The sequence below is a fragment of the Phascolarctos cinereus genome, unplaced genomic scaffold, assembly GCF_003287225.1.
Source record: "Phascolarctos cinereus isolate Bilbo 61053 unplaced genomic scaffold, phaCin_HiC Scaffold_4;HRSCAF=312, whole genome shotgun sequence".
NCBI lineage: Eukaryota > Metazoa > Chordata > Mammalia > Diprotodontia > Phascolarctidae > Phascolarctos > Phascolarctos cinereus.
This window is the reverse complement of record NW_027555847.1, coordinates 299,419,115-299,491,203: the sequence shown is the minus strand read 5'-3', so window position 1 is coordinate 299,491,203 and position 72,089 is coordinate 299,419,115.

The following is a 72,089-nucleotide window of genomic DNA, read 5'->3' as shown; positions in this document are numbered from 1 at the left end:
TAATGTCACAGTTTGCTAAGAATCAAAATTGTGGGTCACCCAAAGAGCGATGGAGAGACAAATGGTGGGAGTAATAGGAAGGGAAAAGGAATAAGCATTTAGTTAGCACCTACTATATGCTAGGCACATTGCTAAGTGCTTTTTTTGTTTTACAAATATTATCTTATTTGATACTGATAACAACCCTGGGAGGTGAATACTATTAATATCCCATTTTACAGTAGAGGAAACTGGGGCAAACAGAGGTTAAGTGATTTTCCCAAGGTCATATAGCTAGAAAATATCTAAGACCAATTCTGAACTCAAGTCTTCCTAATTCCAAACCCAATGTTCCATCCACTGAACCACCCACTACTTCCCTAAAAGCCTATAGCTTAATACCAGTGAAGAATTGCATATAAGAGAGAGCATAAAAAGTATAATCAAAGAGATGAATGACTAGAAGGGGAGATAGGCCGTTCTTACATCAAAAGGGGTAATGGATGGACAGCCCAAGTATGGCACTGGTACCCACATAACATGAAGAGCTCTATAGGCATGCTGGGTGGCCCCTCTGTGAAGGAATTATAAGACATGGACAAGAGGTACATGGCACGAAAGCTGTGGCAGGGGTATGGTCTACCATTTGATAAAGTACTCCCATTAAAGAGATCAGAGACCTCTTGAAGTATTGAAATATTTTTTTTGAAACCTTTCCTCAAGCAAAGAATTCACAAGTATCTCACACTTTAAAGTTTGAGTCTTTGATGAATAAATTTAAGTCAAAGCCAGAAGTAGCCACGTCTGTTATTTCTGTGTAATAATTAGTACAGGCGGCAGGGTCAGTGAGGTGAACACAAGGAAATCATTTGTTTCTGCCTACACATAGGAACAGGAAAACATTTCCCAATGTAAACATGCTTGAAATGCTTAGGTATATTGTAAAGAGTTAAATTCTGTGGGTCCTGGATAAATTCACACAAACTTTCCACTTGTATGTCAGACAAGCAAGAAAATGCTTCTAAGGTTATCTGTGCCTGGAAGCCTACACCAAGCACAGAAGCATTCAGATTTTTTAAAATGTGGATTTAGGATTCTGAGAAGATAAGAATATGTACTGTGGATGTAATAAACACATGAGGGAAAAGAAGAGTGAAGAAAAAGTGGTTTATTTTCTATTCAAACAAATTAGGAATTGCTTGGTTCCCCACTCCACCCCAAAGGCCAAGATTTCTTGACAGAACTCAAATCTAAGATTAATTCCTAGTCTATATGAAGCTAAGAAATTACCCAATGATTCAACTCAGGATTGGCTACCTGTCTTAGTTAAAAGATTATTTTGATAGCAAAGTTATTACATAAGGCCCTAAGTATCAGTGGAAAGGTATTGTCTCTTTAAAAAGAATACACAAGTTGAAGTTAGGATTGTTTTGGGATCCCCCTTATCATAAACAAAGACCAGTTTGTTTCACATCAAAGGAGTCAACATTAGTACTAACAGAGCAGCATCCACTGGCCCATTTTATGAAGCAAAGCCAACATGTGCAGAAATTTGTCTCTTCCCCCATCTTAATGAGTGGAGATGAAGTATTGGCCATAGAAAACTTGATTTTCCTGCTCAAATTTAATGGCCAAAGATGAATACTGGCTGGCTCCAGACTACATAATGAAAAGGAAAATTGAGCAGTCAAACCCAAATACTCTTAATCTGTATAGATTTAAAATAAGAACTTTACTGAGCTTCTCTGAACTAAAGTTGTGATTCAACATGAAATTCATATCATGAAAGTCTTAGCTGGTACTGATTCTTGTGGTTCTATTGCTTCTTACATTCTATAAAGAGGGTTTCACATTTTCATAAAGCCATTCATAGAAAAGTAATGAACGGTCTGAAATGAGCTGAGAGGCATCGTGTTTGTTTTTACCACAGATATGCAGACTAGTCGCCAAACAATGAATAATACAACATGTAGTGTCGGAGTCTGCCAGTTCTACCAAGTCCTAGACAACGTTTCAACTTAAAGAGACATTCGGAAATGTAAAGTACCGCAGATGACAGGGCTTTGAAGGACATGCTAACTACAACAAGGAAAATGCATAAAAGAACCCAACCAAATGCTAACAGAAGTAGACTTTGTAGACCAGCATTTAGAGAAATCAAGACTCTTGTTTAGTTAAAGCTCTGCTCTATAATAACCTTTTGGAAAGCCAGCAGTAGAAATGTAAACAGTAGCAAAGTGCTGCCAGCTAGCTAAGTGGTAAGCCAGGAACATTAACAGGCCGCCTGCCCCACCTCTGTTTTCTCAGGAAAGGCAACATGGAGCCTTAATCCAATGGCAAATGGTCAAGAGAAGTAATGCAGTGGGATATGAGCTCCATACAACCTCGTGATTAGCCAAGACACTAAGAAAAAGTAGTAACAACCTAAAAAAATACAGGTCTTATCCATCTTTGCAACTCCAAATTATAAATTTCTTCTCTTTAATTAAGGCCTAAATGAGCGAGTTGTTTTTACTTTCTACTTTAAAGGATTAAGAAAACTGAGCATCTGTTCTTCATAATCTCTTCTATCCCTTTCTCTGCTTAAATTAGGCCCTCTTATATTTTTGTCAAATTGAATGGTTTTCAATTAAGGTACAGTCCCTAAATGAATTTGAGATGTCTCATGTTTTCTTATACCATTGAGATGAAGGGACTATTCGGTGTATATTGTGGGATATATGTTGAGGGAACATACCTGAAATGAGGCCTGGCCTTTATTGCTCATGATCACACTGTAACAGTAGCTTTCTGTCTTCTCTGAGTCAGGTTTGCTTCCTCAATTCATCCTGGACAGTTCTGCCACATTCATATTTGCAAAATTCCACTTGCATCATATTACTTCTCTTCTCTAAAGGAAACAAATTTTAAAAAAAAAAGCTCCTTAGTTCTCCATTACTTATAATAAAAAATCTAAACTCTTTAATCTAACATTTAAAACCCTATGTAGTCTGGCCCTAACCTATTTAACCTTCTGTCCCACTGTTTCTCAACAAACTCTCCAATTCAGATAAATAAGTGTAATCATCCCTAAACTATAATGCTGATTTCATTATTTAGCCTCTCTCATTTTTCACTCTTAGATTATCCTTTCCACTCTTTCTCTTCTCCACCTACCCATGCCATCTCTCTTCCTCCATGAAGCCTTCTTTCTTATTTCTAGACCACTGTAAGCCCCTATTTGTAAACTTCAATAGCATTTATTGTAAGTTTCCAGAGATCTGACCCTTAACTTGCTATTGCTTTATATTATTTTAAAAATTCTGTACTAGTATGCCTCGTCTTTTCAGTACGACAGTAAATTCATTGAAGGGATTGCATGTATTATACATCTTCACTATCTGGCAGAGCACTAACATGCACCACCTAATTCTTAGGGGTTGGAAAGTCTCACAGCCTCACTCGGTACTACCTAGCATTGTTTCCACCAAGTTTATAGCCAAAGCTGGCAGCATCACTGTGAGTTTCTGCTGAGTTGGAAACCAGGACTTTTGCCTCTCCAGGCATTGCTGTTGGGCTTGCTGCAAGACCCGGCCTGGATTCTTAGAATCCCAAAATCTTCAGCTCACCCTCTTAACCCCATTCTCCTGGACCCCATTTCACTCCCTTCACCTAGAACAGATAAACAAACAAAGAGAATAAAACCCTTCCCCCTATAGCATGGCTCTCTCATCAAAAGCCACCTTGCCAACTCAACCCCAAATGCAGCAAAAGTCATGTCAGATTCTGATTTCTACCCTTCCCAAAACATTGACATTTCTGGCCATTCAGATAATGGAAAAACACTCCTCCAAGCCAAATGGTAGGCAACCAACAAGAAACTGCTCCAGAATATGTATGCATGCTCCATTCCTCATGATTTTCCCACAAACAGCTCCCCAGGGTCTTCCACGTGGATGACCCCATCTTCAGCAAACTGATGGAATTTGAAAATGTGCTAGGTCCCTCCTTACCATTCAATAAATCTTTGTTGGTGATAGTTTTAAAGATCACATTGGCAACACATTAAAAAATAAAGCACACAACAAAGGAAACAGTTAAAAATGAGTGAAGGCATTAAGTATTTTATGGGCCAAGATGTCTTGTTAACATGAGTATTTTGCTCAAAGCAAGGTCCAGAGAATCTGGTAGCTCCCACATGGCCCATGTGAAATCTCATAATAACAGAGGTTGTGGAATAGAATGGGATAGAGAAGTAGAGTCATAATCCCTCCAAAAATGTCAAAGATCTTTGTTCATCCCAGTAGGCTTCTTTCCTTAGTAGGCACAATACAATGGCATTGAACAGCTAACCTCTGCTTTCCCCAGTGAAATGACTCCATCATATGAGTGTGTATGTTGTGCAATTGAGGCTCCCTTTTTTCTTTCTGGTTGTTCCCTTTTCCATCCTTTGAGTTTCTTCAAAAATCCTTTACTTACTGATCAAGAATGTACCTTGGAAAGCATTTGCAATCCTGTTCTAACGCTGGCATAGAGGTCTATGCCACTGTACTGTTTCCTAAGTACAAATGCCTTGTAATAAAGTCCTTTTAGTATGCCAAGAACTAAACCTTCCCCTGGATTGTATCCAAGATGGCACTCTGCCTTATATCAAATTTAGTTCTTTCATGACCAGCAAGTTTCCAGTATGTTTCTACAAGTTTCCACCTTGACTTCTAATATTTCTCTTACAGAGTAGTAAACGAACATTTATTGCAGTTACACTGAATTTGCTTTTGGATATTCTTTCAATTCAGTGTTTCCTCCCAGTCATCAGTTTGAGCTAGAGTCAGTGCTCTCAAAGGTCAAAGGACAATGAGTAATCTTCTGAGCCCTGTAGATCTGCAGGCAAGAAGCTCTCCCTTCAAATGTTCTATCTGTAAAACTATTGCTTGGGGGAAATAATAGAAAGCATTGCAACTCGATTAGGTAGTTCCCTAGAATATAATCTATCTTTCTGTACAAAATGTAACATACCTGAAAGCAAAACCAATTCACTGCAAATAATTTATTACAACAACCAACATTTGAGGAATGAAATAAACTAGTCTATTGAGCAGTATCCTCTCTATCTTTAATCTCTCACTCCAAAATATATAATAGTACTACATGACCCTGCTGTCTTCATCTCAGAACCTTTCTAACTGAGGGAGGAAGAAACCTTTAAAAAAAAAATAGGCCTTTGGCTTTAAAAAAAATTATCAAGATAGCTTCCATCTGTCCTCCAGGGACCTAGAAAGAAGACTATTCCTATCTAAATCTTCTTTTGCTTTATTTGTTCTAAGGCATATTGATTTGGATTTTAGTTTCTCCTCAGTGCTCTAAACTTTCCAACAGTGACTCTCGTAGCTAGAGGAAACACTTTGGTAAAGCTAGAATGATCACCCAAGAGGGTGTACTGGGGAAATGCATGGGTCAAAATTAGCCCTTGGCTCTGCATGTCCAGCTCCCATTGAAACCACTGGAAGCTGAGCTGGTAATATTTGAAGACAAAATTTCCTTTACATTGAATATAAAGCCTTTCTGAAAGGGCCGTGATTATCTGAGTTTCTGTTCAAGTAGCTGAATTGGCTCTTTGTCATTGTATATAAGGAGAGGCAGCATTGCATCTCCAATTTAGCCTTCTAAGGGCTCTTTTGATATCTAATGAAATTACACAAATGCCTTTTGTTTGTTTCCTGGTGGGGATTGTTTAATATTATGAAGTATTAAGCACTATGCTGGGCTTTCTCTAGTTAGGCCAATCTTTCAGCCATAAAAATTTCTACTCATTTATGATCAGAAGAATAATAAATGCAATAAGCAAGACAGGTAAACAAGAAAAAAGCAAAAAGAAACCAAGGAGAGAAGAAGTAGAATACAGTGACCACTGACTGGGTGACAGATAACCCAGCTTAAGTGCCTACTTCATAAAGTTACTGAAGACAAAGGGCCCTGTTGCCCTTCCCATTTCTCTCCTTAAGGCTGCAGATTGTTCCATAAGAAAAGAAAAAGGTCAGATTTTGAAATGTTTCACCCTTAGGGTGAATTGACTGGCACAGGCTGAAAGTTAAGTGCCTCATGTGTTACTCTCACTTCCCCCTCATTCTTACTCCTAATCTGCCAACATCTGCTTACGAGGACCATTCCACAAAATGGGGTACCGCATGATAAAAACAACAACAATAATGACTCACATTTTATGCAGCATATTAGGGCTTGCAAAGTGCTTAACATATCTCATTTTATCCTCAGAACAATGCTGCAAAGGAAAGTATTACTGTTTTCCCCATTTTATAGATGAGAAAATTAAGACCTGTTCAACAAGCAAACATCTTCTCTGTGGCAGATACCATGCTAAAAACTTGAGCTATAATCACAAAAACAAAATAGTCTCTTCTCTTGAGCTCACCTGCTACTTGTGGGGAACAACATACCTCTTCTCTCAAGAAGCTAACATTTTATTAAGGGGAGGGTTGGGGGGGGCGAGTTGGCAGAGAGGAACACATACACAGAAATAAATACAAAATACAATAGGTCTTGATTAGGGCAAGTAATGAATCCCCTGAAGTGGTTGCATTATTTAAATTCACACTGCATATTTCCATTGGGCTGTAACCAATTACCATATTTTACATAATTATAACTTCGAATAGTGTGAATTCGAATACATGCAGCCATTTTCAGGGGAAATCCATAATTCATTCCTACTCCTCAGGACCTAGCTGTATATACTCAGTAACTGCAGCACGGGGTGTCCTGACAACTTAGGGAATCACGACATGAATTGGACTCAGAGAAATTAAGGGACTAGCCCAAGGTCATACTTGTGACCTCATATGTCACAGCTTGTATGTTTCAAAGGTGGAAAGAAATCAAACTCAGATTCTCCTGATTCTACCCATTATACTGCACTGCTTCTCAACATTCGCACTCCACTAGTGTGAATGTTATGACCATTTGGCACTGCTACACCCCCCCCAGCATATATTCAATAATATTATGCCAGAGTGCCCCTACACTCCTTCCTCCTTGCCCCAGGAACACACCATTGGATCAGTATTAGAGTAACTCCAACAAAGTTTCAGCTGTCCTCCGAGGAATGTTTTCAGATATTCTACCTTGCTATAACTTGACTACAAATCCTAGACATCTCCAAAAGCCATACCATCCTTCTACATCTCTATCTTAAACAAACCTTGGTTGACCTAAGGTTGGTTAATCAATTCCTCTTTTCTAGATGGAACTACACTTAAGCCATTCTGGTGAGGGGGGTGGGGAGAGGGCTATTTTCTGCTATTTTATAGTGCTCCATGGAAAAACATTCTACAATTTTTTCTCAGTAACCTATTCCAGTGTGTAATAATACCCACTGCCAGGAAATTCTCTTGTACCCTAACACCTTCAAGAGAATAGTAAGCTAATACATTGGCATATTTAATGGACTGGTGATTTCCATTCCCTATGAGTTCCAGAACAAAATTCATTAAATGGAAAGACACACCCTGCTTGTCCTAAAGTTTGGCATTTTGGAAATCATCAGAATAGCTTAGACCCCCAAGGCCTGAGCTCCTGTCAGATAGAGCCCCCCTGGGATTGCTGACTATGGAATGAAGTGTCATGATCTATGTTATCAGGTTTGAAAGTGAGCAGAGACTCTCAGAAGCTATCTGGAGCCCCCAGGAACAGAACCTGCTGGAGTCTCTAAACAGATTAAGCTCCTTCCAAGGCCCATCTTCCTGGTTTCTACTCTGTGATGGGCAAGAGCCCTCCTGGGATTGCAGAAGCAACAGCTGTGAAACCCTGAAAAACCCTTTGAGCTGTTTAAATACTAAAGCTAAATTATAGAACCACAGAATTGGAAGAAATTTGTTTTATTGGTGAATAACCAGAGATGCAGAGAGGTACAGTTAGTGACTTGCCACGGTTCATAAAACAAATTAGAGAAAGAACTTGTACTAAACCATAGGTCTTCTGATACTCAATCCTCTGGAAAAACTCTTTTTTTTCATTACTAATGAAAAGAATAGAACCTCCTAGAATTATCACTGTAGTAAGATGCATAGAATGAAATTTCTTGAAAATCTTAGATCCATATTTGTTTTCTAGGGCAGCTAATACACACTCATAGATCTCACAAAAGGTTAAAGTTTAAATTCTAGGCTGCATTGCAAAGGAAAAATATTATTGAAAAGTGACATAGATGCAAAGAATCTATGTCAAAAAATATATGAGACCAGGATGAATCAGGAATTAGTAAAAGGTTTGAGGGGAAAAAAACACTCTACAGGATTATTGTATACGGTTTACTTGGTTTTTTTTTAAATCTAATTTCCAACAGTTTTATCCTGTCAACTTAGAAAATTTTAGTTGAAAAACTAAGTATTTAGTGGACTCATTTTGATATCTTCCTCTACCACTCGAAGCACTTGGTTGAAGCGGTGGAAAAATGAAAGAGAAAAAGAATAAGTTCAGATCCATGCTCTATCCCCTCATGCTCACTTGCCAGATCTCTGCCCATCCTTCCAAGCCTAGTTAAAATGACATTACCTCTTTGAAGCATTATTTGCTCCTTCCACTCCCATCTTCACACATACATGTGCGCAAAGCACACACACACACACACACACACATACACACACACACATGCATGCATGCATGCACATACTATCAGGTAAAAGTGACATCCTTTCTCTGAGCTCCCATAGCAATTTGTTGGGACCTTTCTTATGGTATTGTCACTTAATCTGATATTTTAGTTGTCTGTACATGTCTCATCTCCTCCATTAGATTATAAATGTCTTGAGGACAGGAATCATGTCTTAATCAACTTTGATTAAGCACAAGTATAGAATGAATACATCAAATCTTTGGTGCCTTGATGGATGGATGGATGGATGGATGGATGGATGGATAAATCCGTGTTCATTTCATCAAAATATTTCACTTTGATAGGGCTTATGGGGATACAGTAGAAAGTGCAATGTCTCTGGTTCCATAGGATCTAAATCATTTTTTCATCATTTAACTACCTGTTCGACCTCAGGCAAGTCACTTATACTCTCTGTGTCTTAGCTTACTAATTTGTATATAATGGGGAACCATCCAATAAGAACCTGTTTCTGGAAACAGCCTTACCATTCTACATGTGCTCTCAGGATTCGACCATTAGTCAGCCCCTCTATCATGTGTAAAATGAAGGAAGTGGACTAAGTAGCCTCCAAGCTCCCTGCTGGCTTTACATCTATGATCCTATGACCTCTTCTTGGAAAGCTGCGCCTACTCCATGCCGTAAGAATGTCAATGACAGCTTTTCTACATCAATCATTTCAACTCATTCAGATTGGAATTTGGAAAATTGTTTCTAAGCCATTTAGACAAAAATAGTTTTTTCCCCCTAATCCATTGCTCTAATTAGTTTTTCAGGCTTTGTACATTTAAGAAAATCTTTAGTCATCTTACCACATTGAATTGCCACATCAGAAACTGAAGTCCAGGAAACACCCTAAAGGACATGATGTCCCTCAGCCAAAGCATTTAAGAAAAATATAAGTGCACTTTTTTTTTCAGAAACACACTCTATTCAGTGGGAAAATATAGCTCAGAGAATTTCATTCAAAGATTCCTAAGACAAGGACAAGTCTTCATAAAAGAGCTATAGCAAGTCTCCACCCAACCCACCAAGGCTAAAGTGGCTCTGTTAGCATTCTGAATAGAAGATTGGGTTTGTAGACAGGATGATCTGAACTCAAATCCGGCCTCAGACACTTCCTAGTTCTGTGACTCTGAGCAAGTCACTTAACCCCTTTGTGCCTCAGTTTCTTATCTGTAAAATGAGAGATTTGTTCTCTAAGGTTGCTTCTGGTTCTAAGTCTGTGATTTTACCTGCTACAAAGTTTCATTATATGGCTGCTCTGTAGGGACAAGAGTTCATTCATTGAGCAAATTTTTATGCATCATCTAATATGGGAAAGTCATTATCCTAAGTACTGTGGTATATATAAACTTGTGTGTGTGTGTGTGTGTGTGTGTGTGTGTGTGTGTGGTTCCAGGGAAGAGAAGGCCTATATGCACACAATTACAAGGCTTAATCAATGTCATGTGGGCAAATACCAACTTAGTGTTTTAGGATGACAGAAAGAGGGAGGCCTCACTTTGAACCAAGGTGGTTGTTGAAGTCACCATGGAAGTGGAATGTGGCCTGAGCCTAAGAGAATGGGTGAAATTTTGCGACAGTGTCCTAGGGAAAGATAATCCAGACAGAAAAGAACAGAAGGAAATTCACAGAGACAGGAAAGCAGAATGAATGTCCAAGTAGAATTTTTTGGTGGTAGTTTAGGGTTTGTGTAGGAAGCAAAATGGGAGATGAAATTGGAAACATTCACCAGGATAACACTGTGGAGGCATTTGAATACCAAGCTACGGAATTTGGAATTTGTTCAGTAGACAATGGGGCATCTCTAGGAGGGTTTAAACAGAAAGCCACCATAACCAACGAATCAAACAACAAGTATTTAACAAGGATCTGCTATGTGCCAAGTGCTGTGCTCGTTTAGGAAGTGGTCGAATATGAAGATTACTCTGGGATCTATGTGATGGATTAGAGGGAAGATAAACTGCAGTCGAGCAGACCAATCAGGAGGCTGCTGTAAAACAGTCCAGTGATGAAATTGGAAGAGTCTGACCACAATAGTGATGTTAGTAGAAGTAGAGTCATAGGAAATTTTTTTAAGAATGATTGGGAAGGAAGAATGGACAAGCCTAGCAACTGTTTGAAAGTGAGAGGCAAAGAAGAAGGAAGAGGCAAATGTAACTCTAATATTTTGAGTTCAAGTAGTTTAAAAAATAGCAGTACCGCTAACAGTGGCCTCTGGAGGAAATGGATTCTTCCTTATTTGAACACAGGGTAGATGACGACTTGTCAATTTCCTTGTAGAGGAGATTCTTGGCCAGGTATGGATTGGACAAGATGGCTTTTGTGGTCCCTTTAAACTTTGAGATCCAGTGATCTAGCCCATATCATAGAAGAGGGGACTGAGTAACAGAGAAGAAAGAAAGACACCTCTTGTCCAAGGTCACACTGTCAATACAGCTGGCATTCAAACCCAAGTCTTCTACCTCTAAATCCAATGATCTTGAACCTCTAAGAAATTCTAGATCCCAGAATCTGAAGGTAGGTTGCTGGGCTAATGAGGTAATTCCTAAATTTCAACTAGTGTATTTGTCTGCAGGGTGCATAGGTCATAAACGGAAACATCAAATTTACTGCTTAAGTGTGCATGATGAGTTAGGCTGATCATCATGTGTTGCTGAAGTTGGTGATAATTTACTTATTATCCACAATGGGCTCCTGAACAATATTTCCCTTTCCATTAAGAATTTGATTCCCAGCATTTGCTTGTCAGTTAAATCCTCACATCATTAATGTAACTTCTCATCATTGGCAGAACTGAATATTCATGCCTAGATCAAATCACTGTTATTTTGGCCTGTTGCTTTTTTTTCCCCCCAGATAGATTGTTAACCCATCATTTGTATGGCAAATTTATAACAGTTTGCCATTTATAGACTCATTCTCAGTCTGTTCTGTTAATTGAACTGCAATTGTAGTATAGGACTTAATTTGAAGGGAGGGGGACACACAAATTGGAAACATAAGTGATTATCTTTTCTTCTTTAAACACAGCCAGACACCTGTTCAACTTTTCTGTGGGATATTTCTTTTTTTTCTCAAGATGTCCCCAGGCATGCCACAAGACCATTTCTTCTTTTAAGCTGTCTTTTAATACAGTAATACCATGCTAATTCAGAACTATAATGAAGACGACTGCGAATTCTCAAGCGGGATGAATATGAAAGTGAAAATCAGGATGAACAGCCATGATGTCACAGTCCCAAAAGTACTCTGTTCTTTCTCCCTGATAAATGGACTTGAGTTTTAATTATTTATGAGATTATTTGGTAATAGACCAGTAAATGTACTACAGTATCTTTTGTAAAAGTAATGAAGTCTTTTTAATATGAGATCTCATGACAGCTCTCTACTATTAATAATCTTTACTGAGAGCAGAGTGAGATTGCTGGGTTTTGTGTGAGAATTATTGTATCTGCAGATTAGTGAAGTGAAAATGAATTGTTTGACTGTATCAAAAACAATTTGCAAAAGAAGCTGCCCACTAGGCAGCTTGTGATGGTTCCGACCATGGACACGAAAAGCCATCATTAATTCATATTGAGAACCCACTGCTTCCTATATTTTTTAACTAGGTACTTTAAGAACACTAAGACCAATTTGTTGGTGGTGTTTAATAGTAATTGGACTCTATTCTCCCCAGTGGCTAAGTAATTGTCCAAGTAGTAAATTAGGCACTAAATGGTTCATAGTGGCCTGAAACATTTAATGTGCTATCAAGGAGTAATTTAAATGAGGGAAAATTTTGATTCCTTGAGTCCCACGGGCACCATACAGAACATGTACAATACCTGCCCTCTAGGAGTTTATAATCAAGGCAAGGTACTCCATGACACATAAAAATTTCACATTGGCATATAGATCATTTTTTTATCCAGACATGATTTCATTGGTTTAGGAAACCAGTAGTGAAGGAATTCCATAGAAGGAGTTGGCAATGAAGGAGGTAGGCCGTGAAGACTGGCAACTCTTCTGCAGCTAATAATCTTAGAGTTGACTAGGGTCACTGACAATTGTCCAGGGTCATAAAGACATTATATTTCTCAGAAGCTGATCTTAAACCCAGTACTTTGTGACTCTAAGGCCATCTTTTTATTACTAGGCCACATCATAAAAAGATTACAAGATAGCATTAATATAACAAAATAGATATATAGCCCTCAAGGAATATACAGTCCAAGTCCAGCAACATTAGTGTGATCCATCTTAGTGAGATACACATAAAAAAGCATAAGACAAATAAAATCATAGAATCAAACCATCTGAGAGCTGGGAGAGTTTTTGGAGGTCATTCTGTCTAAAGCCTGGGCTGACACTCTGTAGCCTTAAGCTCTGCTTAAAGAGTCAAAATTGAAAATATTTCCAGAAATCTCTCAGGTGAGGAAAGTATTCCCTGAGAGTGAGGCAGGTATGGTAAAGTGGGACAATCATTCATCAGTTTGTTTGTTTTTTTATTTTGTGCCCACAGGGTACATAGTGCTGTATTCAGTACTAGCAAACGACTGCCCTTGGGGATGGAAATCCACAAATTGAAAGAGTTAATATCTCTTATATAGAGCTTAGAAGGCTTACTTGTCTGACAGGACCTGACGTGTGTGTGTGTGTGTGTGTGTGTGTGTGTGTGTGTGTGTGCTGAGCAGGGGAGTGAGGAAAGAGAAAGGGGTGTAGGGAGAGGGAAAGGATGGAAAGAAAAAGAACTGGCTAAGAGAAAAAGAACAATGTCTATTGTACACTTGAAGTCATCAGAAGGCTCTGTGAATTCAATAACTGCTGTAAAGTGATGGGTTAACAATCTACATGATCAGGGGGAAGAAAAGTAAGAGGCCAAAATAACAGTGATTTGAGCTAGACATGAATATTCAATTCTGCCTATGATGAGAAGTTACATTAATGATGCGAGGATTTAACTGACAAGCAAATGCTGAAAATGAAATCCTTAATGGAAAGAGAAATATTTTTCAGAAACCCATTGCAAATAATCAGTAAATTATTACCAACTTCAATAAGATATGATGATGAGTGTTCAAACCTTTAACGTCTACCATGTGGCATCGCTGAACAATAGAGGCTTCAGAAAGATGAGCACCTCTTCATGTTGCTCCTTTTCTTTTGAAAGTATCTACCTTTCCTTGAGATTCCTTTCAGCTACTAATAAAAGGAGGAAAACACTGAGAGGTTTTCAAATATATTCATTGCTTTTTATGAGGGGTGTGGAAAAGTGGTCACCTCTCTCTTTTCCCCACTCACAAATAGACAGTATGCAAAGATTTTCCTACACATGAGCTTTTTTTTGGGGGGGGGCTTGCCAGAGGATTTCTATTTACAGTGTAACTAAGTACAAATGAACAATAGTTAAGTCCCAATATAAATGATTACTTTTAAAAACTGTATCTGATTTGAAAATGTGCAGCATCACTGTTTTTCCTAGATAAACATTGCATTCTTTTCCCAGGTGGCAAACAGAAAGGACTCACATTTGAATTGACCCTATCTAGCAGGACTAAGTCCCTCAGAAGAATGTATTTAGAGAACACCTCAGTGGATGGGTATCTTGGAAGGTAAGAAGGCCAAAGAAGGGTGTTCTCTCCAAGTCCAATAAATATATTGGGTTAGATGGTAAATTATTCTTTTCTTCTTCCCTTTTTAGTCTGTGTCTGACTCTTGTGGAGAGGCAAGAATAAGGAAAACGCTTAACCTCTTAAAATGAAAACTCAAAGGAACTTTCTAAAACAAAGTGTAAAAGGAAGCCTGTACTGCTTTGGCCAAGGCCAGGGAGTGAGGGTAGAGGGATGGAGAGGAGGGATGACTCACATTTTCCATTTCTCTTGGGGTTGAACTAAAAAGAGGCCACCCTGCTAAAATCCAAAGATTTCATACCTAGCAAGTTTCTGAGAGTCAGAATTATCAAGAACCGGAGTTTCAGCAACCCTTAAATCTCCTGATCTAACACAACTATCACCTTTGGAGACGCAGAAGTTGCTCCCCCTTAAACAAACAGAATTAGCCCCACTGAGCTCCCATTAAGGAAAAAAATGATCAAGGACTTAGGAGCCTGAAGAAGGAGCAATTTCTCATCTTTTACATGGGAATGATACAACTCTAAAATCCCCATTCGCATCTTTGTCTTCTGCCACAGGAGGAAACTGTCTACTACTAAATACTAATCACCCTGTAATCATTATCTAAATAGTAAACATTCTGTTCATATTAGGAAGTTGTGAAAATTCTAGCTCCTAAACTTACTAACTATAAGACCATAGTAAGTTACTTAATCTGAGTCTCAGTTTCTTCATCTGTAAAATGATATTAAAACACTTGCACTAACTGCTTCACAGGGTTTTGGGGGGAAAATACTTTTGAAACCATTAGGAGCTACGTGAACTTATTATATCAGTATGATTATTCCTGAAAAAATCTCAAATATTTTCTCTACTTTTTCAAGGTCCAGGAATGTTACTCTTGAATTTGTTTTAAAGACCACTTGGACATTCTTCTTCCAAAGATAAGCTAAGCCTATTTCTAAGTGCCATTGTTTACCTTGTTCAACAGAAAAGAAGAAATTACATGCTCTGTATTCCTACCAAAAGTAGAATAACAGAGCAAAACATATAAAATGGAAGATGAGTGTTTCACATGGCAAAAATCAAGCTTAAATGATGGACAGCCTAAAGGTACCATGAGCAACCACACAATGTCAAAGAGATCTAGATAAAGTCTTCCAACACATCAGGTGAATCCCTGATATAGGATTTATTGAAGAGTAATACAGGCGTGCTAGGATTAATATCTATTATCATCCTTCCCCACACCAAACACACACACATACTTCTAACATGCGGTAGGCAGAGTCCCCTTTCTCCTTCCGGCTGCTGACAGGGATAAGTTTTCCTTAAGGGTAGACAAATCTGCCCCAGGACTTGATTGGCCCTAGTTTCCCTAACAAAACTTCCTTGTCACCTAAGGGCATAATAAAGTCCGAGCCACATGGAATCTAAATCCGTTGGTATTTTTTGAAGTCTTCTGAGTCCCCATGCCCTTCACCAAATGCCCTAATGACCAGACACATCACACATCCAGAGAAGCCAACTGCCACTTGGATCCTTGTTGCATATTCTTACTGAGCCGAGACAAAACAAACCTTCTTTGGTTAACTGTCGTTCCAGAACTTTCAAGCTCCTTTTGCCCCAACATCAAACTTGAACTAAAGAGTGCTAGCATTAGAGCCACCTCCAACAACAGGATTTAAAAGCATGAACAACCTGAAATCTAAGTCATTGAAAGGGAGTTCCCACAGCAATATGGTCAAAGATCTGTCAAATTATCTAAGTATCAAAGTGATATCACAAATTATTTCCAGGTAGGTATATTTACAGTCATCTAACATTTATGCATCAGTTGAATATTATGGTTTTCCCAAAGTAAAAAGTTTCTAAGTAATTAAACTTCATGCAAATATTAGTCTTTATAATAGCTGGGGAGTCAATACTATAGAATCTGGAAGAAATAATACAGCATAAATAAGGGCAGAAAATTGAGGAGAGTAAAATAAGATGATGCAAGGGAAAGGGAAGTATAGTCTGCATGAGGAATACAAAGTGACATGACGGGCCTCAGAAACCAAAGGAAAATGTGAATTATTTTATTACTATTATTGTTTAATGTAGATATTTGTAATAGTTCTTTATTGCACCTGGATGTGTTCTGATAGCTCCAACATTAGGCACAGAATAAAGGCATATGGTCCCCATTCTCAACTACAATTAATGCTGTTGTGAGTCTTTTTCTCTGTATAAGGTAACAGCCCTGTGCCAATTTCCTCTATACATCAAGACCTAACTAAAGTCTTATAGGAGTTAATGAGCTTTTGAATCTAATTGATTCATATATGAAACACCAATTTGATGAAAGGGAATTTTCCCTTACTAAGAAGCCATTTAGTAAATTTCCTTACTTTATTCACCAATTTTTTAAAAAATGAATAACTACCTTTTTCTCTCTGTAAGAAGTAAGGTTAGTATCTCTAAATTTTTGATTTAGTGAAGCATTAGAACCAGCCCTGGAAGTTAGCTTAATATGTGGTCCTGAATTTACAATTTTCCCAAAATAGAATTAGAATTGTGTTAGAAATGGGAAAGGAGTAAGCAGAGATGAATGGTATAAAATACATTGACATAAAATGAAGGAAGTAACATTTAAAAAAAAAAAGCACCAATAGACACAGTGGAAAAATCTTAGAAGACCTATCAGCTAAACATTCTTTGGTGGTGTTTTTCACTTGCAGTCTATGTTTGGACTCTTTTGTTTCATTCTATCCAGGGAATTCCATTTAATAATTGAATATAGAGCCTTGTAGCAACATGGATCATTTTATTTTGGACTCCACAACTTTTTCAAAGTCCATTTTTTTGTATATGCTTCTTCTTGCCAAATATCTGAGACATTAGAAATATATATCTAGCCTGTAACATTGTGTGTTGTCCTCTAGTTGACCGTCTGCACCAATGAAAGGCACTGTTGTAAAGAAGTGCCCCTTTGCCCCTGTGGTTACCATTCTGCCCCATGAAATCTCCAAGGGTGAAGCTATTATATTGCTCCTGCCACTGTACTGAGTCATATGCTGGCCATGTGCCTAAATGTGGGTGAAGCCAGGGTAGAATTCAAATTAATTTACTTTTAAAAAGTTTTTTTAAAAAATACCTGTATAACAATTATTGGTTCAAAAAAAGTAGAAAATGGAGACCTCTATGTTTCACTTATATGAATATCGAAAAGCTCACTTACTTGATGCAATTTTGGCACAATTTTTATATAAAGTGATTTTCTGCTAAGGGAATCCCATTTTTCCATTGAGTTCCAACAAAAAATCAAAGATGTATTCTGAAAAAAAAAATACTTTGACATGTAAGAATGCAGTTAACTTTTAAAAATTGTATATTTAAATGAAATGTAATAATTATCTGATCAAAGATTAAGAAATGAGTCCAACTATGAATAATAGCACCATCAAAAATAAAATATCCCCTGAAAAATACCGAAAGCAAAAATATGTGGGATCAGAAATCCTGATACCCTCTCCCCAATTCTACTTGGTGCTCACAAAATCAACAAAAATGAAAGAATTTCACAAGCTTTATTAACTCATATCAGTTAACTAACATTAGTCAATTAACTAACTTCAAATTTTACATTTAGTGAAGATTTTGTTTTTGTACTTACCTACATTTTTAACTAATTTGCCTCTTTCTAAACCTTTGTATAAAATTAAAACTATGTAATTTATTATAACATTGTAGTAAATATAATAAAACACTAGGAGAGGAAAGGATAGTGCATAAAGATAAAGACTAAAATACACAATCATTTATTAAAAGAAGATTATCTTACTTTAATACCATATACTAGAGTTTTCAACAAACTTTCACATACACATGGAGCCTCACAATGTCTGCCGAAATGTGAAATTGTCAGACAACTGGCTAATGTCCAATAACTGTGAGAAAATTAGTAGATTGTGGCTTTCCTGACAATTCTGTTCTTAATTTAATAGTTGTTCATTTAATTAATGGCTGGTGTTCTCAGTAGGGGCTTTTAGCACATCAAAATTATGTGTGGCTGGTATATGATTGCTGAAACATTCCCCATCCACCATCTTTATCATTTAAATCAGCTCTAGAGATTGTAGGTAAGGGTGGCAATATATGCATAAGGAGAGATATGAACAGAAGGAAGAGGGAAAAGAAGAGGGGAAAGAAGAAGAGGGGAAAGGTAACTTCAGAAATTAGGGTTACAATGATTGGGTGGGGCTTTAATTCTGTTTCAGGATGGGCAGCTAAGTGGTAAAGTGCATAGAGCACCAGGTCTACAGGCAGGAAGACTGGTCTTCATGAGTTCAAATCTGGCCTCAGGATGTGACCCTGAGCAAGTCACTTAACCCTGTTTGCTCCAGTTTCCTTATATGTAAAACAAGCTAGAAATGGAAATGGAAAACTACTTCAGTAGCTTTGCCAAAAAAAAAAAAACCCAACACTGAGTTGGACATAACTGAAAAATAACGACCAACATGTCTAAGGGAGTGAAAAATCTGTCTGGAGCATTAGGTGGCATAATACATAGATTGCTGGAGTTCAAGTCAGGAAAACCTGAATTCAAACCCTTCCTAAATCATTAATTGAATTACCCTAGATAAGTCACTTAACCTCTTTTGGTCTTACTTTCTTCTATAAAAATAGGATTTATAATAGAACCTACCTCAGAGGGTTGTTGTGAAAATCAAATGAGATAATACATTTGAAGTATTTTTGGAACTTTTAAAACATTATATAAATATTATTGTTCTTGTTTTTATTATTATCTTCCCCTGTTCCCTCCCCTACGACTTTATTTTCATATGGCTACTGAGCAAGAAATATTGGATCTGTTTCTGTAATTCATGAGTTTTTCTGGCCAGGGTTAAGAGTTGGGCAGCAGGGAAAAAAAAAAAACCATTCAGTCCCAGGCTGGGTGGGGCCAGGAAGGAGAAGAGAATCATTTTAGTTCCTTTTTTTCCCACCAGGAATAATATTATACCTCTGTTTATGCCTTGGTTTTACTATTGATAGCACTGCAGTTTGCAAATCAAAAGCTTGGGAGCATTGATAAAACATGGGCCCATTCTAATATACCTTCACAGGATGTATGAAGGAAGGCACGCTAAGGGGCTGAAAGATATAAAAAATGATTTTCCACTTACTGCCAGGTGTTGCATCTACTGACCCTGAAATCTGCTCTCAATTAGCTTAGTTACGTGAAAAGGAGCAAGCAGACGCTTTGCCTTTCTTGTTTGCATTATTGATCACTACAGAGTCAAATCCACCCTTTTCAGTCATGGCATGCACATTTATATATAGGCTGTACATTGAAATATTTGCTGCCTTTGGGGCATAAAAAATGAAAGGCTAGGACACTTACTGTGCAGCCTTTCTGAACTTCCCAGGGCTTCAAACCTTCCACCTCAAAAGGAACATAAAATATTGTTACCTGGTTAAAAAAAAAAACTTTATGAAGAATGGGGAAATTCTTAAACAAAAGGTATTGAATAAGAATGCAGGCTCATTATAAAAGAAATCAAGTCAGTTCTGGAGAGTCAACCATAATCTTAATTCTGGATATTAATCATGCTACATATCTCTATTGCAGCTATCGGCAGGGAACCTCAAAGCACATTTCAAGCTTCAGGCTTTAGCTCTATGAAGACAGTAAATAACTAGAATTATGCCTTGGGAAAGTTGTTAGCCTTGTCTTTGTTTTTGCATGCAACCCAACACACTTTCCATGTGCTTCCTTGTAGTACAATGTAATAAGAAAAACCTTTTTAAAATACCAAGGAATATGTTGCTTTCAGGAAATAGAAGCAGGGGGTTCTGTCTCTTCTCAAAAAAGAACTCTAGCTCCTTGACAGAAAGATATTGCCTTATTTTAATTTTGTTCCCAGCACCAAATGCAAGGTCTTGAACATAATAGTCACTTTATAAATGTGTGTTGAAATATATTGAAGGTGAGCTAGGGTTTAAAGAACTCCATAAAGGGAAAGAAAGTTGTAGCAGGTACACACTACCAGGAGAGCTGACCCAAGCTTAGGAAGAGTGAAATGACTGGTGTGTAGGTTATGGATCTCCCTAAGTATGGACCATGACCTCATACCCAGTAAGGCTGAAAAAGAAAACACTTAGTTCTAGTTGAATACAAACATTAAGCACCTGCAGTAGGCAGCATGGCATAGTAGCAATGTGCCAATATGCTTATAGTATCATCTTTTATGTCTAAATCATGTACCCATTTTGACCTTATTTTGGTATAGAGTATGAGATGCTGCTCTGTGCCTGTTTCTACTATACTATTTTCCAGTTTTCCCAGCAATTTTTGTCAAATAATGAGTTCTTATCCCAGAAGCTGGGGTCCTTGGGTTTATCAAACAATAGATTACTATAGTTATTGACTACTGTGTCTTGTGTATCTAACCTATTCCACTGATCCACCACTTTACTTCTTAGCCAGTACCAAACAATTTTCGTGACTGCCACTTTATAATATAGTTACAGATCTGGTATGGCTAGGCCACCTATAATGGAAGCTATTTGAAGGGATTTTTAAGAGGTAGATGTAAGAATAAAGGGCATCTTAAGTAGAGGTTGGGGAACTTATGTAGAAGAAGGGAGGCAGGAGATGGAATGTTAAGCTCAAGGAACAGCTATTAATCCAGTTTGGCTGGAACAGAGAGTATGTGAAAGGAGATAATATGAAATATGTGGAAAGGTAGGTAGGAGCCAATTTGTAGATGGTTTTAAATGCCACCCTGAAGAGTTTGCATTTATCCAAGGGGCAACAGAGAGCCACCAAAGGTCTTTCAGTAAGGGAATACTGTGGGTTAGGCCCATGTTTCATAAATATTGATTTTGCAGCTTTGTGGAGGATGAATGAGAGAAGGGAATGATTAGCAGCAAGAAGCCATTAGAATGAACTTCTCCACTAGAATATGAGTTCTTTGAGGGCAAGGGCTTTCTTTTTACCTTTTTGTGTATCTCCTGTGCTTAGAATAGTACCTGGCACATAATAAGAGCTTAATAAATGTTTCTTGACTAATGGACAATTAAGTGACTATTACTATTCTCTAGGGGAGGGATTAGAAGGGTCTGAACTAGGGAAGAAGTTGTATGAGTGGGAGATTAGGATTTGGGGAGGCAATAGATGTAAGAAATATTGCGAATGTAGAATTAACAAGACCTGGCAATGAGTTGAATTTGAGGGTTGAGAAAAGAGTGGTGCGAGAAGGAATTAACATTCAAGGCTTAGACACTGAGAGACTAAACAGATGGTGGTACCTTCAGCAGAAATATGGATGGTTGAAGGATGGGTAGGTTCAGTAGGGGAAGATAAGTTCTATTTTAGGCATGATGACTTTTAGTTATCTAGCAGGCAAGTGGTAGTGTAAGAAGAATACAGGTCAGAAGAAATATTAGGTTTGCTATAGATTAGGTTTGTATACAGATAAGCATTGAACCCATGGGAGAGAATGAGGTCACAAAAGAGGAAGTGTGTACAGTGAAAAGAAAGGAATAATGAACGCAAGGGAAGGGGATGGGGAACTGAGAAAATTCACCCAGGCAGATAAAAAAAGAATCAGAAGAAAACAGTCATGAAATCCCGGACAGGAGAAAATGTCCAAGAGCAAATGTAACCATTTAGCATCAAATATAGCATTGAGGTTCAAGAGAATGAGAATTGAGAAAAGGACTTTGATTTAGCAATTAAAAGGTTATTAGTAACCTTAAAGAGAACAGTTACACATGTTAACAGAATTTTAGAATGGTGATGGACCTCAATGGATACATAGTCCAACCTCTATACAAAAGGAGTCCCTGTTAAAACTTAGTCGATAAATAGTCATTCACTCTCCTCTTAAAGACCTCCAATGAATGGGAGTAACTACTACCTCTTAAAAAAAGTCATTGCATGTTAGAGCTACTCTAATTGTTGGGAAGTTTTTCCTGACACGAGGCCTAAATTTTCCTCTTTGTGATTTCTATCCTTTGTTCCTTGTTCTGTCTTCTGGGGCCAACAAAACAAGTCTAATTGCTCTTTCACATGGTAGCTCTTCAAATCCTAAACATATCTTTCATGTCTTTCCTAAGTCATCTATTCTCTAGGAATACACATTCCCCTTCACTTTGATGCTCATATGACTTGGACTCAAGAACCTTTACTTCCTACTTATCTTCTACATAATCTCCAGATTATCAATGTTTTTCCCAAATCTGAGATGCTCAGAACTGAACTGTGGCTTGACTAAGGCAAAGAACAGAGGGACAAACACCTGCTCATTCTTGGAAACTCTGATTCTCTTAATGGAGCTCAATACACCATTAGTTGTTTTTTTTTTTTTTAATGCCATGCCACACTACTGATTCATATTGAGCTTGCAGTCCATTAAAATCTCTAGATTTATTTCCAAAAAAATCTTGTGTCTAGCCATGACTTCTTCACCTTATACTTATGAAGTTGATTCTTTGAACCCATGTAAGACTTTACATTTATCCCTACTGAATTTTATCTAATCCAGTTCAAACCACTGTTCTAGTCAGTTAAAATTATTTTGAAGCCTGGCTCTGTCATCCAGGGTGCTAGCTACACATCACAGCTTTGTATCATCTGCAAACCTGGTAAGCCTACCATCTATGTCCTAAACTAATGTTAAAAATGTTGAGGAATAGAAGTTCATGCACAGATCCCTGAGCACTCAACTGGATATCTGCTGGCATATTGACATCAACTCTTTATGACTTCTCTTTGAGGCCAACCACGGATCCAGGTCCAAATCCAACTTACTATCATATATACCATATTTCCTCATATTTTCAAAATGAAAGTGTGCCATACATTCATGAAGATATGGGTTGATTGAGTAAATCAATCAAATTAACCGCCCCTTCCATCTAAAGTAACTGATAAAATGCTACCCCCTGGTTCCTTAACCAGGTAGGAATGCAATTCTATTGAATCCAATCAACTAAATAAACCACTCAAATTGCAATTACATATGAAAAGGCTTGATCATTTTAGATATCTCTGACAAGCTATTGGATGAGTTGGAAGTGATGTTGAACAGGAAGAGTATCTTATTCTTCCTTCACTACAGCTACCTTTTTATGATATCTAGCTTGATGAATATACATTGATAGTATTCTTCTCTGTCCTTTTTTATTTTAAAGCTTTTTTGATTACATGTTCAATACTTGCTTGCTAGTCTTTGTTTACATGTCCTCTATCCCTGGCCAAGAGTTTGTCATCTCCACGTTTTAATGTATTGTCTGGAAATCCAAATTCCATTTTTGGACACTACCTTTTTAGCCAATCATTCACTTTTCAAATCAATCTTTCCCTTACGGATCCCTTGTTCTCCATGGGCAGCAGTGCAGAAATTGCAACCTGTGCCCCATAGTCTCTAGTCCCTCGCCCAAGTTTGGTCATCCCTGACAAATATATCTAGGTTCCTTCTGGTAGCATCCCTTCTCTCCTGAGTTCCTTCTGCTAATATCATTTGTGCCCATGTGAATAGCCAGAAGAGGGTAGTCATCATCCTTTTTGAAAAATTGAGTGGTAGGATTGGAAGCCACATTGCAAGTAGTTGAGAAGTAAACAAGAGAAAAGGAAATGGAGGTAATGAATATAAATAAGTTGGCTCTGAAACGGTGTTGTTGGGAGGGTATTTGATGCATATAATTGTGACTTACTAAAATTAACTGCAAGTGAGTTCTATTTACTCCAGCAGGATGAAGGGGAGAGGAAATAATTATTTATGTAGTACCTACTATGTGCTAGGAACTGTGTTAATCAGTTTATAGTTATCCCTTCCACAACAAAACTTCCCCCTTTGTGGTTTCAATATAATCACGGGTCAGCAGAAATTTTGGGGGAATTTTACTGAAGCCATAGACAACACACAAAGGCCAACAGTTGACAAAGAGTCTATGACCAAATACTTAACCCAAATTTTACAATAAAGTACTGCAAACATCCTATAAATGAAAAAGGAAAAATTCAGACTTCTTCTCCGGTATAAAGCAAGGGCCAAAACATTTTGTGCAGACTTTCCAGATGGTGGGGGTGCCACATCCCCAATCCCTACAATGTGGAAGGGATCATTTGATCCTCACAACAAGAAGTAGGTGCTTTTATGACTCTTATTTTACAGCTGAGGAAACTGAGGCAAACAGAGATTAAGTGACTTGCCAAGGTCATACAACTAATGTCTGAGGCCAGATTTGAATTCAGTTCTTCCTGACTCCAGGCCCAGCACTCTATCCACTGTGCCACTGAGAGAATGTGTAGGGTGATTGCCCTTCACCCTGGAGCCTCCCAGCCATCTCCACATACGTACTGTCAGAAGGAAGGTATCTTGTTTGTTTTTCAGGAATAAAACCTCCTCCTACATGTAAGAAGCTGAATTAAATGCTTGATCAAGATCCTTTGAGAGGTATTCACTACATCCTGTAACCAACAATGGGATCTCCACTTGGGAAGCCCAAAATGGGAAAAGGAATATTGTAATTCTCCTGCTCAAAAGTCCCCAGTTTCCCCTCTTGTTCACTTCCCTGTTAGACATAAACAAAGTGCTTGTAATTCTTTGTAATTGCTAAGTTTGCTTTCCTAGAAACTACACTCTTATATAAAGAAGGCAGATAAAAGAATTCTGCAGGGATATCAACTATTTTGTAAACTAAAACTCTTGTATCAGGCACCATATTGTAAGATGTATGTGATGTAAACAGAGAAATATACCCCTTGTATAAGAAGATTTCAAAATAAATATGTTTGTATTAGAAATCCCATATGCACAGAGATAGAGCTACACAGGTGCAAAGATATGTAGGTATCTACCTATCAAATGTTTATCAGCATCTTTTTCTTTTGTTGTCCCTTACATTTCTGAGCTGTGTAAGAAACTCCCCCCTTGCATGTCCAAGATCCCTCTCCAAAAGAGTTAATGGGATAGAGATAATGTCCATTTGCAAAGCAACATCAGGGAAGATGCCATAGCTCTGCACCTACTGAGTAGATGTGGATACCCTGACAGATGTAGGGCTAAGATGGTTGTATACGTACTATCCTCTCTAAGCATCCCCCCCAACTTGTGTTCATACTTGTGAGTATACTTACTATCCTTGAGTCATAATAGGAAATTTTCAAATATTACAAATTAAGGCTTGATTTATTTGTTGTTGATTGTCTAGGCTAGACAATCCTTTTATTAAGGGGATTTGTTCTGTGAAGTTTGGATTTAGTCAAAGGGCCACACTTGAGGACCTAGAGGGCCACATATGGCCTCGAGGCCACAGCTTCCCCACCCGTGGTAGACTTAAGAAAGTAATGGAGAAAATTTTAGTAACATATATTAATTGGAAAAGAGTGTCATGAATACATTTTTTTCAGAGAGTAGTTGTCAAGTATTTACCAGCACACCTCTGGGCAGAATGTTTTGAGTTGCAGCAAGACTAAGGCATGACTATCTCTGAATAACTATGATGTGAAGATGTAGATATTTGGAGTTTAGGAAGCTGATAAACTTACTGGCCAGGGTTTTCTAAGGGACATCAACACATACACTGAAGTCCCTCATTCAAAAGGTAGGAATAAGGTTGTAGAGGAAGTTCTCTAAGCCAAATATTGACCTCTTTGAGAAAAGATGAATAATCTGGAGACTGGTAAATAATAGCAAGAAACTTCATTGCCTGCTATAGATAGACGGATTGAACTTTAAAGATTTTGTGGAGTAATGGTGGAAATGGATATTCTGGAAGTGGTAGTTAGAAGCAAGGTGTCCACTTACTACCTGACCTAGGGAGATGAGGGGATAAGGTATAAGAGAAGAAACCCCATACAGAAGTGATAGACCAAGGAAACAGTATCTCCCAGAGGCGACCCCGTTTTCAGGAAGGGAAGTTAATTAACAATAGACAAAGGTTTTAGAGTAGCCAGAGAGGGAAAGGGAAAGTGTCATACTGAGGCTGAATGAGTAAGGAGTAACAGTAGGAAAGGAAAGCTTTCGCCTCAGGAAATGACAACTTTAAATCATAGAGGTCAAGAGAGGAAGGAGTGGGAATTGGCCTGCTATAGAATTAGAGAAGAGTCAGGTAAATGGGATTTCCAGTCTCCAGGACCATCTCCATTTTCATATGTCTTTAAATTTTTTTTATCAGTGATTTGGATGAAGCCATAGATGACATGCTTATCAAATCTTCAAATGACATGAAGAGGGAAAGGATAGCTAGCAGGATAGGAGTATGATAGATGGCAATGATAGATAACATAATAGATAGCAAAATCAGGATCCAAAGAAGATAGAGTGATGGGACAAAATGTAATAAGATGAAATTGAATAGACAAAAATGTAAAGTTCTACTTTACCACTTCCAGAGGTTCATAGAGGTAGGTGCTAAAGACCTTACTTCTGCCCACAGAAACTGGTCTCCAAATGTCCCTCTATGCTACCATTATAGTTTCTATTTACATAAGTTATAAATTTGTGAATTATAAAGGACTTAATCAAGAAATATCCATGTATATCACAGTATTTTATTATTCATTTAGGATTTGTTCTGTGTTGTTAGAAAACTGCAGCACATTCTTAATTTTATTTGAATTGACTGCAAACTAAGAAAATTATTTGTATAGATTGTTTTATGAAAAATGTGGGAAAGACGCAATAATTTTGCTTCTAAAAAAGGGAGACATCACTTATGTAAAGTCTGGAAATCACTGCAGTAGGTAGTGAGGCTGGAGATATTGAAACAGGTATAAGATGACAACTGAGAGGGAGGCACAGTGTAGCTGGGATTGCTGGGAATATAGGATTTCAAATGGAATATATCTTGGATAGTAGGCAATAAGTAAATGTTTATTATGAAGAAGCAATATGTATTTGTTGAATAAATCATGACTGATTTTTGTCTTCTGTACTTAGATGTCTTCTAACACTACAACTACCCTCCCTATTCCATCCCTTCATTATTGACATGAGAAACTATTTTTATAAAGAAAATCATTATTTCATGAGTATAATATTTGATTAATGTAGGCTATCAGTGGTTGTATATGCTTTTGATTATGAAGCTGCCATAGATAATATGCACTTAAAAACCATTGACATTTTTGTTATTTCAAAGATTTTTGCAAGCATGAAGCATCATTTTAACTATATATGTGAGTAGAGAGGTTAAATCATTTGCCCAAGGTCACTTAATGCATAAGTGACATAATTAATAGCAAAATCCAAGACTTCCAGTCCCTTCCTCCTGCTTCCTTCCTTGCCTTCAAAAAACATTAACCTAAAATGATAACTTTGGCTTTTACTCTTCATTTAAGAAGCACATTGAAAGTATTAATTGCACTTATCCCAAATCAAATTAATCAGAAAATAAAATTAAAGTACATTTATTTAGAGAAAGCTGCTTTTTCTATAAATGAGAATTTTATTAAATATAATAAAATATTTCAAGCAATTCCTTTCTTCCTGGTGTTTTTCCCTTCCTTTCTGAGATTTATAGAAAAGCATTTTTATTAGTGCAATAATAGACTCCAGGACATGCAATTATATTGAGATGGTGACACTTTCCTGTTAGTTGCAGCCTTTGGCCTGAGGCCAAACACTGAACCCAAGCTATGCCTTTCTCACCAAACAACCTGGTCCTGCAAGTCTCCTGCGCTTGTCCTTATAACTGCCTCAAAATTTTATTCTACTGTACAGAGAGTGAACTATTTGGGTTGGGGTGGGGGTGGGAGAAAGACTAAAATTGATCCAGCTGCTAACTCCTGTTTCTTTCCCAAGGAGTATTGAAAACTCATTTTGATATGGTGTGTTGTTGATTTTTTTTAGATAGCAAGCAGAGAGTATGACCTTGATGGAACCACCCTTTGACTCTGCAGATTCATATAGGAAAATACTGTAAACAAAGAGCATTATTCTATGTAAATGACTAATCTTAATGTCATCTCCAGGGGACACCGTGACCATGTGCCAGACTATAGTCAAAAGGACAGACTCAGCACTGCAAACCAAACGCTCATCTGTCACTGCTGCAAGAACCATCCAATGCCTGAATGTTGGTTCTGCCAAACTCTCTCTGACTCTCAGAGAGCTGACTGCCTCCTTTGCCTTAGTCCCATCTCCTTTGTGGGTGACAACATCTACTCCCTTAGTCTTATGGTTATTTGCTTATTTGCACCAAATTTGTCCAATCAGATTCTTGACTCGGGCCCAGTACCATAATCAATCAATAAACATTTATTAAGCACCGACTATGTGCCTGGCACTGTGCTAAATGCCAGGGATACGAAAAGGGGCAAAAGACAATCCCCGCCCTCCAGGAACTCCTCTTATTATTCCCTGTACTTTGTGCTTACTGCTTTACCTCTCACTGTAGGATATATTATAAGAGACATTTAATCTGATACAATCAAAGATAAAACAAAGAGAGAGGTAACATGTAATGTAGATATAGACTATATAGTCTTGTACCCTGTGAAAACAGTGAACCCCTTCTATGGATGAAATCTTTCTTTCTATCTCTTCTCTTCCAGCCCTGGGATTCAGCTCTTGGTTGCTTTGGGAGCTGATTAAAAGAACTTTTGTTTTTGTTTTCAAAACACACACCTGAGAAGTCCAAAATTAGATATTTTGTCCACAAAATACAGGAAATGTGGAGTCCTCAGGAGTCTCTCCCAAAGGCAGTAAAGCTTGAGCAAGAAGAATAACTTTAGCTTCTGCACCCAGTCTTAGCAGGCTTCTTCAGATAAATCTGTGTCTTTAGTTCTGGAACAAAATCTCTCAGGCTTCTCCAAAGATAAAGGTGGCCCTGGCCTACTATTAGAGTCCCTGCAAAAGCAAATGACACAGGGAGGAGACTATAAGGGACGGCACATGCTCAATTTCCAGCCAATTGACAGCAGTCATCCTCCATTTAATGCATGCACTTCACTGGCCATGCAAGCAGAACCTAGGCAGGGCCCCCATACTACCTTACTCTGCATAGCAGATATAATATTATTTTATCAATCACTGGCAAATGCAAATGCTTGTCTTTACAGTAAAGTTTCTTTACAGATCTTGCCTTGTATATTTTCCATTGCAAGTTTTCTCCTCTTCCTAGTACTGAGAGTCAATGTATTTCAGGAGAACAAGTACACGTGTGCTATAAATTTTAAAAGTGTGTGTCAGAACCTTTGAACATTTTACTATTCCTGATATGTATGTATGGGAAGGAAAAATATAAATGCCACATGCCCATCTGTGAAAGCAGGAGCCATGAGGCTGACAGAATGACAAAAGAGCAGGCACTTCTGCTCCATACCCGTCCTTAGGTCAAGGGCAGGGGCAAGAAACCTGTGGCCTCAAGGCTCTAGGTTCCCCATCTCTGGTCAAGGGCATGGAGCAACCATGCCTATTCCTTCATACAAAGATCAGTGACTTCAAGGTGTTTCTGGAGTTGGGGCATTTGTTTCTGTCATCCCGTGATATAACCCTTCTGGAAAGTCCTACTCCCATGCCTCATTCAGGCACAGAAGGGAACTAAAAAGGTCACAGAGGCTACGGCAGCAGAGCTAAGCTCAGAAGGGTTCTACAAAGGTAGAAGGAATCCAAGTCAAAGGTCCAGGGTAACTTTTGTGTCTGTTATCTGATGATAAGCTTAAATCCTTTCAGAAGGCTTTTTACCAGATTGGCTGCAGGCTGGAGAATTTTTCCTACCCAGAAATTCATTAAGAAAGCTAAGTCACATAAAAGTGTGATCTGCATCAGTGAGGGGGTCCTCATACCAATATATTTACAGATACTACTACTACTAATAATAATTATTGTTATAGCTAGCATTTATAGTTAAGGTTTACAAAGTACTTTACAAATATCATTTGATCCTCACAATAACCCTGGAAGGTAGATATTATTATTATTGTTGCCATTTTACAGATGAATAAGCTGAGGCATACAGAGGTTAAATAACTTACCCAGGGTCATAAAGCTAGTGTCTGAGACTGAATTTGAACTTAGGTCTTTCTGCCTCCAGGTTCTGAGTTCTATCAACTGAACTACTCTGAAGTACTACTCTGTGCAACTGTACTACTCTGAACCATCTTATCCTTCTCCTTCCTCCCCACCCCTCTCTCCTGATTAAAGATAGTGAGTGTGGCTAAGAGCAAGAGCCTGGGGTTAGCCAGCTTGCCTTTGAATTCCAGTTCTGCCACCAACTGAGTGACAACAGGCAAGTCACTTGACTCAGTTTCCTTCTCTGTAGAAAGTAATAATGATAGTTAAATACTAACTACCTCAGAAGGTTATTTTGAGCAAAATGCTTTCTAAATCTTAAAACGAGTTGTTATTCTGAGGAAATAAATGGGCTGGTCAAAGTATGTTTTTAAATTTTAAAATGGAAAAAAATAAAAATAAAAGCCAACAAAGAATGGCCAAAACTCTTTAAGGATAACATAGTCATGTAAGTCAGCACAAAAACAACAGGTTGGTTTGGAATGATGAAAAGAAGCATATTTCAGAATTAGAAAGAAGCTCAGATATCATCTATTCAGGAAAAAGCATGAATTTGGCTTCTAAAGACCTGCATTTGAATCGAAGCTTCATCATTTAATATTGTGTGACCTTAGGAAAGCTACCCTCTCTTGATCTCAGTTTCTTCATTTGCCAAATGAGATAGTTCATAGGATGACAGAATTTAGATCAGGATGAGAATCTTGAAGATATCAATAAGAATGAAACAGAGACAGAGATACAGAGACAGAGAGAATAGACGTTCCTTCTGAATTATGGAATTATGGGGGTGCATGATAAGTAGACAGCGGATCCTGCCTAGTGGGAAGGTAAAGGGGAGTGGGTGGAAAATACTGGAGACATTCACATTGTGAGGGTGGGGGCCACCAATGGGAGAATAGTTCACTTTTCTCTTTACTTTATACATTCCAATTGTTACAGACACCATGTGATAGCAAAATTTGTAATATAATGGGTGGGCTTATTGTCCAATATAAAGTTTCTCAAAATATGGTGACACTGGTGATATTGCTGCTTGTAATTCTTTTTCATCCACTAATCAAGATTGACATTTTCTTCTTCATAAGAAGTATAGCAGAAAGCATCATGTCACACAAATAAATGATTCAAATATAAGTAACATTTTATTGCTTTTTAATAAATCAGAGGATTCTCTACTCACCTATAGCCAAAACATATTTTTTTTTTGGTTTTGAACCCTTGTTTCAACATATTAGGCATTCTTGTTCAAATGGAGTAAGACTGAATATGTCATATTTATCCATGTCAAATGGTTTCATTACCATTTATATTTTAAAATTTAGTCATTTTAGCTTTCTGTACCTAAGTGTGAATTTAAGAATCCTGCATTGATTTATTTAGATTCTTGTTTTTCAAAAAATGTTCAGCAAACATGCAAATATCAGAGAGAAATTTTAGTTTTAAAATGACTGTTCCATCTTGACTATCACTAGGAAAGTAACCATTTCTTCTTTTAGCTCAAATAACCTTTGAAATTCAAAACCAGGATATTTTAAAATACTATAGGAGTGCCAATTCTCTGCCACCATAGCATCACACAGTTTTGCAAAAAGACTTTCTTTTAATGGTCTGTTTTTTATGAAGTTGATTATTCTCATAACAATTTGAAAAACTGTACATAGCTAGCTCCTCACTCACATTTGTTAGTACAAGTGATTGTCTTTGCAACATTCAATGTGTTCAAATTCCATGAGGTGACACATATTTTCATTAGTATTTGTAGACTTGCATTTTGTCCTGATATTAATAGAGCTACATCAGTAAAAACTAGAGTAGAATTCTTCTGAGTAGAGTTCATTTTTGAATTGGCCAGTTATATTGAAATTATTTCAATGTAGCATGAGCCTCAAGAGTTGCAAAGATACAAGTCTTTCCTAATATTGATATCAACAAAATATTATATAATATTTGAACTACATTTATTGTTCCATCTACTTATAGTGCAGAGTAAGAAGGTCTTAGTTTCTTAATTAATTGATCACAAAAGTTTTCAGATATGGATAATTCTCCCTCCCACAAAATTATCTGCAAGTAGAGTAATTTGAAGCTACTTGTCATATGATTCACTAAACATTGTTTCAACCACATCTACAGCCATAGGTAGCAGGTTACATCTTTAGAATAAGGCTCTTTACACTTAGCAAGTTTGCAAAAAAAAAAAATACTCCTTTTGTGATGCAAGCAAACCTTTGATGTCATAGACAGGGCTTTTTTAAAAGTATTTTTGTTTATTAAAAGTATCTCATTTTCTCTGGGAAAACTTCCTTGTCTTGTTAATATATTCTCCACGTACACTTTTAAGATGTTGTAATTTCTTAGGTTTCATGCTATCTTTAGTTAAAGTTTTCATATAAATCAAATTAAGCAGTATTTCCTATGCACCAATAACAGTACTTGTGAATTCTAATGATAAATACAACTAATTCAATTTTTTTACCTTGGACTTTTAGCCTTTGTGGCCATATATGTATGCATGTGTGTGTGTGTGTGTGTGTGTGTGTGTGTGTGTATATACACACACACACACACACACACACATATATATGTATTTACTTATAAGACAAATGTGAGTTAATTATAAATTTATTTTACAAATTTTTAATACTTTACATATACTCTATATATACCATAAGTATATGTATACTTATTCTATATGTACATATAATTTTATATGCTATAAATAAAAATAATTTTTTAAAAAGTAGCATATATAGATATTAAACTATCTCTCTTATCTTGGCTTTTGTTGGTTTTGGCTACGTCAGTGGATTTTCTAGAGTAGCTGGTTATGTAATTCAACTGGTTATATATTTTAAGTATGACAAGGGGATATTGTTACACTATAAAAAATAGCTAATAAAAATTTAAAACAATTACATTTAAATTTCTTAAATTTAAATAATTATCTATAACAATTCTTGGTTTACTTCAATTTTTTAAAAAATTACAATGTTCCAGAAACCAGTTTATATTTAGTACTTATGAAAATGAATAATGTCAAAAAAAAAACCCTAACAACAACAAAACAGGTATTTTGATGCTTTTGACTCCCACACAAAAATTGTTTAACTTCAAGCTGACACACTTTACATTACAAAGCAGCAATTGGTACAATGGCACAACTTATCTGTGTCATGATTCTATGCTGACAGTGACAGTAGAAGATCATACCCATGTCAAGATTCCAGACACATTAACTTAAATTTGACCTCCATTACATATATCATTTTAGATCATCTCTATGCTACATTCACTGTCAATTGGAGCTAATTCACTGTATTGACTTCTTTTGTTGATTTTGGTTTAATTTTATTTTCACTGGAAAAAAAAAGATGCATAAGGGTATTTACTCAATTACATCCAATAATTTCGGCCATTATTTAGAGTCAACATCCAATACACACACACACACACAACACACACACACACACATACACACACATGCCACAGCTTAGAAAATTCTGACCTAACAGTGTGACCCTTTCAATTTTTGAACAACTGTAATTACTATGAAGCTTTTTCCTACATAGCCCTGAAATCCTCCTCTCTTCATTGGCTACGAGTGCTACCCTCTGAATAATACAAGTGAGCCTAAGGAATTCATCTTGAGACTAATCCTTCTTCCACACCCACATGTCAATCTTTTGATAGCTTGAAGATAGGTATCATGTCTTCCTTAACCTCTGCAGTCTAAGCATTTCAAGCTATCTTTGTCCAGGATGGTTTCCAGTCCCCTCCCACCCTAGTCACCTTCCTTTGGATGTGTTCAGATTTATCAACTTGTTTCTTAAAATATGATATCCAGAACTGAACACAGTGTTCCCTATAGTGTTCTGACCAGAGCAGAGAACAGCATTGGTATTGTATTAATTCTGTCAAAGGTCGTATTAGCTTTTTTGTCTTGTGTCAGACTATTGACTTATACTAACTTTACAATCCACTAAATCATCCCCCCATACTTTTCAAATGAACTCTGGTCTAGCCACAGCTTCCTTGCTTTTACTTATAGAGTCAATTTTTCAAACCCAAGTTCAGGACATGTCCTATTCTTTTCACTATTACTTTTTATTGTATTGGGTTCCTCCCACTAGCTGCATGGTCCTTGGCAAGTCAGTGAATGTCTGTCTTTCTTTGTTTCCTCATCTGTAAAATGTGGATAATAATAGTACCTTCCTCCCAGGGCTGTTGTGAGGATAAAATGAAATAGAATTTGTAAAGCATTTTGCAAGCCTGAAAGTATAAAAATAAGCCTAATACATAAACCTACATAATATAAGGCTAAAATGTAAATATTAAGTATCATCATCGTCATCGCCATCTGTAATTTAAAATCTTATAGAATTTGCTTAGACCATTGAGAAGTTAAGGGATTTGACCAGGTTCACACAACCCTTATATATCAGTGTCGCAACTTCAAATCAGGTCTTCCTGGTTCCAATATCTGCTCTCTACATAGTGCCAGAAGTTGTGCCATTGTGTTTCACTTTTTGATGTGAAATGTGTAAATTCAAAGTTTAAACAATTTTTATGTGGCAGTCAAAACAAAAGTGGGAGGCAATGGGCAGCTTGGTGGCACAGTGGATAAAGTACCAGGCCTGGAATCAGGAACAGTCATCTTCCTGAGTTCAAATCTGAACTTGGACACTAACTATGTGACCCTGGGCAAATTACTTAACTCTGCCTCAGTTTCCTCATCTATAAAATGAGCTGGAGAAGGAAATGGCAAATTACTACCTCATCTTTGCTAAGAAAACACCAAAAGGGGTCACAAAGAGTCAGATGTGACTGAAAATGACTAAACAAAATGTCATAGAAGGAAGCAAGAACAAAATTTTAAATTCATAAGATCAGAAAAGATGGATGGCAGGAGAAAAGATACAGATTTCAGATTACAAGCATTTGTCACCAAAAATAGATGAGGGTCAACCTAGACAATGGACCTGAGTTTAATTCATTTCATTAAAAGGCAGTATGGCTTTAATGGATTTTAAGCTTGGCCCTAGGCCAGCTGGCCCCATTATCTCAAGTCTCCCTCAACTGGAGGACTCTTCATATACCTACTCATTTTATTAGCCTCATGGAATCTATGGAGTGGTGGACTTCTTCACATTCCTGCCAGTTGGATTCTTCCTATGCTACTCCTACTTCATTAGCCTAAATCAAATTTAAGGGGCAATCAGTAGGTCCTAGCTAAGAGCAGTAACTAAAATGAAAGCATCGCCAAGTTCAGCTCCAGAGCCAGAAAAAATCAAGCAAAATAAATGTGATCACTATGCAAAGGACCAAACCTGAAGTTTTCACAATGCCTGAAAGCTATAGTATGAGTTTTAATTAAGCTGGATGGATACCAGGGTTAGATTAAGTTAAGCAGTGATTATACACATTTTAAATTAGTCAGAAGATACTCATTTGTGCCTAGATGCTTCTATTTCTTTCACTCTTGTTTCAATTTTTCTCTTAACATTGAAAAAATGGTAACTAGTATTTAAATTATATACAGTATTTTGATTGAACATTATATTTTGAAGGAAAATATATTTGAGTGTAGAAGTATTTTATCTCTGTTATGTCATTTATATACTCCTGGAATGAATCTATACATTAGTCCCCAAGGTATATCATAAACTTTTTTGTATTGAACATGGAATTGGATGAATAAGTATTTGAAAAAAATGAGAGAGTAGTATACCAAATAAATGAATGTTACAAATATAAAACAAACATACAGGGGGCAGCTAGGTGGTGCAGTGGATAGAGCACCGGCCCTGAAGTCAGGAGGACCTGAGTTCAAATCCAGCCTCAGACCCAACACTTGACACTTACTAGCTGTGTGACCTTGGGCAAGTCACTTAACCCCAATTGCCTAAAAGCCAAAAAAAAAACCACACAAACTGATCTTGAGATCAATGGATCTAACCTAATTTAATAACCCCATCATTACATAATTGTAAAATCCCACATCACTGAAGAGGTAACTAGTCTCTACGTAATATGAACTGTCACATGTATATCATTTTAAACTAAAATGAGGTTTTGTTAATAATTTTATCAAGAATGTCAAAAATTGGAGATAACAGTGTAATATTGTCATTATGAGTCTTTTCCTTCTCTTCATTTTTTTCTACTCATCTGACATCTCCTTTCTCCTTAGCTGGATCTTCAGTCATGCTGTGCCCACTAACAGTGTGGATCCACCAAGGCTCTCTCTTCAACTTTCTTCTCTTCTCCCTCTATACTATTGCACTTGGTGATCTCAGCCCCCTTGGCTTCAGTTATCATTCCTATACAGATGACTCTCAAATCTACTTATCCAGATCTAACCCCTCTCTCAATCTCCAGTCTTACATCTTCTAGTGCCTTTGAGACATCTTGAATTGGATATCCCATAGATATCTTAAATTCAACATATCCAAAGCTGAACTCATTATCTTTCTTCCCAACTTCTTCTCCCTTCTAAACTTCCCTATTACTCTTGAGAATACCAACATCTGCCAGTTATCCAGCCTTGAAACCCAGGTGTCAATCTCAACTCTTCACTCTTTCTCACACTCCATATTCCATCAGTGGTCAAGTCTTGTCATTACCACCTTCATGACATCTTTCGTGTATGCCCCCTTCACTTCTGACACTGCCACCACCCTGGTGACAGCTTTTATCATCTCCATATAGCAAGCAACCTGCTGGTTGGTCTCCCTACCTGAAGTCTCTCCCCACTCCAATCTATCCTCAACTCAACCCTTTAACTGATCTTCCTAAAATGCAGATGTAGCCATATTGCTCTTCTATTCAAAAAAACTCAAGTGGCTCTCTATTACCTCCAGGATTGAATGTAAAATACTCTGTCTGGGTTTTGAAACTCCTCATAACCTGGCCCCTTCCTATCAGAGAAGTCTTCTTATGCTTTACACATGCTCTTTGATACAATGACACTGAACTTCTTGCTGTTTCTCAACATGAAACTCCATCTCCTGACTTTGAGCATTTTCACTGGCTATCACCCATGCACAGAAGGTTCTTCCTCCTCATTTTCACTTCTTAGCTTTCTAGGCTTTCTTCAAGTCCCTCCAAAGTCTTACCTTCTATAAGATGCCTTGTTCAATCATCTTTAATATTAGTGCCTTCCCTCTGAGCTTATTCTCAATTTATTCTGTATATGTTTTGTTTGCACAGTGTTGTTTATGTGTTCTCCCCCATTAGACTATAAGCTCCTCAAGAGCAAGAACTGGTTTTTATTTTTGTTATTTGCCTTTCTTCGAATTCTTAGCACTTAGCACAATGTCAGGTATTCTTGATAATTCTATTCAACTGACTAAAAATACAAATGGTTATTAAGTGGGGCTGAGACCAGGACAGATTTTCAAAGAAGATAAGGAGAAGCAATGGATTCCAATGATTCAGTAGGAGAGAATGAGGCTGACTGCACAGCTCTGCCTCACTAAAATCCAATCCACTGGCAAGTCAAGACATTGCCTTCTGATGTCATTGGCCTCTTGGAATGACATCAACAACAATAATCCATGAGATGATCAATAAAGCACTTTCTGCTCTAGCACTGTAAGATCTAATGCCTTCCCAAGATTAAAAAAAGTCACTACTTTTTGAGACAACTTAACATGTTTTGGAAAAATCTAGTTGTTAAGGAAGAATTTTAAATAAAAGAGATTGTTTGGATTCTGATATTTCATTCAGCTTCCTTGGATTTGGACTTGACTTTAAATCCTGGACCTGCTAACTATTGACTGTAGGTAAATCAACACATGTTTCTGAGCCTCAATTTCCTCATTTCTAAAATAAGGAATTTGGGCTAAATTACCTTTAAAGTCTTTCCTAATGCTAAATCTATGAAAATCAAGCTCCTTGCAACTTCTATTCCTTGGTACTAATCCTTCTCCCTGGAGCTACAAAACTACAAACTTAAATCTAACCATTGTTCCACATGACTGTATTTCAAACTTGGAAGACAGCTATCAATCTCTTTTTAAGACTTCTCTCTTCAAGGCTAAACATTATTATAATTGCTAATACTCCTCCTTATATAATATGGTTTCTAGACCCTTCACAATGCTGATTGCCTTTTTAGGAAATGACTTCATTTTGTCAGCATGCCATCTAAATTGCAGTACCTCACACAGAGCATAATACTCTGTTATACAAGCACAGAGGAGTACAATGAAACTATATCTTCCCTTGTTTAAGATATTAAAATTTTATTTATGCAATCAAGGATGTATTTGTTTTTTGGACTAGCATGTCACACCTTTGGTTCATATTAAGTTTTCAGATAACTGAAATACTAATAGCCCTTTTAACACAGGAAGTGTTTTCAAATCAAATCTTTATCCCAATCTGGTGCTTATGCAGCTAACTTTTTTAACCTAAATACTAGATAATAATGATTTATATCTTGAATTTCACCTTGTAAATTTTGGTGCATCACTTATCCTGTTAACATCTTTTTGAATCTTGAGTCTTGAGTCATTCAACATATTAGTGATCTGTCCTAGCTCAGCAAGTCTTTTATGTCTTGATCCAAGTAATTTTTAAGCCATGGTCTAAATAAGAGCATGGTTAAGTGAATTTGTAACAGATCAAACAACTATAGCCAAAAAGTGTTGGCTAATAAAAGAATGCTAACTTGGAGGAAGGTCTCTGATGGTATGTTGCAAAGCTTTTTCACTTGTCTGGTAATTTTTTTAAATTTTAAACCATGCTTCTGTCTTGTCTACAAGGATTTTAAAAACAACTTTATGAAATATCTCACTGAAATGCAGATATATTAGCTCAAAAGCATCTCCTAAGTCTAGTAAACATATAAGGAAGTGAAATAAGATTAATTTGGTATATTATGTCTCCTTCCCAGGGATGTTGAGAGGATCAAATGAGATAATATTTGTAAAGTGCTTAGCACATAGTAAGCAATACATAAATGTTACCTCCTCTTCCTCCTTCTCCTCCTCCTCCACTATTACTACTACTACTACTACTACTACTGTTGCTGCTGCTGCTGCTGCTATTACTGCCTCTACTACCACTACTAATATTACTATGTGAGCCCATATTAATTCCTCATGATCACAAGACATCTACTTAATTATTCATTATGGATTTTTCAAGGGTTTGATGTCAACTCTGTCATTCTGTGGGTTCTAGAAGCTACCCTTTCCCTTCTTGGATAATGAGGACATTTTCCTATATTCATCCCTTTGGAATCTCTCTCCTCATCTCCATGATTCTTTAAAGATTATGACCAGTGGTTCTACAATCCCACTTGTAATGATTTCTAGATTCGTGGGGCTAGTTCCAATGTTACAAAGGTGACTGGATTCTCCTTCCTGCCTAGTCTCTCAATATCTTTCAGTGAATGCTCATTAAACAAATAGTTACGTGGTAAATATTACATCCATACTACTAAAAGATAAACACAAAACCCAGTGCACAATTACATATATCCTGGTGAGATTTATTGAAAAATATTATTTGTTACAGTGTTAAATTTTGTTGTTGAGTCATTTCAGTGGTGTCCAACTCTTTCCATTTGGAGTTTTCCTGACAAAGACATTAGAACAGTTTGCCATTTCCTTCTCCAGCTCATTTTACAGAGAAGAACACCGAGGCAAACAGGATCAAATGATTTGCCCAAGGTCACACAGCTAGAATGTGTGGAGGCCAAATTTGAACTCATGAAGATGGGTCTTCCTGATTCCAAGTCTGGTGTTCTATCCACTTTGCCACCTAGTGGCCTAGAGTTGAATTACATCTGGCCAAAGACCAGATGGATACATTGTACAAGGAATGTGAATGCTGACCATGACCTTCTTTAGATCTTCCAGACGAAGGACTTACCAATACTTATTGGAGGGTCATAGTGTGAGTCAATGGAAGTAAGGAAATTTTAGTATTGTTTGCTTCTGCTTATATGGAGAAAAATCACTGATTCTTACATTAGTCTTTATCAGTAAGTCCCCTGCTCTTCATATGCCCTTGAAGGTTTAAGATGGCTAGTGAGGTAGCTCCTGCCTAGTTTCTGGACAGCAATTGGCCAGAGCATATGATCTTAGCTCACAGAGAATCTTTTCCATACTTATGATTGGTGATTGAGCTAAGCCATCCTTAAGACATATTCCAGACCTCCATTGGCTTTAGTTGGAGGCACTTGTTGCCATAGTGTTCATCTCAAATGGGTAGTATGCTAACATTGAATAGTAATAAATAATCTGAGAATGACCTTGATAAAAGCCACTGTTATCTAGGATGGAGGCTGTGAGGAGAGATGGATAATCTTTTGCCTAAATTAGAAGAAAAAAGAACATGGCACTTCTGACACTCAATCTTATGATGCTATATAAACAGCTATATTTCAAAAGAAATTATTAACTCCACATAGAAGCAAAAAGGATTAAAATAAACCATATTTAATACAAATATTTCTGCTACTTAGGAAAGGAGTCCCTTAGACTGCATTTTTAGTTTCATTATACCATAAGTATTCTAACAATAAGGGCAATAACAATACTGGCTTGATCCATCACTTAGCCTTGCATATACAAGTAGAAATTTATATGTCCATAGCATCTCAAACTGTGAAGTCACAACAGTCAAAATAAAGTAAAGGCTAAGGAAAAAAGGTCACTTAGGACACAAGTTCATTCAAGTCACTGGGATAAAATTTTATAAGAACTAGAGATTTGAATTAATTCAAAATCAGTAAGTCGTCTCTTACTATCTTTTTATCTAGCTTGAGTTTCAGCACTCTTCTAACTATATCTGTTCTCTACTATTTGCAGTTTGAAAATCACTCTCATTGTTAGAGAAAATGGACTGGAATTAGGGATTCAGTAAGACTGCTTGTCTCTCTCTATCATCACATAACATTACATCATCTGCCCAAAGCAATAGATCTATTTCTCCCAATTCTTTCTGACTCTGAACTGCTTCACAAACACATACACGCATACACATACGTATGTATCCATATACAAACAAATTAATAAACAGACTTTTTTCTTTAATTTTCCTTACATGCCTCATCTTATCCTGTTTTAAGTTTTCTGACACAATGTTAAAAATGTGATGCAAATTGTGCTTTATTATTCTGCGCTTTTCCTTCCATTTTTTATATGTTCACTTTAATTCTGAGCAAGAGAATTCCTTGTGCAACAATTTTGATTTCTTTAGAAGCTTTCCTTTTTTTCCTTCCTCAGTGAGTTCATTTGTAATACCGTCAGAATTTTATTTTTACACCTCCCATCCTTCTTGAACCATCTTCCATTTTAGAGTCTCCACACTTTCTACTCTCCACAATCTGGAGAGGAGAGTAATCAATTTGTGGGGCAGGAAGGTGACAACTGCTGCCAATAGTTTTAATGAGGACATCAGCCAAATTTCTCTCACTGCCAGGCTTCCTGGAGGGAGTTTATAAAATTAAAGGTAACCTAGTGGCAGAGACAATGTTTTTAAACTAGTCTCCATGATGTAGAGCTGAGTGTGCTAATGGAAAGAAACTAAGAGAGCCAAGTGAGGCCTTGCCATAATAATAATAATAATTAATAACAGCTAATATTTGTGTAGAGTGTCCTATGTGCCAAGCACTATAGTAAGCACTTTTACAATTACGATCTTATTTGATCCTCACAACAAACATAGGGAGTAAGTGCTATTATTATTCCAATCCCACAGATAAGGAAACTGAGGCAAACAGAGGTTAAGTGACTTGCCCAGGGTCACAAAGCTAATAAGTGTATGAGGCCAGATATGAACTCCCTCCAAGCCTGGTGCTCTATCCTCTGCACCACCAAGGTGCCTTATGGCAAAGCAACGCAGGTCTGGGGAAGCTGGTTATATAAGTGGCTTTCTGTGCATCTATATTTCTGTTCTGCCACTTTGTGCTCATTCCTATGTGGAGTTTCATACTTTGAGCTCTGCCCAAGGTCTCAGGCACATAATAAATCAAAAGACTGTGGTAGTGATGATGCAGCATCATGAGGTCAGTGACAGTTACATCTTTGACAGTATTTCCTTAACCTTTTTCTCATTCTCACCAGTGTCCCTGTACCAGAGATCATGTGATCCTGGCTTTCAAGTATCATCGTGTCTTTATAGGAAGCCATAGCTGCAGAATCCAAACAAAAGATGAATCAAACAAGACAAGACATTGAGAGAATTAGGATAGGCAAGGAGGATGGATCGGCCAGGGGTCAAGAAGTAAGAAATATAAGAAAATACAAGAAGTACAGTAAATCACAGTAAAGACAAGTTAGAGAATAATCAGTGGCTACACATGGAAAATTGGGAACAAAATAGCCAAGACTTCCCTTTTGTTTTATAGGCAGCATCATGATGAAACTAAAACCTAGGAAGGTACTTTTTCCCAATGTTTCCAATCACTTTCACTTCACCAGTCAGTTTTTCTTTGCTAGTCAGAATTAAGTCTAGATCAGCAGTTTTATTCATTGTATCCTTAACTCTCTGAGAAGTAAAATTGTTGGGAAAATAAAATAATGCAGCATATACTAGGCTTTAAACAGAAGGAAACTTCAAATAGATATTCAAATAACTGAAGTTCCCTTAATCCTGTTTGCCTCAGTTTCCTCATCTATAAAATGAGCTGGAAAAGGAAATGACAAACCACTCTAGTATCTATGTCAAGAAAACCATAAATGGGGTCACAAAGAGTCAGACACAACTGAACAGTCTAGTCATTCAGTTTTAAAACTGATAACAGAAAACAAGTAGATGGGTCTTGCTATCATAGTTTCTAAGTCCCATCAGGAAATGAAGATAAGACAAGATGCAGGTGGTGAACATTCCTTAAGAATCTGAATCAAGAATAGATGGAACCAAATGATTAGAACACTATTGGGATAACCTGTTTCATTTTATGTATTATTAAAAAGTGACATTGTGTTCTGAAATCCATTACTATTGTCCCTAAGCATTCTACAGGTACTGAATTCAATAAACATTTATTAATAGACTACTATAGGTAGACATTAGAGACACAAAGATGAAAAATACAATCTCTTCCTTTAGGGGCTTATGACCCAATTGGGGGTGAGAGGAGTAAAATTTGTGCAAATCTTATACAAGGAAGAATACAAGACGGGCAAATGAGGGGTATAGAAAAAATGCTCTAACAAATAAGGGATAGGGCTTGAAAGTGTGATTTCATTGTTATAGTGACCTCCCATTCAAAGAAACCCCCTTTTTCATGCAAGTCAGCACTTCCTTTTTGACTTATATTGGTAGAGAATTACTTGAGGTACTGAAAACTTACTTAAGTTTTCAAGTTTTTAAAACTTACCCAAAAAAACACATAGTAGTATATGTCAGAAATAGGACCTGAATCCAGGTCTTCTTGGTTTTGAAACAAGTTCTCTATATACTATGACATGTTGTCCCTAAGTCCCTGTTCCTAACAAATATGAATATTGAAAAAAAAATGCTTCTAGCTGTGACAATCAAGGAAGTTTCTTGAAGGAGGAGGAGAAAGAGGAGGACAAAGAAGGATGGGAGGAGGTAGCTGAACTAAGCCTTGGACAAAGAAAAGTCTGTCAATAGGTGATGATTTTGCAAGGAGCTGCCAACCCTTGTTGATTCTACCTCCACATCTTTGGTGTCTCCCCTTCTCTCCACTCACATAGTCATAACCCTAGTTCAGACCACCATCTCTAAGCTAATTTGTCTCCCTGCCTCAAGTCTCTCCCCTCTCCAACCCATCCTCTGTGCAGCTGTCAAAGTGACACTCTTAAATCACAGATCTGGCCATGTGACTCCCCTGCCCAATGAACTCTGAGTGACTATTGCTTCTTAGATAAAATACAAACTCTTCTATTTGGTTTTTAAAGCCCATCACAACCTAGGTCCCACCTCCCATTCCAGTTTTATTAGATAATACTCCCTTTCATGAACTCTATAATCCAACCAAATTCATTGTCTTGCTATTCCTTATGCATGACATCTCATGTAACTTCCTTCCTTTTCTCTGGTTATGCCTCACCTCTCCAAGCTACTTCCTACACAAGGCCTTTCCTGAACTTCACCCCTAGCTATTAATGCCTCTCCAACAAAATGACATTATTTTTTCTCTATTTTGCATTTACTTATATTCATACATTTGAATCCTTTTGATACAATGTAAACTCTCTGTACAAATATTGTTTTCTCCTGATAGAACATAAAGTGCAAGGACTTTTATTATTATCCCTAATTATCCCTATGGCCTAGGGCAGAGCCTGGCATATCACGGGTGATTAGAAAATGCCTGGTGATTGAGTGGCCAAGTGAATTCTTGGCAGGAGGAAATAACTTGTATAAATGCATTGAGATGAAAGGGAGCAAGATGAGTTTGGGGAGAAGTTAGTAGCACAGTATGGTTGAGGAAGGAACACTTCCTCCTCATCTCCTCTTTCTGGATTCCCTGTCTTCCTTCACGTCTCAGCTGAAGTCTTGACTTCTCCAAGTAGCCTTTCCTAATGTCCTTTAGTGAGAGAGAGACAGAGACAGAGACAGACAGAGAGATAGACAGAGAAAGAGAGAGAGAAAAAGAGAAAGAGACAGAAACAGAGGCAGAGACAGAGAGAGAGAAAGAAAGAGACCAAGACAGAGACAGAAACTGCAAGATCTTGGTCATACATAGTAGTTTTCATGCTCTCTCCCCTATTAGACTGTGAGCTCATGAAGAGCAGAAACTGTTTTCTCTGCATCACCAGGCCTTAGCATAGTACTGGGCACATATCAGGCACTAAATAAACACTAGCTGACTGACAGACTGGCTGGTTAGATTGTGGAGTGAAATGAGGGGAGCAAAATGAAATAAATCTAGAAAGGTAAGTTGGACCTGGATTGTAAAGGGCCATAAATAACCAACTGAGTTTTATGATATTGCCTAGATAATGGGGAGCTACTGAAGGTTTTGGAGCAATACAAAGTCAAGGTCAGACCTATGATTTAACAAGTTATTATTACATTTGAGTAAAGGAGGAGCAGGGGAAAATCTAGAGGCAAGAAGGTCAGTTATGATACTGTATGTTAGCCTAGGAGAGAGGTGATGAAGGCTAGATAGAAATGGGGTGGTGACAATGTGAATGGGGAAAACAGTAGAGATGGGCAAAAAAATATGAAAGTAGAATCAACAGGGCTTGGCAACTAGTTAGGGGTGGATAGGGGAAATAAGACAAAGGCTCAATGATAATTTTATACAATTTTGAGCCTGAATGATTTGGAGGTCATCAACAGAAACAGAAAAGTTGGGAGAAGGGAAAGGTTTGGTGGGTGGATAAAGGAAGAAAACGTGTATTATTTTCTACTACTATGTCCCAGGCACTGCACTAAGAACTTTTTACCAATATTATCTCATTTGATTGCCACAACAACCCTGGTAGGTGCTGTTAGGATCCTATTTTACAGAGAAGTGAACTTAGGCAGACAGAGGTTATGTGACTTACACAAGACCACGCTGCTAGTAAGTGACTGAGGCCAAACTTGAACTCAGATCTTCCTGACTCTAGCCTAGTACTCTACCCACTGTGTCATTTGAGACGCCAGGTGGAGCTGTTCAGTAGGCAGGTGAGACATGGATAGGGACTTCAGGGGAGAAACCAGGTTTAGATATATAGATACAGGCTTGGGAATCACCTGCATGAAGTTAGAATGATGCCAAAGGAGAAACTATAAAGAGAAGTGCATAGAACCAAGGACAGAGCCTTATGGGAAACCCACACTTAGGCAAGCAGAAAGAGAACATAAACCAATAAAGACTGTGGAACAGCACTTGGCAAACATTAAATTGATATATAAATGTGAGCTGCTATTGTTATCAGTAAAGAATCCTTATTTTGTTGTTATTTGATAACAATGGAGTTATTATACTATAAAATTTAAATACATGTTTTCCTTTTTCAGATATTCTGACTATATAATGCCAACTGTGTTTTTTTTTCGTTTCCAACCAAATGTTTAGCATCAAACAGACATATCCTAAATGTAGTCAAGGAGGAATTATGGTATGTCCACCTTCCAAATGTCCCTTTCCAATTAATCTAGTATGCTGTGTTACCTTTCATATTTTAATGGAAATCAGCCAAAAGTTGTAGAATTCTTGGCACCATCCATTTTATGAACAGTTCTGCTTTAAAAAGCAGTATAGTGTAGTAGAAATCAAACTGTAACTGGTATGACAGAGTATAGATTCAAATCCCAACTGTCCTATTTATTACATGTTGTTCAACTTTTCTGGGCCTCTGCTTTCTTGTCTATAAAATAAAGAGGTTAGACTAGATGAACTCTAAGATCTCTTCCAGCTCTAAATGATAGGAAATGCTCACATTCTTGAGGAAGATTACAAAGAATCTCTGTCTGGAAAAAAATACCACAATGTTCGTTAATTTACTTTCCCAGATCCTTTGTAAATACTTCATTACAGCAGAGACTGAGTGGTGACTCCAAATCTCCCTCAGAGGGTTGGGTATGGTATTGGCACTGGTTCATGAGGAAGCAGGAGAAGATTTAGCCCATAGCGCAACACATATTCGTGCAGGAGAATTTGCCTCACTGCTAGGGGAAGAAAACAGATCTTTATTTCATATTCTTGGCCTAATGATGGCTTTTCATCTACATTCCAAAAGAAGAAAGTATCCAGCCTTTGCTTCAAACCTGGGTACCGTGGTCCAAGTATTTGAATTTCCTTTGTAGATCGCAGACCAAGATTCTATTCACAATTCTGCCACGAGGTCTGTTATACAATGAACAAAGCTGCAGATTCAGTTACTGCTTAGACACAAATGCTATTGCTTTGGCTATATGTGCCTAACTACAGGGATTTATATTCAATTTGCCTCAGCTCCCTAAAGGACAAGAATGGGGGCCCAACACTGTCAGGGAACCAGCATGAGCTCACCATTTTTGAATGACTTTTTTTGTGCCTGTAAAGATTAAGTAACCCACAGTAGCAGAAACTGGAGTCCCCTCACTTATCCTCATATAAAATGAATAGTAGACAGTTATAGCCTGAACAGAGTTTGCTCAAAGCCTTGCCTTACCAAGTACTACATTAAAACAACAGTAAGTGAAGCTTCATAAAGCCACCAATGCTACATAATGCTTTCACTCCAAAGTCTTCTTTGCATTCAGATGAACAAAATAGATACCTGCAGGACACAATTTACGTGGGGCTGCAGGTACCATTAAAACCCATTGGCATCCCAGAAATGAAAGTCTACTTCTTGGCCTGGGCAAGATATTTACCACTTTAATAAGGTAGATTGATTGACCCAGGAATCAAATTTTACCACTAGCTAATGCAACTATGCACTGAACCACGTTCAAGTGGAAGAATTAGGAGATGAGAGTCTCAAGATTACCCTAAGGCTATGTCATTTCATCCCACTAAGAATGTGCCAAGGAAGTGCAATGTTAATGCTTCTCAAAGAGTGGAACTACTCGCCCAGTATGCCATCTCTCTCTCTCTGGTTATGCGCCAATTCACAGTCTAAGGGGTATGGTTAATAGAGATTTACTCAAACAGAATCAGTTCTCAACCCCCATCTTCCATCAAGGCCTTGCCCCTTCCCTGAATTTGCTATATTTTGCCCAGCCCTAGTCAAATGGTCTCAGCATAATGTAGTCAATGCCCTACGTGAAGGGATAGGTAGGCTGGGATACTATTTACAGTGTGATACATGCAGCATAGAAACAATAAAACAATACGTAATCAAACATCTACTGTTTGCTGCTCCAGACCAAAAGTCTAGAAAGTCCTGTTAATTTGCCTAACACCTCCCTCCCTGCAATGTAACCCCCAAACACCTGCTGTTCCTGCAAGGGGGCAAAGGAGTGTAGACAATCCAATACTTTTTTCTACTTAATGTTCAATTCATGCTTCCAGTAGATCCAGTCTTTACATGAAAATTCAGAAACTTAGGACCTAGAACTCATGGCATTGAGTATGGACTAGGCATCTAGAGTGACCTCAAATTCCTGATGGCCAGGGCTTTTCAGTTCAGTTCATTCACTGTCAACAACTTTGGCTTCTTGAAATGGCTAATTCATCCTTGTGAAGCAGAGCTGAGGAAGTAGACAGTGAAATAACCTGCTGGCAAGCAGCCCAACCCTGGAAAGAAGCCATTCCGCCCTCTGATTTTGAGGCCATTAGTTCAAGAGTCTGGGGGTTTAGGATTACATCCCATTCCCTCTCAGTCTCAGTCTAGTCACCATGTCAGCAGAGCCTCCCCCTTCTGCTTTACCTTGTCCCTTCTGTTGGCTTATCTTCTCTTACTCCCCCATTAGGTGGCCAAAGTCTCACTGTTCCACAGAGAAAGGGGAAAGTAGGACTGAGTGAGAGGGGTGCTATGGAAATGCCTACAATTCTTTGCTGAACTCTCTATGCACTAGACAAGTAGTTAGTAGTAAGTGTAGAACAATAGATTTTATATTTTGACTTAAACCTATGATTTCATTAAAATAAGGAATTCCTGATGTGAAAACTCAAGAATCACTCCAACTACTATAACCTATAGTTTTAAAGCAATTGATAGTTTGAATAACTTTATAGCTTTTTGTGTCTGGGCCCTGAGAAGTTAAGGAATTTTAAAACTGTCACACAGCTAGTAAGTTTTTTAAGAAGGGTTCTTAACATTTTTTATGTCCCGATTTCCTTTGGCAGTTTGGTGAAACCTATGGACCTCTTCTCAGAATATGATTTTGAAATGCATAAATTAAAATACATAGGATTACAAATGACATTGAAATTCAATTGTCAAGGTATTTTTTTAAATCATGTTCATGGATCACAGATTAAGAACTCCTGTTTAGAGACAGCATTTGAACCTGGGTCTTCCTAACTCCAAATCTGACTATAATAGTCACTATCACAGACTACCCCTTCTCAATAGATACTTAACAAAAATATGAAAAATGATGAAGTAAAATATAGTATCTAATTAACCACAAGTAATAATGAAGCCATGCTAATTAAATATGTTCATTTTATCTCCTTTTCATGTAACCATTTAAGCCTTACCCCTCATTTATATCAGAAATTCACAATGACAATCATTTATCTCCATGGAATAAATACAAGACCAAATTCTCATCTGACTAAGTTCCATGGGAACTCTCCCTCTAGACTGAACTCATCCTATGTAACTGTTCCCATAGACTGGTATCAGATGACGATGTGACCACCCGCCCACCCAAGCACTGGAATGATTCATGATGTGAACCAAAATAAGCTACACTGGTTTTCACTGCCCTGGCTTCTTATTTTGGCTTAATCAAAAACAAATCCAAACTGTTCCTGCGACCTGAGCAGATGCAAACAATTTGCAAAGTTCAAAAAGGTCATTTAAATATCAAAAGCAAACCAAGTACCTTTCATTGCCAGGTTTTACTGAGAAAGAGATATGGAAATGTCGAAAAAAAAATACAATGAAAATGGTTATTCCTGTGTTATTTCTGAGCTGGCTAATCAAGGAAATACCAGAAATCTCCTGGGAATGCCAATCTCACAAGATTTCTAATGTGATATCCAAAACATAGGGGTTCTTATGCAAAGGCTACACATCCTTGGGTGTTTATCACAAATCCCTTTCCCATTCCTAGTGGCAAACAGGAAAAAAATTGAAATGTAACATCTAGCATTGAGCTCTAAAAGATTACAAAGCATTCGGTTCCTTTTCTGAACTCTGTCCACAAAAAAGCAAAGGCATATAACTAAATTATAAAACATCTGAGCCACAATAGATCTAAGAGATTAGCTAGTCTATAAAACAGAAAACAGGGAAGAGGTACCTTTCAAAACTTTTTTTAACCCAGAACTGTGATTTCATTTGTTTAAGTAGCCCCGAAGAATGTACCCTACCAATACAGACAAACACCTTCTCTGCAATTTTACAGTCTTAGAGACTTGCCTAGAGCTGGCTGATTAAGTGACCTACCTAAAGTTATATACCAAGCATGGGTCAGAGGTACTACTTGAACCCAGGTCTTCCCAACTTCAAAGTCAATTAACACTGCCTCTCTTCAAAAAACAAAAAGATTTAAACAGGACCTGAAATGTCATTAATTCAGAGAACTCCTTGGAAGAAACTCCTTCTACCAATTCAGACAGCAGGTGTTTTGCAAATCACAATCTTGGAGAGTTGCCTCAGTCACTAAGAAATGGGGAACACTTTGCCCAGGGTCACACAACTAGTGTATGTCAGAAGCACTAAACCTTGAACCCAAGTTTGTCTAATTCTGCAATTAGCTCTCTAGTCACTATACCATAATACCTCCCTTCAAAAAATTGGGTGAAAGTAAACATTTTAACTCTTCTCAGTAACAATGAGATTTTCTCTTTATTTCTTTTCTCCTAAGAGGCTAAAGGATAAGAAGAAAAAAAAGGAAGGACAGTGGGCTTGTAGCCAAGATACCCTGGCTTCCAGTCTTTACTGACTATTAGTCAGATGATCCTGTGCAAGTCATTTGATTTCTTTGAGTTCTATTTACTTCATCTGTGAAAAAGATGAAGATAATGTCTATCCTTTGTCCCTATGGATCAAATGTAAGGCCCTTGCTAACCATATGTTGTTCAGTCATATCCAACTCTTCATGGCCCTGTGGATGTCCATGGGGTCTTCTTGGCAAGAATACTGGACTGATTTGCCATTTCCATCTCCAGTGGAATTAGGCAAACAGAGATTAAATGACTTGCCCAGATTCACACAGCTAATAAGTGTCTTAGGCCAGCTTTAAACTTCGGTGTTTCTGACTCCAGGTCCAGCACTATATCCACTGAACCACCTAGCTTTCTCCTGGTAACAACATAAAGCACTACAAAAATATGAGTGATTATTACCATGCTCTATTTCTTCTTCCTTTGTACATCTGTTGGGATCTTTCTCTCCTCTCACCTAGCCTGCCTATTGCCCAGATGCCAATGGGCATCAGATGTACCAGTAGGAACAAGCTGTTTAAACCCCTTCTCCTCCAATTTCCTACCTTAACCCCAATAGCACATATCCCAAGAGGTACTAGGCATCCCTTCCTGGCTGGATGCTGACTTTTCCTTCCCCACACTTTTCTGACCCCTTTCCATTCCGACTGTGGGGCCCTCAACCCATTTCCTGGGACCATCTGCCCTTCAATTTCTCCCTAAGATCAAGCAGGCTTTATTATTTTCCCTGCAAATTTGCCCTCTGGACTCCAGGACCTTCCCATATGCCCCCAGATTTACCCTCCTTTATGTCTCCCATAATTAGAATATGAGAGCAGGAAGTGTCCAGCTTTTTTATTTGTATCCTCAGTGCTGAGCACAGTGCTGTAATAAGCTTTCAACAAACATTTTTCCTGAGGCAGCTAGGAGGCACAGTGGATAAAGACACTTACTAGCTGTGTGACCCTGAGCAAGTCATTTAACCCTGTTTGCCTAAGCTCCTCATCTGTAAAGTGAGCTGGAGAAGGAAATGGCAAACCACTCCAGTATCTCTGCCAAGAAAACCCCAAATGGCATCACGAAATGAGTCTGAAACAATACAACACCAACAGCACCATGTTTTTCCATTCCATTTTGATGGTCATCCCCCCAATTTGATTCCCTCCTAAAATGTCCATTTCATATCATCATTTTCAAGAATAACTCCCCACATCCGCATTGCCACATTACAAGTACAAGAAAATCTACATCCATAATAGCCATAGTTAGCACCAATCATACTCCAAGCACTGATCAGAGAACCTAGTTCTTGCCACAGGTCTATAAGCTAAATTAGAAAGGAAGAGAGAACATAAACACTGAGGAGGTCTAGGACCCTGTTTGTTTCATGCCTGAATTGCCTCTGTGAACTACATTATCTTTGAAATTTTGAGGGTGAGCCCTAAGGGGAGAAACTATATCTTTCTATGTACCATAGAGCACTGAATGCACTGTTGGCTTGAAACAAATAATAAATATTAATAACAGTAAAAGTTTTGACAATGTGGTCTCAATAAAATACATTTGTCTCTGTTAATTCAGCCCACCAGCTATTAATAAATGTTTTCTTCTTTCCAACATTGTGCTTCCTGTTTTGTTACACTTGCAACTTGTAAAACCCAAATTAGGGCTACAAAGGCTATTATCGTTTACTCTCTGTAATTTGTCAATAATAACAAGGCACATTGTCATACAGCATGGGAATCTATAACTGTGATAGTCAATGGCTTTTGAAGCATAGCAAACTCTGGCAGACTATGTCCTGCACTTATATAAACATACTGAAATGAAGTTAGAGTCCCTGCTAAAAGACAGCAATGAAGAAAAAAAAAATTACTTGATTTTTCTAAGTCTTAGTTCCCAGTCCTGTGTAGAGCAAAAGTTAAATGTCTCTGCTTTTCCACTGTGCAATTCAGAGAATGTGGTGGGAACAGAATGGGAAGGCAACTCAGCTGGAAAACATCTTAGATGAAATATTTGTCAAGCAGTTTTCTCATGTGAATATGCCTCGAGTTGGTATATGCCAGTCACCAGAGCATGGCATTTGTTTTATCTCATGTCCTGGGGATTTTTTTCTCCAACAAACTGCTGATTAAACCAGCAGAACTAAAGAGAAAAACAAAACTACTTGAGTTTAACAGGAGTCATAACTTTTCTGAGGCTAACAGAAAAGAGGCAAACTGTAGTATCCTCAAATGTCCTTTCATGAGATAAGACGGAGCATATAAAAAAAAAAAACCTTTAGGGTCTATACCCGATTTGCTTGCTGCTTAGATTTGGATTTACTATTGCCAACAAGGCATCATTTTCCTTTATAAAGATACAGATGTCAAGTTTGATAGTTCTTTATTTAAAGTGAATAATAATAACCCAAATATTAAAAACATGTTTTGCCCAGATGTGTTGATGTCTCAATAGGTTCTTTTTCATATCAAGGGAAACAAGCTGCGTACAGCTGTTTATCATCTTCACAGCTCATAAAAGTGATGTCCCAAACAAAACAGTGGCCTAGCTAGTAGGTGTTATCTCATCAAAAACATTTCGAATGCACAAGAAAAATGAAAGCTGGAGCTCTGTGAAGATGTGATAGCTACAAAACTAATCATGTGAGAAAACCATTAACTCATTAAGTGGCTAAGCAAGACCAAGGTTGGTTTGATCCCAACTAGGATGACAAAACTAAAGAAATGGAAAAAATGAAACAGAATGACCTTCCATAAAGGTTTCTCAGTACACCATGGGAAAGAGTAGAAAAGAATCAAAAGAGTGCTCAAGCCTAAGACAGGCCTTGGTGTGAGACATTTTTTTGATTTGTCAGTAGTCTGTTCCTTTTCTGAATGATTAATGACTTCATCCACCATCAGTGTAGACTCAGAGGTATGGAAATGGCTATGGATTTTGAAGAACAATTTTTTAAGGTCAGGTTTGCTTTGGTTTGGGTGTTTGTTTTTAGTTGTGTATTTTGGAAGAGAGCATGGGGAGGGTCCATGGGGAGTGTCTATGGAAGAAGAACAGTTCTGGAAATAGTTTTCTATAGGATAACTTTGCATCTTTTCCTGGAACAAACATCAACATACCTAAATCAGCTTTGTGTAGGGCCTATAAGCATTTTCTATCCCAAATAGGGCCAACTAAGCAGTGGGGCATCCTCAGAACCAAATGAATGAAGTTCTTGAAGCACTCTCCTAGGGACACACCATGTCTACCTACACTATTGCTCTAGGGAAAAAAAGGTGAGTCATTCTGCTTCCAAAAAGGTGAGTCATTCTGACTATACAAAACTATGATTGCTCTTCCCAAAATATTTTGGGGGAAATTTAGTTCGAGTTACCGCCTCATGCAGAAATCCCTTCTACCAAACCCTCCTGTCTATTCATACTGCTTGAGCACTTTTAGTTATGGGAAATTCACAACTTGCAAATTACCTTCTAATAAGGCTGCTCAGATCCATTGCTGGACAGCTCCAGTTGCTAGGAAATCCTCCCTTCTACTAACCAAGACATGCTTCCATTGTTCTACTTGTTGAAGCTACACAGAATGCCACTACTTCTATGTGACAACCTTATAAATTATCAAGACAGCTATTGAATCCCCTTTACATTTTCTCTTATCCAGATCAAATAATCATATTTTTTAGCTGTTCCTCACCATCTTACCCCTCCCCTCCTCTGGACATCTAGTTTGTCTACATGAGCTTTAAATTTTGGTTCTTGGAACACTACCCCAGATCTAGTTACAGCTATAGCTATAGCAATATAGCTAAAGACAAATTCCTCTCTTATCCTGGACATGATGTATTCTTAGATATTTGCTAAGGTTCTTTTTAACATTAGTTAATGTTACACTAGACAAGTTTTGTCTTTGGGGGAAGTTTTTTGTGTATGGGTTGGGTTGAGGTGGGGAGAGGAGGAGGTGGTGGTGTTTGACTATCACATCACACTATTGATTTATATAAAGCCTGTAGTCATATCAAATCTTTGCATGTTTTTTCACATAATGTAATCCAGGTCTCCTTCATTCTATATTTCAGATAGGCTGTTCAATGTTTTGGAAACAGCATTGAAAATAAGACTTAGGTGGTCTGTGTTTGAATTCTAGCTGACACTTACAAGCGACATGATTTAGAGTAATTTCAACTATTCAGTCCTGAAATTCTGCAACGTAAAATGATTTCGCTTTGCCCACATCAGAAAGTGGTTGTGAGGAAAGTACTATGCAAATCTGTCACTTTTATTGGGTAGTTGTTTTTGAATTTTTTAAACCTAACTGCTGGATGTCCTGGTCATTGATATAGAATTTAATTTTTTAGGCCAGAGCTGCTACACTAGCTTGGCAAGAACATTGTAAATACTGATCTGACATAATTCGATAGTTGGAACATAATCTGCTTGAGAGCAGGATCTTTGTTGTATCTACCTTTATATTCCCAATGCCCAACAAAATGCCTTGCACACCCTGAGCGCTTAAGAAATGTTTAATTGAATGGACTAGTCCTCCCAGTTTGGAGTCACCTAAAGATATAGTAAGATTCTCAATTAGCTATACTTACTACTTTGGGTACTTCTCTGATCTCCACCATGTCACACGAAGTTCATTAATGGGAAAAATCTCATCATCCTGTAAGACCCCCTCAGCCTCGACACTACACCTCATCATCACCCTCTAGACCCCCTAATTAGAGGGTATATTCATGAACTCCAAAACTTCCATTTAAGGATCAAGACATCTCATCATTTCTCCCCTGGCTTCACTACTTTGGGAATTCTCTGACTTTTCCATCATGCCCCCTAAAAGAGTACTTTCCCTATGCCCTCCCCTACTTTTCACCTTCCTTTTGTGTCCTGTCTTCCCCCATTGAACTGTAATCTCTTTGAGGGAATGGTCTGTCTTTCCCATTTTTTTTTTTTGTATTTTTATACCCTGCACTTAGCACAATGCCTGGCACATAAAAGGCACTTAATAAATGTTTATTGACTGATTAGTTGAGGACAGTGATAAAGACAGACTCAAGATGTACATCATTTGAGACGGGCCTTCAAGTTGTCATCAATCTATTAAGCAAGACTGATTGTTATTATCATTCAACCAGGCATAAAGTCACCCAACTATCCTGTAAGAGGCAATATAGTACAATGGAAAGACAACTAGAAAGAGAAATCAAGGCTTGAATCCTACTTCTCACATGTACTAATTTTATGGGCATATTCAAAAACTTTAACCTCTCTGTGCCTCCGTTTCTTAATCTGTAAATTGGGGGTAATATTGCCTTTTGTAGTTACTTCACAATGTTGTTATGAGGATCAAATAAGGTAAAATACTGTACAAAATGTCAGCCATTATTATAATTACTGTCATAAAGTCCATCTGTTTATCTTGTTGTATAAAGAGAAAAGAGCATGGCATCACTAAACTGTGGCAAGCAATCTGGAATCTAGACCTAGCTCTACTACTGGTAGCTGGATAGCTACAACATAAAATTTTCTCAAGATACTGAGGCAACATGGTGTAGTGGAAAAAGCAATGGCTATGGAATCAGTGGGTCTGAGTTCAAAACCTACCACTGACACTTATCTGCCTCTCTAAACTAGGTCTCAGTTTCCTCATCTGCAAAATGTGAAGATTGTACTAGATGACTTCTCTGAGGTCCCTTCTAGTTCTAGAACTATGATCCTATGTGGAAAGGGGGTTATTTATAGTTATATAAGTCCTTTAACCTCTCTGACTCCAGTTTTTTTTTCATCTGTAAAATGAGAATTTGATGAGGTGAAAATATATTTAGAGGTATGTTCAAATTCCTTGGCTAAGTCTCAACAAACTATGTCAATGGCATTTACCTGATTTACCACTCTACTAACCTCATCAAAAAGGACACAAGCTTAGTTTGGCATGACTTGTTCTTATTGACCTCTGCTAGCACCTAATAATTACTGATTCCCTTTCTAAATGCTCATAAACTAACCATTTCATAAACTGTTAATAATCCTAGGTCAAATCATCACCCTGCTACTTGCCAACTGTATAGCTTTGGGAAAGCTAGTAACCTTGTCTAAGCCTCAGATTACTTTTCTGTAAAATGTCTTGGGGGGCAGCTAGGTGGCACAGTGGATAGAACTCTGGCCTTGGAGTCAGGATGACATGAGTTCAAGTCCCACCTCAGACAATTGACACTTACTAGCTGTATGACCCTGGGCAAGTCACTTAACCTCAAGTGCCTCACCAAAAAAAAAAAAAGGCTAAAATAAGGGTTGGCTTGGTTAGCCTCCAAGATCCCTTCAAATCTAGATCCTGGGTCCTTTGATTCATTCATTCTATAGAAGATTCTCAATGAACACCAAACTCATCAGCGCATACTTTAAGTCCAAACTTTTCCCATCTTTTTAAAAATAGAGACAACATTTAACCATCTCCAGCTTTGTGTCATCTCTCCTAAAAAATGATTCCTTAAATATTGCTAACAGCAATCTTGCTATCATATCTGCAAGTTCTTCCAGGACCCTGGCATGTTTTTCATCTGGGCCTAGAGATTTGAACTAGTTTTAACTGGGCAGCCAGGTGGTACAATGGATAGAATGCCAGGCCTGGAATCAGGAAGACCCATCTTCCTGAGTTCAAATCTGGCCTCAGACACTTATTAGCTGTGTGACCCTGGGCAAGTCACTCAACCCTGTTTGCGCAGTTTCCTCATCTGGAAAATGAGCTGATAATGGAAATGGTAAATCCTCTAGTATTTTTGCCAAGAAAACCTCAAAAGAGGTCACAAAGAGTTGGACATGACTGAAACAACTGAACAACAACTCTCTTAAAATCTCCTTAACTCCTTAGAGTTTTTATTTCCTTCTTAACTCTGTCTCTTTTACCCTTTCCAGTTTTAAGATTATTCTTCTTGATAGAGAAGACAGAAGTAAAATAGTGGAGTATTTCCTGCTTTCACTCTGTCATCTGTTAACATTACACCATCTGCCCAAAGCAGAAGGCCTATCCTTTCTTTGTTCTTCCAACTCTGAACATAGCTTTAAAAAGAAGTCCTTTTTATTGTCCTTAGCATCCTTCACAGGACTTAGCTCCTTCCTGGCGTTAACCTTCAAGACACTGTTGTTACAGTTGCACATATTGGTCCTTGGTTATTTCTGCCACCTTCCATTTTTTAATTATGATTTCAAAGTGCTGCTTGTGTGACAATATTTGTTTCCTTAGAACATAAGATTATAGGATAACAGAGGTGGAGGTAGAAAGGACCTCACTGGCCATTAAATAACACTTCCTCATTGTACAGATAAAGAAACTAAGGACAGAAAGGTTAAGTAACTTGCCTAGGGTCACACAGCTAGTAAGTGATTGAACCCAAGTCTTTCTGACTCAAAGTCCAGCATTCCACTCACTAGACCACCTTGCTGCCTCAGACTCTCCCTAGAAAGCTAAATGTTTCCCTTTTTAATTCTTCTTCAGGATCATTTGTTACTGTATGGTTGGAATTTTTCAGATTCTATAGATTTCCTGGTCAAATAAAAGAAAGATCAGGCTTTCCTACTACGGATCACAAAACTGCCAAAGAAGTGACATTTTGTAGAGAAAATTTAATTGGAGCCCAAAGGTCATGATAGTTTCCAGAAATAGTTCCACCCCTTCCTGTCAATCTCTCTTGAAATATTTTTCATTTTCAAGTATCTGGTCACGGGTGGATATTTTTCTTTTCTTTGAAATCTAAAACATCTATTGTCCTAAAATCTAGGGTATATATATCTGCGTCTGTCCTTTATTCCCCTCCCTTGAATCTTATGAACAATCAGATGACATGACCATATTTCTCCAAGGTGCTTATTTCTTCTACGTTACCAACCAATTCTTTCTTATTGGTCATAATTCAGTCCAAAATAGCAGGCCTCCTCATTCTCTCTGCCCTCTGAAAGACGGAATTATCAATCGGTCCAGCATTTGTCAGACGTTCTGCCAAAGGAGAAAGATTTAAGGTAGATGTCTGTAAGTGAGATGTCATTAACTTCCATGAATCCAATTATAATCTCCCTCTATATGATTCCCAAATCCACATATCCTGGTTCTAATCTACATCCAAAGCTTCATTCCCACTACACCAACTTCTCACTGGAAATTGTTACCTGAAAGTCTCATTGATACCTCAAATTCAACATGTCCAAAACAGAACTCACTCTCTTCCCCCATCAAATTCTTCTCTCCTCCAAATTTCTCAATATCTATTGAGGGTGCTACCATCCTTCCAGTCACCCAGTCTCTCCACAAACACATTCATTCCACCTGGTTCAGGCCTTCATCAGCTGGACTATTGCAAAAAACCTTCTAATTAAACTCCCTGCTTCCAATCTCTTTCTTCACCAATCTGTTATTGCCCCCAAATAATCTTCCTAAAGCACATATTTATTCATTGGTATATATTCTGAATATGCTCATATGTTTATATTTTGCCTCCCCTCCATAAAAATACAGTTCCTGAGGGGTGGAGCCAAGATGACAGAACACAGGCCAGGACCCAGAAGAACTCTCCCAACATTCCCCTCCAAACAATTTTAAAATAAGACTTCAAATCAAGTTTTGGAGTGGCAGAGCCAACAAAAGGCCAGAGGGAGACAATTTTTAAGCCTAAGATAACTGAAGAGGTCTGCAGAGAAGTCTGTAATACTAGGGTGGGTACAGGCCTGGAATGGGGCAAGAACACTAGCGGTGAGTCTTGTCGGCAGCAGTGACCCCAGCAACAGCAGCAGCTTCAAAAGCTGTCAGCCCAGAGGGGTCAGACAGCTAGTCAGAAAGCCTTGGCACTCAATGCAGCTGGTGCTGATTGGCAACTCTGTTGCCCATAAGCAGCTCTGGGTTGTGCTTTCAAGAAGGACAGGAGTATTTATGATTGTTCACAAAGGACCAGGAGCCCCGGTCACAGTCCAGGGCCAAGAGGAACACTAAAACTTGTGGCTGTCAGAGAGCAGCATAAAGACCAGACAACAGACCATGAGTGCAACCACTATACCTCTCCCTCAATCATACCACCTCAGAAACACTCTGAAAACAGCAACATGAAAAAGTTCGAAGCTTGGGATAGTGCCTCCCAACTCAAAGGTGAGCACAGGCCAACTTCAACATGAAGTTCAAAAACTGGGAAAATGAGGGGAAAAAAAGAACTTGGCCATAAAAAGCTACTATAGTGGGAAGGAAGACCAAGACATAAATTTAGAAGAAGACAACAATGTGAAAACAGCTATAAGCTAAACCTCAAAGGAAAATGCTAATTGGACCCGAGGCCAACAAGAATTCCTGGAAGAGTTGAAGAAAAAAATAAAAATGGTAGAGGAAAAATTGGGAAAAGAAGTGAAAGTGATGCAAGAAAATTATGAAAAGAGAATTAATAGCTTGGTAAAGGAGTCAAAAAATACTGGAAAATACCTTAAAAGATAGAATTGGCCTATTGGTAAAAGAGGGACAAAAATTCACTGAAGAAAAAAACTCCTTTAAAAAAAAAGAATTGGCCAAATGGAAGAAGAGATGCAAAAGGTCACTGAAGAAAATAATTCCTTGAAAATTGGAATTGAGCAAATGGAAACTAATGACTCCATGAGACTTCAAGAAACAATAAAACAAAGTCAAAAGAATTGAAAAAAATATGAAATACATCACTGGAAAAACAACTGACCTAGAAAATAGATTGAAGAGAGATAACTTGAGAATTATATGACTACCTGAAAGCCATGATCAAAAAAAAAAAAAGCCGACATCATATTTCAAGAAATTATAAAGGAAAGCTGCCCCCAATATCTTAGATCCAGAGCATAATATAAAAATTGGAAGAATCTACTCATTGCCTACTGAAGGAGATTTCAAAACAAAAAATCCCAAGCACATTATAGGCAAATTTCAGAGCTCCCAGCTCAATGAGAAAATATTGCAAGTAGCCAGAAAGAAACAATTCAAATAACTTAGAGTATGTTATGATTAGTCAGGATCACACAAGATTTAGTAGCTTCCACATTAAAGGAGCAGAATATATTCTGGAAGGCAAAGAAGCTAGGATTACAACCAAGAGTAACCCATCCAGCAAAACTGAGTATAATCCTTCAGGGGAAATAATGGATGTTTAATAAAATAGAGCACTTTCAGGCATTCCTGATGAAAAGACCAGAGCCGAATAGAAAATTCAACATTCAAGGACAAGACTCAAAAGAAGCATAAAAAGTAAACATAAAAGAGTAATCACAAGTGACTCAAAGGAGTTAAACTATCTACATTCCTATATGGAAAGATGATACACATAACTCCTAAGAATTTTACCATTATTAGGGCAGTTAGAAGTAGTCTACATAGACAGAGGGTATGAGTGTGAGTCAATTACATTGGGATGATCTCCAAAAAAAGAAAGAATGTAGGAATGAGGAGAGATGTCCTGGGAAAAGGAGAAAGGGAGAGAGAGAATGGGGAAATTTTCTTCACTTGAAGGAGATGTGGAAGGAAGACCTTTTATATTGGAGAGGAACATGGGAGTGGGATGAGGCAATGTTTGAACCTTACTCTCATTGGAACTGGTTCAAAAAGGGAAAAACATACATATATATATGTGTGTGTGTGTGTGTGTGTGTGTGTATAGATAGATAGATAGATAGATAGATAGATAGATAGATAGATAGATAGATAGATATAGATATAGATATAGATATAGATATAGATATAGATATAGATATAGATATAGATATAGATATAGATATAGATATAGATATAGATATAGATATAGATATAGATTTAGATACATATACATATACTCATTTGGGTATTGAAATCTATCCAATAAGGAAATAGTAAGGAAAGCAGCTAAGACATATGGGTGGAGGATGCTAAGATGGAGGGCAGATTGGGGAAGGCAGTAGTTGGAAGCAAAACAGACTTTCAAGCAGGTACAGGATATAAAGAAAGAGAAAAAGACAAACAGAGAAAAATTGGGTGGAGGGAAATGAACAGTTAATGATCATAACTATGAATGTGAATGGGCTAATCCATAGAACAAAAACACATAGCAGAATGGATTGGAAACTAGAATCCAAGAATATATTGTGTACAAGGACACATCTGAAACATAAATACACACACAGAGTTGAAATGAAGGGCTGGAGTTGAGTTTATTATGCTTCAGTTGAAGTGAAGAGAGTAGTGGTGGCAATCATGATCTCAAATAAAACAAAAGCAAAAATAGACCTAATTAAAAGAGATAATCAGAAAAATTGCATTTTGCTAAAATGTACCATAGAAAATGAAGTACTATCAAAAAAATTTTCAATAAGTTTCTCTGATAAAGGCCTCATTTATCAAATACATAGGGAAATTAGTCAAACTCATAAAAATTTATAAAAATAAGAGCCATTCCCCAATTAATAAAGGGCCAAATGATATGAACAGGCAATTTTCAGAAGAAGAAATCAAATCTATCTCTAGTCATATGGAAAAAATGCTCTAAATCACTATTAATTAGAGAAAGGCACACTAAAATAACTCTGAGGTATCATTTCACACCTATTAGAAATAACAAATGCTGGAGGAAATTAGGAAAAACAGGAATACTAATGAATTGTTGGTAGAGTAATGAACTGGTCCAACCATTCTGGAGAAAAACCTGGAATTATGCCCAAAGGGCTATAAAACTGTGCATACTTGTTGACCCAGCAATGCAACTACTATGTCTATACCCCAAAGAGATCAAAGAAAAAAGGACATAAATGTACAAAAATATTTGTAGCAGCTCTTGAGGCGGCAAAGAATTGGAAACTGAGGGGATGCTCATCAATTAAGGAATGGCTGAACAAGTTATGGCATATGATTGTGATGGAGTATTATTGTGCTATAAGAAATGATGATAGGGTGGGTTCAGAAAAACAAAAACAAACCATGGCAAGTCCTATATAAACTGATGCAAAAGGAAGTGAGAAGAACCAGAAGATCATTGTACACAGTAACAGCAACATTGTAATGATGATCAACTGGGAAAGACTTTGCTGCTCTAATCGACAGAGTGAGCCAAAGGACTCATGATGAAAAAATGCTATCCACCTCCAAAGAGAGAACTGATGAACGATGAGTGCAAAGTGAAGTATAATTTTCTCACTTTTTGCAATATAGCGTATGGAAATATGTTGTGCATGATTTCACATGTATAATTGATAGTGTTGTTTGCTTTCTCAATAGGTAGGGGAGTGGGAAGAGAGGGAGAAAATCAAGAATTCAAAAGTTGAAAAGAAAACAATTTTAAAATAAATAAGTAATAATAATAAGTCAATTAAAAGAGAAAAAAATGTAAGTTTCTTGAGACCAGGGACTGTTAGACTTTTTTCTTGAAGATGCTTTGCTCCCCTTTGCTTATTTCCCTTCTTGTAAACCCTGCCCCTCCTCTCTACCTCCCAGAATACTCATTTGTCAACGCCCACCTTCTCCATGAAACTTTCACTGAACACTCCAGGCCACGTGAATGATTGCTGTCTCCTCTGAGCTTCTGCAGCCATTTGGTATTTCTATCCTTTTATGTGAATAGGTTTTATCTATATCAATTAGATTATAGAGGGCTATCTCATTTTTTTTCCCTTTGTACCTTCCAGCACCTAGCTCAGAGTGTACAATATAGTAGGTGCTTGATAAATGCCCACTAAGAGGTTAGTTGGTTGATTATAAACTCCTTGAGGGTAGGGAACCATATCTGAATTTCTTGCATCTCTCTCAGTGACTTGTGACACCTTTCCAGGACAGAATATCATCACTAATTCAGATGACTGCCATCCGCCCCCTTCCATAGTGGGAGAGGTTTCTGTCAAATGGAGTTAGTATAGTGGAAAATGCTCAGGTTCTAAAATTAGAAGATTCGGTTTCAAATTCTTGTTTGGAAGCAGCTAGGCAGTATAGTGGCTAGAGCACTTGACCCAGACTTAAGTTCAAATCTGGCTTCAGATACTTATGAGCTATATAACCCTGTGTAAGTCATTTAATATCTGTCTGCCTCAGTTTCTTTAACTGTAAAATAGTGGTTGTGAGGATAAAATAAAATAAAATAAAATAATATTTTCAAAGTCCCCCAGCATACAATAGGCACTTAATAAATGCTTGATCCCTTTCCACTCCCCCTACAACCTATGTGAAATTAGGCAAGTCATTTTACTTTTTAGGACCCATTTTCTCAAAAGATATAGGAGACAGTTCTCTAAAATCTCATGACTCCCATTTTCTATGTTTCAACTAATCTTATATACCTTCCAACCCATAATTCTATAGTGGTGACATAACTGCTTTACCTTTTAAATTGCAACAAGTGGTCCATATTTTAGTTCTTTCTGACTATTCACCTGATTGCATGAGAGAGGAAATATTTTAGACATCTCAAGTCTCCCTCTTCTTACTTTGATTAGATCCCAGTTATTTCTGTCATCTCTTTTCCCCTTTTGCCTAATAAGCATTGTTCATTTGTAATCCCTGCTTCAGTCTACAATGGAGTTGACTGCCTTGAGATACTGAAAATGAGCAAAGAGTAGCTTTTCTTTTTTCTTTGCTTCCAAATTGTTTTTTAAAAAATTGCCAGGCTCATTACAACTGGTAATGTTCATCCATCCAGCTGCCTTTCACAAATAGAGCAAAAGCAGAATCTGGTTTTAAGTTAAACAAAAAGCAGAAATCAGAATGTCAAATTATAATTGGCATATCCCAGACATAATCAATATTGCCTTTTGCAAGTTCCTCCTACAGCTAAAGCAAACCCTGGTTAGTGCTGGCCAAATCTTGACAAACTTGGCTTCAAGTTATTACCACACTACTTAATATCTCTGAATCAACATTGATGACTAAGATAAAGTGAACTGCAAGCAATGATCTGTCTTCCGCACACAACTTTTTCACCATGTGCCTGTGGTCCCTAATGCACCTGTTTTATGTTCAGAGTGGGAAGAGAGTCAGAAAGGATGTGGCCAAAAAAAGTAATGTTTTCAGTATCTGAAAATAACTCAAATATTTCACTTGAAATGCAGAAGTATTTCTAATGCTGCTTACTCAGGATAGGGAGCTGACTAAGCCCCTGTGCAAAGCAGGCATGCAAATAAGTAAGAGATACCTCTACACAGACAGAAAGGTCTCATATATACCCAAACATTCCTGATTGCTCTTTTTGTGTGTGGTAGCAAAGAACAAAGTAGGTGCCCATCAACAAGGGAATAGCTGAACAAATTGTGATAATTGAATATAATAGTGTTTTGCCGTATTATGTGAAATGGTAAAAATGGTTACATACAATTTAAATTTAAAATATATATATAAAAATGATAAAAAATGAAGAATTCAGAGAAACTTGAGGACTTATATCAATTGATACAGAGTGAAATAAGTAGAACTAGGAAAACAATTCTTACCATGTAAGCAGAAAAAAAAATAACCAAAAGTAAAAAAAAATTTTATGCATTGTAATTTTATTGACCAAGCCCACCTCCAATAAACATTACTCTAATGTGGAATGGAGCTCACGTTGAATTCTTAAAGACCCTGTCAAGAGAAAGGACCTACTCTATGAGAAAGATTTGAGATAAACCTCTCCCTACTGTAGAGAAGTGGGAGACTATGGCTGTTGAATATTGAATATTTTGTAAGACTTGGTTAATATATTAGTTATGCTAAGTGCTTTTCCTTCTCTTTTTTTAAATCTTTGCTATAAAGGATGTCTTGCTAAGTGGGTGAGGGGAGGAATATATTCAGAAATGAATATGATAAAAAATAAAAGACATCGAGAAAAATGTTTGAGTGTTTTGTTTTTTGGTTTTTTTTGTTTTTGTTTTTTTAAGCCAGAGAGACCACAGGTCCAAGTACTCTCTGAACTTCAGGTTTCCATTTACTCAAAGAGTGACATCACCATCACCTGATCTCCCCTGCGAAAATAACAATAATAATAATAATAAAGCCAGCAGTTCATGAATTTATAGTAAATGGAAACAGAAAAAGAGGGTGGATAGAAGAGGAATAATCATAGAATGTAAGATCTGGAAACTGTCTTTTTTGACAGGTGAGGAAGGATGTTTCCTCCACTGTCCCATTGATCAGGTTGATTGAGATGGTTCCAATATTGAGGAAAAATGAAATCTTGCTCAACTGACACATAAGATACTGGAAGAAAATGAACTTTAAATTAACCAGGTTCATATTTTCCAATTGCTTTTCTTCTATAATAGCAAAATTTTTATTCATTTAAGAGTATTTATTTCAATACTAAAAAAAAAAAAATCTATGTTTCCCCCTCCCCCGATGATTTCTCCCTCCTTAGCAGCCCAGCTTCAGGAGATACGAATTTTTTTTAAATCATCACTTAGTGACCAGTCTTTTATCAATGAGTCCCTTAGAACTTAGCTAGGTTGCGACTTATATAATGGACATACAGTTCATCACTGGCCTCAGATTTCAAGCCTTTCCCCCATGGTAGGCCCCACTAAAGCCTGGGCTGTCTTGGTAGAGCCTTCAAGAATGCAAGACAAATTCCATAACACATTGGAGTAGTGTTTATTGGAGGTTGGGAATAACTGTTCAGCTTGTTTGTTGTTTCGAATAAGCCGAAGGCATTTGACTCAAGAACTTGAACTGAGAAAAATAAGGGTTTATAGCAATGGAGAGAGTCCTTAAGAATTTCAGTAGCATTCCTCCTTAGTCCCATTGATGTGATGTCATTCTATTTGTTAGAATTGAGGTTTTAGTGACCCTGGGGTCACTGAGAGGAGGGGAAGCTAGGAGTCGGAGCCCAAGTTGTACTACAAGATCTAAAAGCCACGTGCTGAGTAGGAACATGGAAGTAAAGTTAGACTTTGAATGACAAACATAAGAATGCAAGTCTGAAGATGGGCCCCAAATCAAAAGATTAATCTATCAAAGAAAATAAATTAAATGCCATTTACAAAAAAATCTGAATCCAGCTACCACCTTAGGTTAGGTCAGGGATGGGGAACCTGATGCCTCCAGATCACATGTGGCCTTTTGACTGAGTCCAAGTTTTATAGAACAAATCCTTTTATTAAGGGGATTTATTCTGTGAAGTTTGAAGTTTTAATTCAGTCAAAGGGCCACACTTGAGGACCTAGAGGGCCACATGTGGCCTCAAGGCCACAGGTTCCCCACCCCTGGTTTAGGTCTTTATCACCTCTAACCTTGATTTTCGTCAGTCTCCTAATCCAAATCTGAAGTCAAGATCCAGAATGTGTATGCAAAGAGGGATGAGGAAAACAATTAATGTAATTCCTAATAGGGAGATGGTTAAGGGTAGGCATCTCTGGCAACAAATAGTAAGGACGCAGTCATAGAGATCCCGGACTTCAGGGACAAGAAATCCAATCCCTATGGAGACTGGTAAACTACACAAGGACTTTATTACAATGGAACAAGATAGGAGTTCAGTTGTAGGGGAAATGGGGTTACAAATTTAGAAAGAGATCAATACCAAAACTGATTTAATAATGAGTCAGTGTGTTAATGGAGTAGAATTACTTACACTACTTTTTCTCAAAGATAATTCAAACACAAAAGCCAAGAGGAGACCTTAAACTCAAGTTTCCCTAGCTATGAGAGAAGGATGGTAAAACATCTAATTACAGTACCAAATACTAGGAATGCATGTTGAAGAAAGGACATGAGGAAAGAAGGTGTAGTGACATATAAAAATCTCTACAGGCATGAATAGATTAGGGATGGACCCATAAATTAGGCCAATTTTTAAAAATGCTATTGCCAACTATACTTGATTGTTTTTTTCACTGGTACATATCAGCATATGGGGGTATTAGAAGTGGCATCTTAAGCTTAATAAGGTTAAAGGATTAAAGGATGAGGCCTTTGTTATGACTCCAAAGATATTTCCCTTTGGAATGAGCAAGGCATCTTTACTGCTATCATAGGCGTGCATAGAATGTGGGCAGAGTGTGCCAGCATACCCTGGTAGAACACTACAATTGGCACTTACCCTGAAAGGGAGGAAGGATTTGAGGCCCTCTAAGATCCTCAGCTCTTTTTAATTTGATTCTCTGAGAGAAAAGGGAAGAGTCAATGGCAATGCTCCACCATGGTATTCCAGCCTACCCAGAACACAATCAATGCACACTGATGATTTTCACCATGTTTAGAACTTAGACTAGGTTGGATATGCAAGCATATTCTAGTCTTACTTACTTCTTGGCCCATTGAGAATGACGGATTAAGTTGTGGCCTTTGAAGAAGGTTGATTAGGTCATGGTTATTGTGGATCTGTGGCATACATTTGAACTTGGCCTATAAAAGGGAGCAGAAAGAGATAAACTGAATTTAATATAGAGATAAGCAATTAGGGAAAGGCTATACATGTTAGACTTGAATCCCTAGGGAAAGGAAGCTTGCTAATCCAAAGATCCCTTCAATCCCAGAAATAGCAGTCTTGGAAAGGCAAAGATAGAAATGCTAAGTCCTATGTAGTCCCAGGAGAGGAAGGAACCATATGGCCCAAGAAATGGAATCAGCTAGGAGACAGGAGAGGAAGAAGAGTACTGCAATGGTTAAAAAAAAAAAAAACAGCTTCTGGATCCAGCCTCTTAGAGAGAGGGCAAGGAGTTAGGAGTTCTTGAATCTACCTGAGTTCCTGAACCAAGACGCCCATAGAGAATAGGAGTGACCATGTGACCCCAGAGTTGGAGGAGCTGCTGTAATGTCCCTATGTGGGAGAGCAAATCTGGACTTTTCCTTCCCCTGCTACCATGAGTTCTGTGGACCATGCAAGTCTGATGACAAGGGGGTTGGCTTCCTAGGAAACCCAAATATGTTTCCTCTCTTAAGGAGCCTCAAAAACAGAGTACAATGGTTTCCATGGGAGGTAAAGTTTACTAGAGGATGATGGATTACACATAAAATGCAAAAAAGGTAGTTTTGTATACGTGGAATTAACAGTATATGTAAAAATAATAAAAGCCAATATTTTAGGCTTTTCTTGGGACTGAAAGTAAATGTTTCAAAAGATCCAAAGTAAAAAATTGATGGAAATAGAAAAAAAAACATCATTTTGAACTTTGTCAAGCAACCATCAATAAGATTCTCATAGTTGTTCTATACTTGCAGGGGTGGAGAACCTGTGGCCTCAAGGTCACATGTGGTCCCCTAGATCCTCAAGAGCAGCCCTTTGACTGAATCTAAATTTCACAGAACAAATCCCCTTAATAAAAGGATTTGTTCTGTAAAACTTGGACTCAGCCAAAAGGCCACACCCAAGGACCTAGAAGGCCATAGGTTCCCCACCCCTGTCTAGGTGAAGAAAAACTATTGTAATCAGAAGACAAGTACCAGTTCCAATATTTAGGAGTCATCCAGAAATAATTTCTAAGATTCTTGGATAACATGATTTTTTTTTAAATAGGGGTATACAATACCTTAAGTACTCTGTATAACACTTTAGGTCCTTTGTAGAGTGTCATTCTCTAAATACATCATGAAAATCCATTTAATATTCAAAAACCCCTCAAAATTCTTTTGATCCCCAGTAGCAGGCATAAATAGACACTCATAAAAATTTAATTACAATCATGTCCCTATATTAGTGGTGAATTGCAATGTACCTCCAAAGAATACAGTACTTTAAGGGAACAACAATAACATCAGGTTTTAGAATTTTCCTGTTTACCATAGGAAACCTGAGTACCTAGTTGTTCAAGTTAAAATTGCATTGACAAGTCATGAGAATAATATAAGGTTAGTCAAGGAAGAATTCTTGGAATAAGGAGACTTCAAATCAATCTACAGTGACTGACAGATGAGTGTTTTTTTTTTTTCATGGAAGGCCTTCCTTCTCAATAAACTATTCCTTTCCAGGAACTAAAGTGAGATTCATCCTTGAAAATTAGTCATTCCTTATATATGTACAGCCTATATCAGATTGCGCGCTATCTTGGGGAAGGAGGGAGAGGGAGAAATATTTAAAACTCAAAAGCTTATGGAAGTGATTGTTGATAATTCAAAATAAATTAATTTAAATAAATAAATAAATAAAATAAAGGGGAAAAAAAGAAAGAAAATTAGTCATTCCTGACAGGGTGCTATCACAAATCTAATTTTGTCAATATGTTTATTTTCCATATCTATTCTGCCTCTGTTTCAATCACTGCTGAAATTGTTTCTGGTTATAATAAATGGTTTAATCCTATGTTTGTGTCCTGAGGTAATACTGGAAAAGACATGACTAATTTTTAATCAAATAAAAGTTAAAAATGTTAAACTAATTTCCAGCATATGCCTTAATATTAAGGAAGTCTATATACACAAGCATTACAGTGTTTGTCCATAATGTCTATTTGTACATCCAAAATATATATCTATAATTATATATTAATTTTTTATATGTATATCGAGTGTTTTTTGTTTTTATTTTTAGGCAATTGGGGTTAAGTGACTTACCCAGGGTCACACAGCTAGTAAGTGTCAAGTGTTTGGTCTGAGGCTGGATTTGAACTCAGGTCCTCCTGACTTCAGGGCTGGTGCTCTATCCACTGTGCCACCTAGCTGCCCCTATCGAGTGTTAAAAATGAAATTAGAGAACCATTTTTTTTACCATTTTTACCATTTATTTTTACCATTTATTATCTTTGTGATGTTGGACAAGTTGGTTAAACTCAGTTTCCTTATTTAGAAAATGAGGGGATTGTACAAGATAATCTCTTAAGGTCGCTTCCAGCTCTCAATCTACAATCCTTTTATCATACTATCTGTGTACCTCTACTAAAATCCTGCTTCTTTGACTCTTCATGGCGCCATGGGGGTGACTCTGGGTTCTTGGCTCCTCCTCATCTCATGTATTTAATCAGTTACTCAGTCTTGCTGTTTCTATCTCCAAACACCTTTCGTATCTGACTTCTTCACTCTAATAGTTACCATCTTAATTCAGGCCCTTATCACCTTTAACTTAGATTGTTACAACAGCTTTCTAAATGGCCTCCTTACTTTAAATTTCTCCCACATCTAAACCATTCTAAGATGCTACTAAAGTGGCTTTCCTTAAGCACAGACCTGATCATGTTACTCCCCTACTCAATAAACTCTGGTGACTCCCTATGAATGCTAAGATAAAACAAAATCTCCTCTGTTTAGTTTTTAAAGCCCTTCCCAATTTGACCCCCATATAGCTTTCTACTTTGAATGGATATTATACTCCCTTCTACACCCTATGGTCCAACCAAACTGGCCTTATCTCTCTGATCCTCGTATATGAATTTAAAAGCATTAGTCTGAGATAGGGTCCGTAGGTTATACCAGATTGCCAAAGGGGTCTATGTCACAAAAACTTCTGTTGGAGGCAGAGCCAAGACAGCAGATGAGAGGCAGCAACCCAGCTGAAGCCTCCCAAAATTCTCCTCCAAACAACTTTAAAATAACACCTCACATCAGATTTTTGGAGCAGCAGAGCCAGCAAAAGGTCAGGGAGAGACATTTTTCTAGCCTAAAACAACTTAAGAGGTCAGCAGGAGAGGTCTGTGACACAGGATTGAGGTGAGAAGGACCTTCATGAGGGGCAGCAAAAGCAACAGCCATGAGAGTCATGTGAAAGCAGGAGCAAGAGCTTTAGGAGCTCTCAGCCCAGAGATGGTTAAAAAAAAAAAGGTCATACAACTGGCCAAGAAGAGATTATAGGGGACCCTTTGCTGACATTGGATGCAGCTGGTACTGCTTGGAAACTTTGCTGCCCATAAGCAAGTCCAGGTCACAGCTCTAGGGCAAAGAGAAGCACTTGTTGTTCATCACAGGGGAGCAAAGGCCTTGATCACAATTTCAGGGCAGAGAAGGGCACTAGCACTTGTGGCTGCAAGAGAGCAGAGGACCTGGTCACAGTTCCAGGGCCAAAAGAAATTTCAGTGCTTGCAGCTGCAGGAGAACAGAGGTCCTTCCTCGGTAAAGACCAGAGTGCAAACAAGGAAAGCAGTGGTGACACTTCTCCCCGGATAACACCACCTTGAAAGCACCAAAAACTTACAAATCTCCCAGAACTAGCTCCAAAAACAGCAGCAAAAAAAATAAAAAAGTCTAAAGCATGGGAGAGTGCTTCTTTAGCCTAGGTGAGAAGAGCCCAAATTTAACACAAAATTCAAAGTCAAGAAATAGGCTGAGAAAGTGAGTAAAAAAAAAAAAACCTTGACCATAAAAAGCTACCATAAAAAGTTGTCTTCTTTTAAGTTTATGTCTTTGTCTTTCTTGCAGTGCCACTGCAAGAAAGACAAAGACATAAACTTAAAAGAAGACAACTATGTGAAGCCTCAAAGAAAACTGCTAATTAAACATAAGCCTAACAAGAATTCCTAGAAGAATTAAAAAAGGGATAAGAGTAGTGGAAGGAAAATTGGAGAAAG